At 39.6% G+C, this 72,089-nt stretch overlaps 1 protein-coding gene across 1 annotated transcript; it reads left to right on the forward strand.

Moving 5' to 3' along the window:
- The first annotated feature begins 376 nt into the window (after positions 1 to 376).
- On the forward strand, positions 377 to 33,174 carry LOC132403626 (uncharacterized). The gene is made up of 5 exons (XM_059987095.1): positions 377 to 500; positions 21,856 to 21,945; positions 24,326 to 24,423; positions 24,519 to 24,692; positions 32,470 to 33,174. The coding sequence occupies exons 1-5, from the start codon at positions 377 to 379 to the stop codon at positions 33,172 to 33,174; spliced, it is 1,191 nt and encodes a 396-aa protein (XP_059843078.1).
- Positions 33,175 to 72,089: the final 38,915 nt, after the last annotated feature.

Below are 72,089 nucleotides of genomic sequence, written 5' to 3' on the forward strand. Positions count from 1 at the left end.
GAAAGTTTAAAAAAATGTGCAAGGCTCTTTAAAAGTGTAGCAGATGAAGGCACAATGTGTAGTAGATGGGCACAATGTGGAGTGATTATAATCACTGGTGAAGATTAGCAGAGTGACATGTTTATTGAGATCAATGTATCTCACACATTATGATTTGTTAAAAAGGCAATGAGTTATGACAAGTGTTACTGCTTTTCCTAATACTCATCTCCATTTAGCTCAATATTTAATTACCCAGTCCTGTAGATCAACTTGAATGCGAGTGAATTTTGGCCAGTAAGATGGCAGCAAGTGAAAAAGACACAAGTGCGAAGTCTGCATTTAGATAATCACCCCATATCACCGATATCCTGGAGAGCAGATTTAGATCATCGCGATGGCCATTATTTCACCAATGGGGAAGGCCCTGGTGGGTCCGGTAACAGAAAGGAATTGGGTGCTCGCTGTTCATGAACCAATGCACATCAGTGAGCAGAGGGGTGTCACTGAACCTGAACAATGTGAGTTATGACTGCTGCAGCAGAGCTTTGACGGGCAGGATCGTCTGGCAGATACAGGAAGACCCTGGCTATAAGATTCCTGATAAGTCACTGAAAGGGATAGATAGAAACATAGAAAACCTACAGCACAATACAGGCACTTCGGACCACAAAGCTGTGCTGAACATAACCTTACCTTAGAACAACCCAGGCTTACCCATAGCCTTCTATTTTTCTAAGATCCACGTACCTATCCAGGAGTCTCTAAAATGACCCTATCATTTCCACCTCTGCAACCACCGCCGGCAACCCATTCTACGCACTGAGCACTCTCTGTGTAAAAAAAATTACCCCTGACATCTCCTCTGTACCTACTTCCAAGTATCATAAAACTATGCCCTTTTGTGCTAGCAATTTCAGCCCTGGGAAAAAGCCTCTGACTATCCACATGATTAATGCCTCTCATTATCTTGTACACCTCTATTGGGTCACCTCTCATCCTCTGTCGCTCCAAGTTCACTCAACCTGTTCTCATAAGCCATGCTCCCCAATCCAGGCAACATGCTTGTAAATCTTCTCTGCACACTTTCTATGCTTTCCACATCCTTCCTGTAGTGAGGCTACCAGAACTGAGCACAAGCACAGTACTCCAAGTGTGGTCTGACCAGGGTGCTATATAGCTGCAACATTACTGCTCAGCTCTTAAAATCAATTCCACGGTTGATGAAGGCTAATGCACCGTATGCCTTCTTAACCACAGAATCAACCTGCACAGCAGCTTTGAGCATCCTATTGTCTCAGACCCCAAGATCCCTCGAATCATCCACTCTGCCAGGAGTCTTACCATTAACGCTATATTCTGCCATCATATTGGACCTACCAAAATGAACCATCTCACACTTATCTGGGTTGAACTCCATCTGCCATTTCTCAGCCCAGTTTTGCATCCTATCAATGTCTCGCTGTAACCTCTGACAGCCCTCCACACTATCCACAACAACCCCAACCTTTGTGTCATCAACAGACTTACTAACCCATCCCTCCACTTCCTCATTCAGGTCATTTTTAAAAGTCACGAAGAGTAAGGGTGCCAGAACAGATCCCTGAGGCACTCCACTGGTCACCGACCTCCACGCAGAATATGATCCATCTACAACCACTCTTTGCCTTCGGTGGGCAAGCCAGTTCTGGATCCACAGAGCAATGTCCCTTTGGATCCCATGCTTTCTTATTATCTCAATAAGCCTTGCATGTGGTTCCTTATCAAATGCCTTGCTGAAATCCATATACACTACATCTACTACTCTTCCTTCATCAAAGTATTTAGTCACATCCGCAAAAAATTCAATCAGGCTCGAAAGGTATGACCTGCCCTTGACAAAGCCATGCTAACTATTCCTAATCATATGGTACCTCTCCAAATGTTCATAAATCCTGCCTCTCAGGATCTTCTCCATTAACTTACCAACCACTGAAGTAAGATTCTTCAGTCTATAATTTCTTGGGCTATCTCTACTCCCTTTCTTGAATAAGGAAACAACATTCACAACCCTCCAACCCTCCAGAACCTTTCCCATCCCCATTGATGATGCAAAGATCATTGCTGGATGCTCAGCAATCACCTCCCTCACCTCCCACAGCAACCTGGGGTACATCTCATCTGGTCCTGGCAACTTATCCAACTTAATACTTTGCAAAAGGTCCAGCACATCCTCTTTCTTAATATCTACATGCTCAAGCTTTCCAGTCTGCTGCAGGTCATCACTACAATTATCAAGACCCTTTTCCATAGTGAATACTGAAGTAAAGTATTCATTAAGCACCTCAGCTATTTCCTTCGGTTCCATACACACTTTCCCGCTGCCATATATGATTGGTCCTATTCCTTCACATCTTATCCCCTTGCTCTTCACATACTTGTAGAATGCCTTGGGGTTTTCCTTAATCCTACCTGCCAAGGCCTTCTCATGGTCCCTTCTGGCTCTCCTAATTTCCTTCCTAAGCTTCTTCCTATTAGCCTTATAAACTTCTAGATTTCTAACATTACCTAGCTCTCTGAACTTTTTGTAAGCTTTTCTTTTCTTCTTGACTAGGTTTATTACAGCCTTTGTTTACCACAGTTCTTGTACCCTACCATAGTTTCCCTGTCTCATTGGAACATACCTATGCAGAACTCCGCACAAATCTCCCCTGAGCATTTGCTACATTTCTTCTGTACTTTTCCCTGAGAACATCTGTTCCCAATTTAAGCTTCGAATTTCCTACCTGATAGCTTCATAGTTTCCCTTACTTCAATTAAGCGCTTTTCTAACTTGTCTGTTCCTATCGCTCTCCAATGCTATTGTAAAGGAGATAGAATTATGATCACTGTCTCCAAAATGCTCTCCTACTGAGAGATCTGACACCTGACCTGGTTCATTTTCCAATACCAAATGAAGAACAGTCTCTCCTCTTGTAGGCTTTTCTACATATTGTGTCAAGAAACCTTCCAAATACTGGCGTGGAAACTGAAAAAAAAAATAGCAGAAAATACAATTCATAGAATTAGGACCCAAGAACGAAAATGATAAAAAATAAGCTAAGTGAAATTCAAGAAGCTTTTGAAGTGTTTTACAAAACTCTATATTCAAAAGTTCCAGGGGGAAGCATAACCCAAATTGACACCTTCTTGAATTCTCTAGAGTTACCCACTTTAAGCAAAGAACAAAATAGAACGATGACTGCTGACATAACTGAAGTTGAATTAAAAGCTGCAATTAGTAGGCTTAAATTAAGCAAGTCACCAGGATCAGATGGGTATACGGCAGAGTGGTACAAAGAATTTAAAAATGAGTTAATTCCTGTTTTACTCCCCACACTGAACTGGACTCTAAAAAAGGCACAAAGGCCACCCAGTTGGAAGGAAGCGATAATCTCAGCTATACTGAAAGAAGGCAAGGATAAAATGGAATGCGGGTCATTTAGACCAATATCCGTTCTTAATGTAGATGATAGATTAGTTAGCTCCATCATGGCCAAACGATTAGAGGAGTTTCTACCCATACTGACACGTAACGATCAGACAGGTTTTATACAACAACGCCAGACACAAGAGAATATACGAAGCACACTTCACATTATGGATCATATACAAAATAATAAAATTGAAGCAATAGTGATAAGCGTGAACGCTGAAAAAGCATTTGATTCAGTTAATTGGAATTTTCTTTACGGAGTTTTACATAGATTTGGTTTCCAAGACACAATTACTAAAACTATACAGACACTATATGACTATCCTAGTGCTGGGATTAAAATCAATGGATATTTATCAAATAGTCTTACCCTAGAAAGGGGCATGAGACAGGGTTGTGCAAGGTCAACTCCTCTTCGCATTATATCTGGAACCATTAGCTTAATACATCAGAAAAAATGAAGATATCAGGAGAATTACTATTAAAGGGACAGAGCGTAAATTGGCTTGTTATGTGGATGACATTTTGATCTATGTGGGGCAACCAACATACCCTTTATCTAAATGGATGCAATCCTTTGAACAATATAGTCAATTAGCAGGATATCAGATCAACATGGATAAAACCCAATTTCTTTCATATTACTATAGCCCACCAAGAGAAATTGAAAGTCGATACCCCTGGGCATGGCACACAGACTCTTTCAAATATTTGGGCATCATTATGCCAAAAGATTTGGCAAAATTATAAAAATGTAATTATCAGCCTTTATATAGACAAATTAAGGAAGATGTGGCAAGATGGAACCTGGTTCCTTTTTTCAGTCTCAGTTCAAGGATTGAGTCTATTAAAATGAATATACTGCCCAGACTGTTATTTCTCTTTCAGACCCTATCAATAGAGATTAATCAAAATCAAGTCAATGATGGAACAAGATGCTCTCAAGGTATATTTAGCAGGGTAAAAAGCTTCATCTCAAAACTTTGCAATTAGCAAAGGAAAAGGGGGGATGGGGCCTACATTCTCTTAGAGATTATTATTTTGCAGCACGGTTGAGAGCTGTGATATGTTGGTGCAACCCATCATATGACACTCAATGGAAAAACATTGAGGAGCGGGTACTTCCCATCCTTATTCAAACAATTTTGGCTGATAACAACCTGCAAAGATAGATAAATACTATTGATAACCCAAGGGTAAAATTGACTCTTAAAATATGGAAAAGTACTATAAAAGAATATAATCTAGAGGGAGATATTGCAGTTCTTAAATGGTGTGTATATGACTCGGATTTTACACCAAATAAATTAGATGCTAGATTTAAGGACTGGGCAGTTAAAGGAATAACAGTTCTTTGCAACATAATGAAAGAATGAAAAACACTGTTCATTCAACATAATGAAAAACACTGTTCAGTTTTGAAATGCTTAAGGAGAAACACATTAGAAAAACAAGATTTTTATCGATATTTACGGATGTGACAATATGTTAATAAGATGCTTAAAAATGTAACCAAGGCAAGTACGTGCTTGATAGAGGTATTTAGAAAAACATATAATTCAGATAATGCTAGTAGAATCATTTTAAGCATGTATAAGGGGTTGTCAAATCTTAAAACACATTCAACTTCACACATTAAAACAAAATGGGGGAAGGAAGGAGGGATAATTATATCTGAGGAAGAATGGACAACAATATGGAGATATCAATGGAAGTGTACCAGTTCACAGAAATGGAGGGAGTTTGGATGGAAAAAATTGATAAGATATTTTATTACACCCTCTCAGAAATCCCATTATGATAGTAACCTCCCTGTTTGCTGGAGAAATTGTGGAAATCAAAATGCAAAACTTTATCATATTTTTTGGGACTGCCTTGTTATAAAAAACTATTGGAGGGGGATACACAATGCTCCTCAAGACACCTTTAAATGTGAAATACCCTTAGAGAGTAAGACCATATATTTCAGATATATACCTCAAGAATGGTTGAAAAGAGATAAATGTTTAATGAATATACTGTTGGTGGCTGGTGAAAAGACTCTTACTAGAAAATGGTTATCACAGGAGAGCCCTACTTTAAATACATGGATGGAAATTACAATGGACATTTACAGAATGGAGAAGATAACAGCATCTGTTAATCATAAGCTGGAACAATTTGATTCATACCAGGAAAAATGGTTTAACTACGTAATGCCTCATAGGCCTGATTTTATTCTCACAAATCAATGAATCTGTTGTAAAAAAAAAGATCACTCCCTACTTGTACATAGTTCTTTCCTTTTGCTTGTTTTTTCTCTCCACTCTTCTCTATAAGTGTGTACCTCAGATAAATACTTTGTGGAGATTTGTGATGTATATGATTATAAGATATGTACGTACAATGTCTGAAATACATCTTATGGAAATGTTTGACGATGAACTTCAATAAAAAATAAATTACAAAAAAAAGTAAAGCAATTGGTCTATATGAAGAGTATTCAGTTGGGTTGTTTTTTTAAGAATAAGTAAAATGGAAGCTTTATAAAAAGATTGTTGCAGCCTACCCAACTTAAAGGAATCTGAAAAGACAGAACATAAATGAGGAATAAGCAATGAAGAGAAAAGCCTCGTAAAATTCTCCAGAAAAACCATCAGGACCCAGAGTCTTCCTGGATTGCAATGAACGTATAGCCTTGGTAATTTCCTCATAAGAAATACGATGATCCAACTGCTTTCAATTATCAACAGAAAGTGCAGGGATGTTTAATTGGTCTAAAAAGTTATTCATTACATTATTATCTTCAGGAGAGTCAGAACTATAAAGTTTAGAATAAAATTCTCTAAAGGTATCATTTATTTCCAAATGACCAGTTGTCCTATCATCATTAGGTTTACAAGTTTCTTTGCTTTGTCATTTAGCTATAAATGTTTTTAATTGGTTAGCCAACAATTTACCTGTTTTGTCTCCATGAATACAGAATTGACTTTTATCTTTTATGAGTTGACTTTCAATTGGATATGTTAAAAGAAGATCATATTTAGTTTTAATTACAACACATCTTTTATATAAAACAGGATCTGGAGCCAACACATATTTTTGGTCTAATTGTTTCAACTGAAGTCAAGTCAAGTCATTTTTTTTTTTGTCATTTCGACCATAACTGCTGGTACGGTACATAGTAAAAATGAGACAATGTTTTTCAGGACCATGGTGTTACATGACACAGTACAAAAAACTAGATTGAACTATGTAAAAAAAAGAAGCTACACTAGACTACAGACCTACACAGGACTGTGTAAAGGGCACAAAAACAGTGCGGGCATTACAGTAAATAATAAACAGAACAATAGGGCTAGGTGTCAGTCCAACCTTTGAGTATTGAGGAATCTGATAGCTTGGGGGAAGAAACTGTTACATAGGCTGGTCGTGAGAGCCCAAATGCTTCGGTGCCTTTTCCCAGACAGCGGGAGGGAGAAGAGACTGTATGAGGGGTGCATGGGGTCCGTCATAATGCTGTTTCCTTTGTGGATGCAACGTGCAGTGTAAATGTCTGTGCTGGCAGGAAGAGAGACCCCAATGATCTTCTCAGCTGACCTCACTATCCACTGCAGGGTCTTGCGATCCGAGATGGTGCAATTTCCGAACCAGGCAGTGATGCAGCTGCTCCAGATGCTCTCAATACAAACCTTGTAGACTGCGATGAGGATGGGAAGTGGGAGATAGGCTTTCCTCAGCCTTCTCAGACAGTAGAGATGCTACTGGGCTTTCTTTGTAATAGAGCTGGTGTTGAGGGACCAGGTGAGATTCTCCATCAGGTGAACACTAAGAGATTTGGTGCTCTTTACGATTTCTACTGAGAAGCTATTGATTTTCAACGGGGAATAGTCATTCCGTGCCCTCCTGAAGTCAACAACCATCTCTTTTGCTTTGTTCACATTAAGAAACAGGTTGTTGGCTCTGCACCAATCTGTTAGCCACTGCACCTCCTCTCTGTAAGCTGACTTGTCGTTCTTGAAGATGAGATCTACCACGGTCGTGTCATTGGCGAACTTGATGTTATGTGTAAGCTGTGTGTTGCAGCACAGTCGTGGGTCAGCAGAGTGAACAGCAGTGGACTGAGCACGCAGCCCGCGGGATCTCCCGTGATCAGTGTGATGGTGTTGGAGATACTGCTCCCGATCTGGACTGGCTGAGGTCTCCCAGTCAGGAAGTCCAGGATCCAGTTGCAGAGGGAGGTGTTCAGGCCCAGTAGGCTCAGCTTTCCAATCAGTTTTTGAGGGGTAATTGTGTTGAATGCTGAACTGAAGTCTATGAACAACATCCGAATGTATGTGTATTTTTTGTCCGGGTGGATTAGGGCCAGGTGAAGGGTGGTGGCAATGGTGCCATCTGTTGAGCGGTTGGGTGGCACACAAACTGCAGGGGGTCCAGTGAGGAGGGCAGCAGGGTCTTATTATGTCTCATGATGAGCCTCTCGAAACACTTCATGATGATGGATGTATGTGCAACGGGACAGTAGTCATTTAGGCAGGACACTGAAGACTTCTTCGGCACGGGGACAATGGCAGCCTTGAAGCATGTTGGAATGGTGGCACTGCTTAGGGAGGTGTTGAAGATGTCAGTCAGAACATCTGTACATCCTCTGAGCACTCTACCAGGGACGTTGTCTGGTCCAGCAGCCTTCCGTTGGTTGATCCTGCACAGGGTTTAACTGATTAGCTAAATCAATTATCTCTTTATTATCTTTTTTCTTAACACTTGCAGTATAAGAAGTAATTTGTCCTCTAAGATAGGCCTTAAAAGCATTCCATGTAATAAGACTAGAAGTCTCTTCCAGCATATTCTGTTCAAAGAAAAGAATAATTTATTTCTCCAAAAACGTCAAAAAATCCTTAGCAGATAGCAAGGTTAGATTAAAATGTCAAAATCTATTTGTTTAAGGGAGACCAGGAATTTTAAAGATAAAAGCGCAGGAGCATGATCTGAAACAGCAATCTCTTTATATTCACAGGATCGAACTAATGGAATCATTTGACTATCAATATAAAAACAATCCTGGAATACGTATGGTGAACATGGGAAAAAAGACGAGTACTCCCTATCTTCTGGATGTAAAAAATGCCAATTATCAACCATACCACATTTCATTAGGAAAGATTGAATAAATAAAGAGGATTTGTTAAGGGTAGCTGGTTTGGAAGATGACTGATCAAAAATTGGATCTAATTGGCAATTGAAGCCTTCTCCCAAAACTAATGAATAAAGACTCAAATCTGGCTAGAGTGAAAAAAAAATGCTCAAAGAACCCTGGGTCATCTATATTCAGGGCATGAAGCCTAGCAAATACCATTAATTTATTATCTGATTTTCCTGACACTATAACAAAACAACCATTAATATCAGACACTAATTTATGTTGAACAAAAGGAACAGTATTATCTATAAAGATTGAACCCCTCCCCCCCAGATTTAGCTCGAAAAGTGGAAGGTAAATGTCATCTTTTTCATCTGCTAAAATGGCATGGATTCTCACATTTATGTACATGAGTTTCTTGTAAAAAAAATAATTGGGACCTGGGACCTTAAGTTGGTTTTAATACTATTTAAAAGAAAGGTTAAGATAATGACCATGTTGGAATGTATATTAATACCAGACATCGAAACTTGAGATGAGGTAACCAAGCAACAGATTTGGCAGAGAATCCAATACAGCTTCCAGAAAAAAAGCACATCCCTCCCTCCCAAACCAGAAAGCCAACCAATATATAGCCAGCAGCTACGACTAATAACGTTATCCCCTCAAAAAATCCTGCTGATTTAGCTCCAATCCATATTAAGGTTAGCTGCATTCCAGCCTAGACAAAACAACAGAGAGAAAAAAATTTAAACCTCATACCAAAAACACACAGAAATTAATTATTGTAATTCCAAAATGATAAAATATTAAATACCCATACTAAGCCTTATTAATAGAGAAAAAATTCAAATTATGTATAACATAAAATATCAAAAAAAAAATCAAAAATCTAAATACATGAACACTCAAGGTATTAGCTCATTGAAATATTATTCTCTTAGTAAAACGCTGAAAGGTTTAAAAAAAGAGAGTTAGCTACAAAGGGTTACCAAGACTATGAGAGGCAGATATTCATGCAGAACGATACTGAGCGATTAATATTCTGATTGCAAGAATTCTTGAGCATCTTGAACTGAATGGAACCACTTCTTCGAGCTATCCTTCAATATAATTCTGAGCCATGCGGGATAACAAAGAGAAGGCTTGAAACCTTTGTTAAGATGTTCTGACATAACCTTTTTAAACTTAGCATGCTCATTCATGACCTCAGGTAAAAAATGCTCGACAATTCTAATCTTTTGGCCTTTATAATCAATCATTCCACTTCGACGGGATTCACGAATTAAAAGCTCCTTAGTTTGAAATTAACGTAAACAAACTATGACCAATCTCGGTCTTTCTCCTGGAGTGGGCTTAGGAACAAACTAACCATGTGCTCTATTAACCATAGGCAAAGACGATAAAATTTCAGGAAATAATTGTGCCTAAACACTTGCAAAGAATTTCGTAGGCTGATCACCTTCAGTTAACTCTTCAAGGCCCGGAATTCATAGATTGTTTCTTCTGTTTCTGTTCTCGATAATCTTCTGTGTTAATTTTTCATTGGCCTTTGATTGCTTTTTACAAAGCTTCTGTAAGTCATCAATTTTCGCATCCAAAATTGCCAGAGTTGCTTCATTATCTTTAATTTGTTTATCATGTTCAACTAAGGTTTTTTGCAGAGAATCCAACTTTTGCATTCATCTGTTTAATTTCAGATCCGAGCTGCTGAAATTGTTGCTGGAACTCCTCAGGGGATTCTCTTCTCTGTCTTTGAAGCAAATCCATAATAGATTACAAAGATGCAGGAGGATCCTCTTCTTTTCTAGTACCTTTGGCACTGCTTGTAGTCATAGTGAAGCAATATCAAGTTTAAGAATAAGGTTTCAAAACAGGTTGGAAACAGTAAAGTAAGTAAAACAGGAGCAACCTCAGAAAGCTGCTACTCCATCAGCGACCAGCAGGAAGTCGCCACCCTTTTCACCTGCCACGGGAGTTCTCTGGGGTCATTTTGGTAGCAGTTTACATTCCAACTCAGGCTAACGTCAAGCAGGCTTTAGATGATGGGATCAACCTGCATGAAACAGTGCACCCTAACACCATGGTTCAAGCATATGAAAACGCCAGTGAACAAGTGTAAAGCAGAAGAAATAATTGTTACTGTGGATCTGATACAGTACAAAATAAACAGAATAATATAAAGAATATAATCATTAAAAAATCACAATAAATATAAATACCCAAGACAGCTTATATTGATTGTTTGTGTGTCATGAAGTGACGCTAGACACCAGACTACCTGTACATAAGGTTTCCTGACAGGAAATATTAAAGTAGGGTAGTGGGAGGTGTGGAAGCAATGGTTAGTGGGTGGAGCTGTTGATCAGCTTTGCTGCTTGGGGAAAGTAAATGGTTTTGAGTCTGATGGTTCTGGGGTGGATGATAAGTCACCTCATCCTTGTTGGGAATAGGACAAGCAATCCATGAGGAGGGTGAATGGGATCCCTTTTCCACACCTTCCTCTGTATATATGCTTGATGGTGGGGAGGCTGATGTAGGGGATATTTTGGGCAGCTTTCTCTACCCATTGTAGAGCCTTCCTATCTGCCACATTGCAGCTTGTTTACCATGCAATGTTGCAACATGTTGGGAAGCAATATTTTGTGGATCTGCAGAATGACATGAATGTAGATATGTATAGTCCAGCTCTCTTCTGCCTCCTCAGAACGTCAAGGCATTGGTGAACTTTCATAATTGTATAGGATGTTCTTACTTGCGCGCGCGCGCACACACACACACACACACACACAAACATTGACCAACCCCACCCCCTACCACCCTCCGCCATTGATTCTCCCTAAAGCCACTTCCCTACAGAGTAAATTATAGAAGCCAATTAAGCTTACTGCCAGTATATCCTTGGGATGGCAGAGTAAACCGGGGTGCCCCCAGGAGTCACAAGCTGAATATATGCGGATTCCATGAAGATATCACGAGAGGTCTTAGTCAATGACCAATGCACTGAGCTGTGAGACAGTTGCATTACTGCTGCATCACTGCTCTCTCCCTTTCAGATTTCTTTTGATTCTGAATTCAAGTGTCTGTGATTCCTAGTCTGAGCAAACAAAGAGGTTCTTTTTCTCTTTTTACAAAACATATTATTCTTATTCTTTTTTCTGACTACACTTCAGAAATCACTCAAAGGACTTGAGGTATATTTTCAGACTAAGACAATTACATAGTCTTGTACATGGATAAAGTTAAAGATACGTTCAAAAATCATGCTGAACTCCAAGTCAAATTATATGGAGATCTATTTCTGTAAATAATATCATCTGCAAAGAAAATATACATTTCTTTTGAGTATCCTTCAGCAAAAGTCCTAAAACAAAGCACCAAAATCTGAAATAAATATTGAAAAATCTGAAAATATTCAATAGGCTAGGAAACAGCTATGGGGAGAAAAACAGGGCTAACATTTCAGGTTAATGAATTGTCTTGATCTGAACCATTGACTCTGTTTCTGTTTTCTTCAGATGCTGCCTATTCTGAGGCTGTGTCCTCTGGTCTTAGACTCTCCACATCTTCCACATCAGAAACATCCTCTCCACATCTACTCTATCAAGGCCTTTTACCATTCATTTTTCTGAATTCCAGTGAATACAGGCACAAAGCCATCAAACACTCTTCATATGACAATCTATTTGCTCCTGGAATCAGTTTTTGTGAACCTCCTTTAAACACTCTCCAGTTTCAGCACATTCTTTCTGAGATAAGATCATAAGACATAGGAGAATTAGGCTAACCGGCCCATCGAGTCTGCTCTGACAATCAACTATGGCTGATTCTTTTTTTCTCCTCCTCAAACTCAGTTCCCGGCTTTCTCTCCGTAACTTTCACTGTCATGTCCAATCAAGAACATGTCAACCTCTGCCTTAAATACACCCAATGACCTGGCCACCACAGCTGCTTGTGGCGACAAATTCTACAAATTCACCACCTTTGGCTAAAGAAATTTCTCTGCATCTCTGTTTTGAAAGGGCTCCCCTCTTTTCTGAAGCTGTGCCCCCTTGTCCTAGACTTTCCCACCATGTGAAGCATCTTTTTCACATTACTCTGTCAAGGCCTTTCAAAATCTGAAAGGTTTCAATGTGATCTCCCCTCATCTTTCTGAATTCCAATGAGTACAGATCCAGAGCCATCAAATGTTCCTTGTATGTTAACACTTTCATTTCTGGAATCTTCCTTGTGAACCTCCTCTGGACCTGCTCCAATGCCAGCACTTTTTTTCTAAGGCGAGGGGCCCAAAACTGTTTACAATACTCAAGGTGATAATTCAGAATCAGAATCAGTTTTATTATCATTGGCACGTGATATGAAATTTGTTGACTTAGCAGCAGCAGTTCAATGCAATACATAATCTAGCAGAGGGGAAAAATAGAAGGAAAAATAATAATAATAAATAAAGAAGTAAATCATTTACATACATTGAATAGATTAAAACAAGAATGTGCAAAAACAGAGAAACTGTTCATAAAAAAAAAGTGAGGTAGTGCCCAAAGATTCAATGTCCATTTAGGAATCGGATGGCAGAGGGGAAGAAGCTGTTCCTGAGTCGTTGAGTGTGTGCCTTCAGGCTTCTGTTTCTGATGGCAACAGTGAGAAAAGGGCATTCCCTGGGTTCTTAATAATGGATGCTGCCCTTCTGAGACACCGCTCACTAAAGATGTCCTGGGTACTTTGTAGGCTAGTACTCAAGATGGAACTGACTTGATTTTCAACCCTCTGCAGCTTCTTCTGGTCCTGTGCAGTAGCTTCTCCATACCAGACAGTGATGCAGCCTCTCAGAATGCTCTCCATGGTAAAACTATAGAAGTTTTTGAGTGTATTTGTTGACATGCCAAATCTCTTCAAACTCCTAATAAAGTATAACCACTGTCTTGACTCCTTTATCACTACATTGATATGTTGGGACCAGGTTAGATCCTTAGAGATCTTGACACCCAGGAACTTGAAGCTGCTCACTCTCTCCACTTCTGATTTCCCTATGAAGATCGGAATGTTTTCCTTTATCTTACTCTCTCTGAAGTCCATAATCAGCTTTTTAGTCTTACTGATGTTGCATGCCAGGTAGTTGCTGTGGTACCACTCCACTAGTTGGCATATCTCATTCCTGTACATCCTCTTGTCACCATCTGAGATTCTGCCAATAATGGCTGTATCATCAGCAAATTTGTAGATAGTATTTGAGCTATTCCTAGCCACACAGTCATGTGTATACAGAGAGTAGAGCAGTGGGCTAAGCACACACCCCTGAGGTGCGACAGTATTGACTGTCAGCAAGGAGGATATATTATCATCAATCTGCACAGATTGTGGTCTTCCAGTTAGGAAGTCAAGGATCCAGTTTCAGAGAGAGGTACAGAGGCCCTGGTTCTGCAACTTCTCAATCAGGATAGTGGGAATGATGGTATTAAATGATGAGCTATAGTTGATGGACATCATCATGACATTGGTGCTTGTGTTGTCCAGGTGGTCTAAAGCTATGTGGAGAGCAATTGAAATTGCATCTGCCATTGATCTATTGTGGCGATAGACAAATTGCAATTGTTCCAGGTCCTTGCTGAGGAAGGAATTCAAAGTAGTCATGACTAACCTCTCAGAGCATTTCAGTGTTGTTGATGTGAGCTCTACATGGTGAGAGTCATTCTTTAACTTACTGGCTCATGAACCTTGTTACAAGGAATGTGTTCAGATAGCATGTGGCTCCCTGATTTTTCAATCCAACATTTTTTTTTACCTGTAATAAAACCAAGAAGAAAATGGAAAAGTTGCTTATTATCCAAATAACTTAAATTCTGTTTCAGGTTGATCCGAAAAACAATCATCACAATGTAAGAAGGTAGAGCAAACAGCTTTATGATAAACAGAGAGATGACATAGCAACAGACACAAAATGCTGGAGGACCTCAGCAGGCCAGAAAAAGAGTCCTGCTGAAGGGTCTTGGCCTGAAATGTCAGCAGTCCTCTTTTCCGTTGATGTCGCCTGGCCTGCTGAGTTGATCCAACATTTTGTGTTTATTGCTTGGATTTCCAGCATCTGCAGATTTTCTCTTGTTTGTGGAAGGACAAAACAGACTTGGGTAAAAGAAGATGATATACGTAGATGGGCCGACCACTCGAACTGTGCAGCTCAGTTATCCTGAATTCAACCCCAACCCAATAGGGTGACAATTTACAATGACCAATTAACTTACCAACTGGTGTGTGAGAGTATTGGCGATGCTCCAGCAGCAACTGAAGCAGACCAGAAAAAAATGATTTTAAGCAGGAGTTTGGAAATAGAAAGATAGTACATTATTGAAAATTATTCAGAGTAAGTCGAAGCTGAGAGTTGGATTAATGACTATCAGTGTAAAACAGTGAAATGAGCAGTTCCAAGTTCAGTGTTACATGAATACAGAAACTCTTCAAGAGCATGGAAGATCATCTGAGAACTTTCAAAATGACACCCTACACCTACAACATGAATGTGGTATAACTACTGATCACGTTCTTTTAATTTCTTCATCCACCACTGAATGCTGATCCTTGAGTTGTGGCGTGCCATTCGACTTTGAACTGACTTCTCACCCTCACCTCCTCCCTACCCCCAAATTGATGATAAGCCACGGCTGTCATCATCTTTTCCTGTTTGCTGCCCATCATTTTCTTGTGTCTGCAAAACATTATCAATAAAATTAAGTTATTAAATCACTACGTACAACAGAGAGAGAAAGAGAGAGAGAGCTGTTCTGCAATGTATCATGCATAATTTTGACCAGAGAATTCCTCTTATCAGTAGCTCAAAGTAAAAAGGTCTGTCTTTATGATATCATATGTATGATTAAGGGTGATTTATACTTCATACTTTTATTCCCGATAGACTTTTGAAACCAATTATGCAAATACAGCCTGGCAGGTATCCAACTGTAAACACAACGCATATTTAGGAAACACACATAAAATGCTGGAGGAACTCAGCAGGCCAGGCAGCATCTATGGAAAAGAGTATATTTAACAGTTCAGCAGTCTCTTCATGAAGGGTCTCGGCCCGAAACTTCGACTGTAATTGGAAATTTTTCTGGGGCAGTGATAACCTGTACAAGAGGGACAGTTTGCAAGTAAACTGGAGGGTTACCAATGTCCTTATGTGACTTGAAAGGGTTGATACTACTTAGGCCAGGGGATGGGATGAAGAGCAGCAGGTCAGAAAGTGGAGGGAGGGAGACGCCATGGTAAGTGAAAATGGACAGGAGCATAGTAACAGATAAGATGGGATGGACAGTGTGAAATGTGTGTATTTTAATCCTAGGTGTATTATGGATAAAGGGAATGCACTTTTAGCATGGATCAGTACATGGAACTGTGGTGTTGTGGCCATTACAAACACTGAGTTGAGAGAGGGATGGGAATGGGTGCTTAATATCCTGGGGTTTCAATGTTTTAGGAAAGATAGAGAGGGATCTAAAAGAGGAGGGGGAGTTGAATGACTAGTCAGAGTAAGTATCACAGCTGCACTCAGAAATCTCTCCACATGGACGCCATTCTGCTATGAGGCTGTGTCATCTTGTCCTAAACTCTCCCACCGGGGAAACATACTTTCCATATATATTCTGTCTATGCCTTTCAATATTCAAAAGGTTTAATAGAGATCTGCCATCATCCTTCTAAATTCCAGAAAATACAGACCCAGAGATATCAAGCAATACTTATTTGATAAGCCTTCATTGCCAGAATCATCCTTGTGAGCCTCCTGTGAACCTTCTCCAATGCCAGCGCATCTTTTCTTAGATAAGGAAAACTATTAACAATATTCAAGTTGAGCCCTCACCGGTGCCTTATAAATCCTCAGCATCACATCCCTGCTCTTATATTCTCAATGTCTTCAAATAAATGTTAACAGTGCTTTTCCCTTCCTCACCATCGACTCATCCTGCAAGCTAACCTTTTGTGTGTTCTGCACAAGAACTCCAAAGTCTGTTTGTATCTCAGAGCTTTGGATTTTTGTCCCAATTAGAAAATTGCATGTATATTCATTTCTACTATTGAAGTGCATGACCGTGCATTTTCCAACATTGTATTTCAATTGCCACTCTCTTGCCCATTCTCCTAAACTGTAAAAGTCTTCTGCAGCCTTCCTCTTTCCTCAACTCTAACTGCGCATTCTCCAGTCTTTGTATCATCTGCAAACTTAGCAACAAACCCATCTATTCTGTCGTCTGAATCACTGATATACAGCATAAGGAACCATCCCAACACCAATCCCTGTGGAACACCACTAGTCACTGGCAGCCAGTCAGGAAAGGATCCATTTATTCCCAGTTACTGTCCCCTACCAATCAGCCAATGCTCTAAATATGTTAGTAACTTTCCTGCAATACCATAGACTCTTTACTTGGTTAGCAGCCTCATGTGTAGCACTTTGTCAAAGGCCTTCTGAAAATCTGAATATACAACACCAGTGCTTCCCCTTTATCTTTCCTTCTTATAATCTCCTCAAAGAATTCCAACAGTTTTGTCAGGCAAAATTTTCCCTTCAGGAAAGCATGTTGACTTTTTTCCTATCTTGTCCAGTGTCACAAAGTGCTCTATTACCTCAACATTAACAATTGACTGCAACAACTTCCCAACCACGAGGTCAGGCTAACTGATCTGTAATTTCCTTTCTGCTGCCTCCCTCCTTTCTTAAAGTGTGGAGTGACATTTGTAATTCTCTAGTCCTCGGGAACCATGCCAGTGTTAAATAATTCTTGAAAAATTATTACTAATGCTTCCACCATCCCTTCCACCACCTCTTTCAGAACTCCAGGTTGTAGTTCATCTGGTCCAGGTGACTTATGTACCTTTAGGTCTTTCAACTTTTTGAGTACCTTCTCCCTTGTAATATTAACAGCACTCACTTCCCTTTCCTCACATCCTTCAACACCTGGCGTACTTCTAGTGTCTTCCACAGTGAAGACTGATACAAAATACAAATTTAGTTTATCTGCTGTTTCCTTATCCCCTGTTATTATTTCTCCAGCCTCATTTTCTAGCGGTCTTGAATACACTGTCTTATTTTTTATATACCCAAAAAAGCCTTTTCTATCCACGTTGATAGTGTTGGCTCACTTGCTTTCATATTTTATCTTTTCCCTCCTAATGATTCTTTTGGTTACTTCCCATATGTTTTTAAAAGCTTCCTAATCCTCTATCTTCCTGCTAATTCATGCTTTATTGTCTGCCCTGTCTTTTGCTTTTATATTATCGTCGACTTCCCTCAGAGCCGCAGTTGTAGTATTTTCCCATTTGAGTATTTCTTTGGTTTGGAATGCATCCCTAGAAACTCATGTCATTGCTCCTCCATTGTCATCCCTACCAGCATTTCCCTCCAATTTACTTTGGCAAATTTATATCTCTCACACCTCTGAAATTTCCTTTACTCCACTGAAATACGACCATGTCAGACTTCACTTTCTCCCTATCAAATTTCAAGTTGCACCCAATCATATTGTGATCACTGCCTCCTACAGATTCCTTTACCTCAAGCTCCCTAATCACCCCCAGTTCATTGCATAACACCCAGTCCAGTATGGTTGATCCCCAAGTAGGGTCAACAAACTGCTCTAAAAACAGTTTGTAGATATTCAATAGATTCACTCTCTTGAGATCCATTGCCAACCAAATTTTCTCAATCTATCTGGAAGTTGTAGACTCCCATGAGTAACATAACATTGCCCTTTTGACACATTGTTTCCATTTCCCGTTGTAATCTGTTGTCCAGATTGCAGCTACTATTTGGTGGCCTGTATATAACTGCAATCAGGGTCATTTTACCCTTGCAGTTTCAAGATCCTCCGATCTTATGTCACATCTTTCTAAAGATTTCATGCCATTCTTTATAAGCAGAGCCACACCACCCTCTCTGCCTACCTTCCTAACCCTTCAACGCAATGAGTAACTATGGACATTCAGCTCCCTACTACAACCTTCCTTCAGCCACGATTCAGTGACGGCCACAACATCATACCTGAAAATCTGTAATAGTGCAATGAGATCATCCACCTTATTTCTTATACTCTGTGCATTGAGATTTAACACTTTGAGTACTGCGTTTGCTAGCTTTTTTGATTCTGCGTTCCTAAAGCACTGATACCCTGCTGGCTGCAATTTTGTCCCATCACCCGCCTGCCCTTCCTGACAGTCTGACTGCATCCTAACTTTGCCTTTTTACTGTCTGTCATATTTTTCATTCTTTTCATTTCATTTCCCATCCCCCTGCCAATTAGTTTAAACCCTCCCCAACAGCTCTAACAAACCTGTTCATGAGAATATTGGTCCCCTTGGGTTCAAATTCAACTCATCCCTTTTGGACAGGCCATGTCTCCCCCAAAGAAGATCCCAATGATTTAAAAGCCTGAAGCCCTGACCCGCTGCACCAGATTTGTAGCCTCCAGATGTGTGGGGCTCCCACTGCTGATTATGCTGCGGAACGATACTAAATATCCACGAACTTTCTTCTTAAATGATTGCCGCTGATCTGTGAGGAACCTCTTTGCTGTGCGTTGCTCCCACCACTGACTGCAGTCAGTCAGAATGCTCTGTTTGATACATCTCATGAACTTTGCTGGAGCCTTGGTGACATAACAAATCTCCTCAAAGTCTTAATGAAGCACAGCTGCCAACGTGCTTTCTTCATGATTGTATCAATGTGTTGGGCCCAGCTCTGAGAAGCTGATGCCCAGGAATTTGAAGCTGCTCACATTTTCCACCGCTGACCCACCAGTGAGGATCAGAATGCGATTTCCAGATTCCCCTTCCTGAAGTTCATAATCACTTCTTTGATCTGATATTGTGCAAGATTATTGCTGTGGCACCACTCGACCACCTGAACTATCTCTCTCCTGTACATCTCCTCATCACCATCTTCCAGCCAACCATCAACAATGGGCAACAATGACAATATAGACAATATATAATACATATATAAAAATGACAATGACAAGAAAGATCAAGAGTTCATCTTTATTATAGAACTATAAACTATAAACTATAATAACTATAAACAGGATCAACTTGTTTGCATTGCCTAATTTCTTTGACCACTGTTGCCCAACCAGGATTGTTTGCAAGATATTTGTCCCCTTTGCCCACTTTTCCTCCATATTACTTCTTGTCATTTTATAAATGGCCTGGAGGCTAATCCACCATGGAAGCATCCACAGAACCGGCCTTGCTGGGGTTCTCCAGCACTGCATTGGGGAACTGATGCTCAGATCCGAAACAAGATGAGAGCTGGAGTGGAATCTGAGACTTCAATCATTTCAGTCCAGGAAGTTAGGATCAAAATTAATCCTATTGGCCCAATCTTGTCAAATTGCCACTTGCCAGACATGTTGGAACACAATGCTCAGTACCATTGAAGGAAAGGAAAACTTTTGCATCAAAAATTGAAGAATGATGTCATAAACTTGAATAGGAAAATGGTTCAATGGTTTAATTTAGTAGCAGGGAATATATATGGTATACATCCTGAAATTCTTGCTCTGCACAGACATCCTTGAAAACAGAAGAGAACCCCAAAGAATGAATGGCAGCAAAATGTTAGAACCCCAAAACTCTCTCTCCCCCTCCCATGCACAAACAGCACCACAGCACCAACCCTCCCCCTCCCCCACTTATTTCAGCTGGAAACATCAGCACCCACCACCCACCAAACAAGTAATGTCACCAAATCTCTGAAAATGTGCAACTATTGAAAAGAAACACAGAAAATATTCTAATTATGACATAAAAACTACATTTTGTAATATCTAAGCAAGGATTTGTACGATAAAGAAAACAGAACATTGCACACAAACAATCTTTTCTGATTTCTTCAACGTTCATTTCCTTCTATAGATCTCTTCCATAGATGCTGCCTGATTTGCTGCATTCTCCAACCCACCTTACACCCCATCCCCGTATGGGTCCAGATTCCACTCCTTGCGCTCTCTTCTGTCTCTTCTACACAAAGTTTTTGGTTGAACCCAATTTCTCATTACTAAGGTCAACGTAAACACAGAAGGTATACCAAGCAACACACTGAAAATAATGGAGGAACTCAGCAGGTCCGGCAGCATCTATGGAAAGGAGCAAATAGTCGACGTTTCAGGCCCAGATTCCTCATCAGAATATAAACCAAATCTACTTTCGGAGGCATTAGCTTATATACACACATTAAAGCCACGATAGCGTCTCATGTATTTGAATCATTTCACATGCGATATAAACACAGACCACTGCAGTTCAATTCTTCTTCAGGGTGCATTTTCAATCTTTTATTCTGTTGCTCCTCCAACTAGTTCTGTTATGACGAGTATTGTGGATCTGTCCCTGATCTGGTAATGGGAGAATGATTCCTCATTTTCCAGTTGCTTGTCGCTAAAAATGAGGCGCAGATCATCCACATTCACGACACCTTAAAAAGAGAGAAATTGAGACAAGAGCGAACCGTTAAGCAACCCTGATTAATAAATAGTTAGTTTTTAAAAATTAAACATACTCATGTACAGAATTGACTCGAGAAAACTGAATTCGAAGTTAAAGGAAACAATTCTGCCTCGATCGCCGAAGCTACATGGAATGTCTAGATGCCCACTGTCAACTTCCTCGTTAGACTTTCTAACCAATTTTCTTCTCATAAACCGATATGATATGTTATTGAAGTACCTAATAAAGATGGAATTTTAGTTATCAGCAATTTTTTAAAGTTAACGATCTTCATCGCATTAAATTCAGCTTCGGACTCCGATATATCAACCATAATTCTTTCGCCTTTCAAACCAATAACGCAGACTTGATAGATCTTTCCCATTTTGGTTTCAGCAACTGTGTTGCTGCTGCAATACCCGTGAAGGTCTATTAAAATGAACTAGATTTAGTTTCACTTGCGTTACGGAACTCTGGCTGAAAGGTTGGGCTGTTCGGTGTTTTGTAAACCGGATTAGGGGAACGAAGTTCGCAAGTCAATGTCAGAAGGGGGCATAATGTTGGGATATCTCTGGGAGAGGTGAGTATAAAACAGGGCAAACTTTCCTGGGGGCCGTATTTTTAACAAAACGACAAGAAGTGAGTCCAAATAAAATGTTAGACACGGGGAAAAGGGATAATTCGGAGAAAAATTGCACCAGCAAGGAACTTAAAGGAATTAACCGCCTCCTTTTCGAGGGAGTGGTCAGAGGGTTTACATTTCACTGCACTTGTTTGGCGTAACCTACAATCGTAGTTCATGATCTACACAATCCTCACTGTTGTGCAGGTGCATCGGATAGGAACAACTGCGGAGGAATGAGCCGCGATTCCATTGACTACAGATTGACATTTGTTAAGCGACCGGACGAAATCACAGGTAAAATATACATCACATCATGAGTAAAATGAGGACAGACCCCCAACGCCGAGTTTGGGTGGGCAAACTCTCGCTAGTGCTTGTGCACAAGTTGTTGCTGTCCCAGATTACAGTGTGGCTTGGAGCCGACAGCGTACGCGCGATTCTACGTGGGTCTTTGGCTGGTCAAGCTCCAGAATGGAAAGGGATCTCCAGTTAAGCCCGGACCTGGTTACGTAGGCTCGGATAGTGAGAGGTCGGTATGCTTGGGGGAGCTCTTACCATCCAAAGTGTTTTGTGATACGTATACTTGAACTATTTTTGGTTTGCCACGAAAAAAAATTGTTACCACAATTCCCCACTCCCACCGACCGGTGGTAATCTTTCGACCATTCGTTTGTTAAAGAACCTATTTAAGTTTGCCTTAAAATATTCAAAGATTTTGATGCCACTAAACTACTGTGAAGAGAATTCGAAAGACTTTGAGAAAAAAAAGTAGCTTTTTTTTCAGTCTTTAGCGGGCAACGCTTAATTTTAAATAGCACCCCCCCCCACCCCCCGACGCCCACACCAGTTCTCGATTCTCCCACAAGTGAATCCCCTCCGCATTGTGTCAAGGTCTTTCAGGATTTTTTATGTTTAAATAAAGTCCCTCTCACATGCTCCCCTAAACTCAGTACATACAAACCACCGACTGTTCAACTTGTCTTCAAAAGACTATCTGCTAGCTCCGGGAATTAGTTCAATATACTGTACATTCCCTGAGCTGCTTCCAATGCATTTTTAGTCTTCTGAGTTTTGTTTCCCCTGTTAAATCCGAATCAGTTTATTATCATTGTCTTAGTGAAAGTTGATGTTTTCGCAGATCATGTTGTTCATGAACTTAAAGCCGCTACGGTACCTTAGCGGTGAGAGCGAGTTATTACAGTTTGAGGCGTCGAACTTCCGAGTTCGTTTCGGGCTCCCCCCTGGAAGGAGTTTGTACATTCTCCCAATAACCGCGTGGTAGTCCAATGGTTAGCAAACCCATTAATAGGTCATGTCCTCGATCAAGTATTAGGCTAACTATTGTTTACTATTACAATCATTTCTAATTTGTGTGTGTTATATGTCTGTTGCTTGAGCTTGCCGTTCTGTGGATTAGCAATCAAACATTGTTGATTTACGTTGAGTTACTCATCCCTCTTGTGTCTGTGGTACCCTACCATGCTACATCTGGTGTTCTTTGTTTCTGAATGTAAAATGGAAAGCCTGTTAGATATGAAGTGTCAGTTATGGTTTGTCACAAAGTTCAAAAGTCTGTCCCTTTGGGTTGGGTGTGGCATCCTAACTATATGCCTCAGCCCAGGAAAAGCCCAGTCCCATATCCTACATCAGGGACGTATGACACAGGATTTGCCAGGAAATTCTGCTATATTTGATGGGAATTCAGCTATGTTGCTAAGATTTCAGTGTTTTACGAATATTACTTTCAGGTAGGAATACATCATCATTATATAACAGCTCTGACGTTCCAACCTCATGTCCCAACCATCAATACAATCCCCTCTTCCAGTGATGCAGACTTGACCTGCAGGGTTTTGGCACACTGAATGACAAGAGGACACAAACCAAATAAGATCCTGAAAGGGAAAGGGTCCCTAGATTATTATCAGGAGAGTTGTGTTCGGGTGAGGAGTGGGGTGTTGCAATCTAGTCAGCATATATAGGGAAATATATTGTGATTTCTTTGCCTAATTATGGCAGAAATATTTTTACCTACCAGGCACTATTAATAATTTGAAAGGATTTTCAAATCTTAAAAACCTTAATCAAATATTTCTTGCTTCTAATATTTTCACAAATATAAACACTAAATTTAAGGAGATACTATTACAGTGCCTTCATTTAAAACCCTTGGATACTTTAGGGAGAACACAGAAATTAGTAGATTTTTTGGAACGCGCTGCATTAGAGGTGATAGAAACAGAATATAGCACCATTTCAGAAGTATTTAAACAGACCCATGAACTGGAAGAATTTGACAGAACACAAACCCTGTACAAGCAAATGGGATTAGTTTAACTTGGCTTCATGGTTGGTGTAGACATGACGTACCTGTGAGCCTTTTCCTGTTATGCACTTTTCTGTTCTATAACAGAAAACAACCCAGAGCTCCTTCAAATCACCCCAGGACACACTCCAGTTAAAATGAAAGTATGTGTTTTGTAATTATTGGAAAATCTGTTCCTTTCTTCACTCACATTTCTGGTTGTCTCTTTACCAAACAAATCTATTGAAACATTTTATTTTATCTAAGCAAATAATTTTAATGAAGGCACTGTTCAAGACATTGCGGTTAGTGTATATTTAATACATTAAACAAATTCTGTGGTAATTCCAACAAAATGTTCTGTTACAGGAGATGATGACCCGAACGTTTACAGAGTGGAAATGTCCTGTGGACACGCTGTGGATCCCATTTCACTCACGGAATGGTGTCGGATCCGTATCAGCGAGGTGGATATCACAAACAATCCTTTCTGTTATATCTCATGCTCAATCCACTTTATAAATTGGAATGCTTTACAATATTTGTTCAATGTCTATTTCAGGGTCATTTCAAATTCCACTGCCCTGCAGTAATAGATGGGATAAATGAAGGCTGTGGAAAGGAATGGTCCTACATGGAGGTGTGCAGACACGCATTGCTCTCTGTTGAGGAACGACAGGATTTTGAAGAGAAGCTTGCCACTCTTGCCGCTTCAAGCTACTGTGAATTCAAACAGGTAAAGAGGACTGGCATCTAACTAACTGCTAATAAATAGGGGTCATTACTGGGTTTGTGAAAGCTGTGAAGTTTGGGATGGTGTGAGAGTCTGAAGAAATGAGGTAATATTCAGGGGAGTTGATAGGCAATGTTTTAAAAAGGACCACTATACAACAGAAATTTCAGCATAGTAAGCCAGGATTCTCATAAGGGTTTCCCAGAGACTATAACAATGAACAGGTTAACTGATCATTTTTCTGCAAAGAGAACTAAGAGATTACCTGATCAAAGGGTTTAAAATTATAAGGAGATTTGAAATGATCAATCTAGAGAAGAAATTTTCACTTGTGGAAGAATACAATTTTAGATACCTTAATACAGAGCTTTCATGCAGAAATCCTATCAGGAATCCAGGAGAGACTAGAAAAAATACATACTAACTGAGAACAGTTGCAAAGGAGAGGAAGGTGAATGACTGCATGAAGATGTAAAGATACACTAAGGGCCTGACATGAAATAAACTGACAATGAATATGTGAAAATGAATAATCAGTCTTATTGAGGTCGCATGATAGTGCAGTGGTTAGCACAACACTTTACAGTACAGGTGACCTTGGTTCAATTGAGAGCTAGGTAATGTTAGAGAACTAGAAGATTATAGGGCTAACAGGAAGGAGCTTAAGAAGGGAATTAGGAGAGCCAGAAGGGGCCATGAGAAGGCCTTGCTGGGCAGGATTAAGGAAAACCCCAAGGCACTCTACAAGTTTGTGAAGAGCAAGAGGATAAGATGTGAAAGAATACGACCTAGCAAGTGTGACAGTGGGAAAGTGTGTATGGAACCGGAGGAAATAGCAAAGGCACTTAATGAATACTTTACTTCAGTATTCAATATGGAAAGGATCTTGGTGATTGTGGTGATGATCTGCAGCAGACTGAAAAGCTTGAACATGTAGATATTAAGAAAGAGGATATGGTGGAGCTTTTGGAAAGCATTAAGTTGGATAAGTCACTGGGACCGAATGAGATGTACACCAGGCTACTATGGGAGGCAAGGGAGGAGATTGCTGAGCCTCTGACGATGATCTTTGCATCATCTATGGGCAAAGGAGAGGTTCTGGAGAATTGGAGGGTTGTGGATGTTGTTCCCTTATTCAAGAAATTGAGTAGAGATAGCCCAGAAAACTTTAGCCCAGTGAGTCTTACCTCAGTGTTTGGTAAGTTGATGAAAATTTTAGGCCAGTCAGTCTTAATTCTTTGGTTGGTAAGTTGATGAGATGATCCTGAGAGGCAGGATTTATGAACATTTGGGGAGGTATAATATGATTAGGAATAGTCAGCATGGCTTTGTGTAAAAACAGGTCGTGCCTTACGAGCCTGATTGAATATTTTGAGGATGTGACCAAACACATTGACAAAGGAAGAGCAGTAGATATAGTGTATATGGATTTCAGCAAGGCATTTGATAAGTTACCCCATACAAGGCTTATTGAGAAAGTAAGGTAGGGGATGGGATCCAAGGGGACATTGTTTTATGGATCTAGAGCTGGCTTACCCACAGAAGACAAAGAGTGGTCGTAGACGGGTCATATTCTGCATGGAGGTCAGTGTCCAGTGCTGTATCTCAGTGATCTGTTCTGGGATCCTTACTGTTTGTGATTTTTATAAACGACCTGGATGAAGAAGTGGAGGGATGTGTTAGTATATTTGCTGATGACACAAAGGTTGGAGGTGTTGTGGATAGTGTGGAGGGCAGTCAGAGATTACAGCAGGACATTGATAGGATATAAAACTGGGCTGAGAAGTGGCAGATGGAGTTCAACCCAGATAAGTGTCAAGTGGTTCATTTCGGTAGGTTAAATATGATGGCAGAATATAGTGTTAATGGTAAGACTCTTGGCAGTGTGGAGGATCAGAGGGATCTTGGGATATGAGTTCATAGGACGCACAAAGCAGCTGCACAAGTTGACTCTGTGATTAGGAAGATGTACGGTGTATTGGCCTTCATCAGTCGTGGAATTGAATTTAGCAGCCAAGAGGTATGTTGCAGCTATATAGGACCCTGGTCAGATCCCACTTGGAGTACTGTGCTCAGTTCTTGTCACTTCACTACAGGAAGCATGTTGAAGCCATAGAAAAGGTGCAGAGGAGATTTACAAGGATATTGGCTGGATTGGGGAGCATGCCTTATGAGAGTAGGTTGTGTGAACTCGGCCTTTTCTCCTTGGAGCAACGGAGGATGAGGGGTGACCTGATAGAGGTGTATAAGATGATGAGAGTCATTGACTGTGTGGATAGTCAGAGGCTTTTTCCCAGGGCTGAAATGGCTGCCATAAGAGGAGATGTCAGAGGTTTTTATCTGCAATTTGAGAAAGATAAGGGCAGCTCGGAGGTGTCAGTGTTGCAGTTGAACAGGGGAAACTATGGAGCCATGAGGGAGGAGCTGGCCAAAGTTGACTGGATGGATAGCCTAGCAGAAAAGATGGTGGAACAGCAATGGCAGGTATTCTTGGGAATAATGCATAAGGTGCAAAATCAGTTCATCACCCAGAGAAGGAAGAATTCAAAGGGGGGAAAGGGGCCACAGTGGTTGACAAAGTAAGTCAGAGATTGCATAGCATTAAAAAAAAGGATGTATGACAGAGCTAAGGTGAGTGGGAGGACAGATAATTGGGAAGTTTTTAAGGAAAAACAGAACTTAACTAAAAAGACAATACAGGGAGCAAAAATGAGGTACGAATTCAAGCCAGCCAGGAATATAAAGGAAGATAACAAAAGCTTCTTTAGGTATGTGAAGAGAAAGAAGATAGTTAAGAACAATGTTGGGCCCTTGAAGAATGAATTGGGTGAAATTGTTATGGGAAACAGAGAAATGGCAGAAGAATTTAATGAGTACTTTAGATCTGTTTTCACTAAGCAATCTCCCAGATGTATGGATGGGCCAAGTACATAGGGTAACAGAAGAAATGAAACAGATTGACATTAGGAAGGAACCAGTGATGAGAAGACTGATGGGACTGAAGGCTGACAAATCCCCAGGTCCAGATGGTCTGCACCCTAGGGTACTAAAGGAGGTGGCCCTGGAAATTGCGGATGCATTGGTAATCATTTTCCAATGTTCCTTAGATTCAGGATCAGTTCCTGAGGATTGGAGAATGGCTAATGTTATGCCACTTTTTAAGAAAGGAGGGAGGGAGAAAACAGAGAACTATCGACCTGTCAGCCTGACATCGGTGGTGGGGAAGATGCTAGAGTCCATTATTAAGGATGAAATAGTGGCATATCTAGATAGCAGTGATAGGATTGGGCTGAGCCAGCATGAATTTTCCAAGGGTAAATCATGCTTGACTAATCTGTTGGAGTTTTTCGAGGATGTAACCAGGAAGTTAGACGGGGGAGATCCAGTGGATGTAGTGTACCTTGATTTTCAGAAGGCATTTGATAAGGTCCCACATAGGAGATTGGTGGGTAAAATCAAAGCTCAGGGCATCAGGGGGAAGACATTGACGTGGATAGAAAACTGGTTAGCAGATAGAAAACAAAGGGCAGCAGTGAATGGGTGTTTCTCGGAATGGCAGGTGGTGACTAGTGGGGTGCCACAGGGCTCGGTATTGGGACCACAGCCGTTTACAATTTACGTCAACGATTTGGATGAAGGCATTGAAAATAACATCAGCAAATTTGCTGATGATACTAAGCTGCGGGGCAGTGTGACATGTGATGAGGATGTTAGGAGAATTCAGGGTGACTTGGATAGGCTGGGTGAGTGGGCAGATACTTGGCAGATGATGTTTAATGTGAATAAGTGTGAGGTTATCCACTTTGGGAGTAAGAACAGGAAGGCAGATTATTATCTGAATGGTGTAGAGTTAAGTGAGGGAGAAATACAAAGAGATCTCGGAGTCCTTGTTCACCGGTCATTGAAGGTGAATGAGCAAGTGCAGCAGGCAGTGAAAAAGGCTAATGGAATGTTGGCCTTTATTACAAAGGGAATTGAGCACAAGAGGAAGGAAATCCTCTTGCATTTGTACAGAGCCCTGGTGAGACCACACCTGGAGTATTGTGTACAGTTTTGGTCTCCAGGGTTAAGGAAGGACATCCTGCTGTAGAAGAAGTGCAGCGTAGATTCACGAGGTTAATTCCTGGGATGTCTGGGCTGTCTTACACAGAGAGGTTAGAGAGACTGGGCTTGTAGACGCTGGAATTAAGGAGATTGAGAGGGGATCTGATTGAAACATACAAGGTTATTAAGGGATTGGTCAGGAAATATGTTCCAGATGCTGGGAGAGTCCAGTGCCAGAGGGCATGGTTTGAGAATAAGGGGTAGGTCATTTAGGACAGAGTTAAGGAAAAACTTCTTCTCCCAGAGAGTTGTGGGTGTTTGGAATGTACTGCCTCGGAAGGTAGTGGAGGCCAATTCTCTAGATGCTTTCAAGAAGGAGCTAGATAGGTATCTCATGGATAGAGGAATCAAGGGATATGGGGACAAGGCAGGAACTGGGTATTGATAGTAGTTGATCAGCCATGATCTCAAAATGGTGGTGCAGGCTCAAAGGGCTGAATGGTCTACTTCTGCACCTATTGTCTATTGTCTATTGTAAGTTCTTTACTCAGAGAGTGGTGAGTGTGTGGTATTGGCTGCCGGCAATGGTGGTGGAGGCAGATATGGTAGGGTCTTTTAAGAGACTTTTGGAAAGGTACATGCTTAGAAAAATAGAGGGCTGTGGGTATGCCTAGTAATTTCTAAGGTAGGGACATGTTCGGCACAACTTTGTGGGATGTAGGGCCTGTATTGTGCTGCAGGTTTTCTATGTTTCTATGTCTGTGTTTCCGGCTGAGGCTCTTCTTCAGGATTGGAAAGGAAGGGGGAAGCAACCAGAAAAAAAAAACATGGAGGGAGTGAAAGGAGGACTAGCTAGAAGAAGATAGGTGAACTCAGATGGGTGGAAAAGGTAAAGAGCTGGAGAAGAAGGACTTTCCCATCAAACACATAGACAAGTAGTTTTTGGACTGTTGTACAAAACTATGTGGAAGGTCCTCTCCCTTGCAGAGGTCAGGAGGCAGGACCTAACCCTGGTTCATCAAAAAATTGTATCCAACATCATCACTCACCTCATCAATTCTGGAAAACTCGAAGTTCCCTTACTCTGCTCTGATCATTTCTAGCCCCCACCCAAAATCCACAAATCTGAGTGTCTGAAGTAAGCCTATTGTCTCTGCCTGCTCCAGCCCCACAGAACTCATATACGCACACCTCGACTCCATTCTATCCCACTTGGTTTGGTCTCATCCCAACTACCTCTGCAACACTTCACATGCTCTTGGTCTCTTCAACAGCTTTCTATTCCCTTGCCCCGCCCACCTTATTTTCACCATGGATGTCTATACACCCTACCCCCCCATCAAGAAGCCTTAAATATTTCTGCAAAAAAAGACCCAACCAGTTCCCCCCTACCACTACACTCACCCTAAACAATTTCTTCTTTGTCTCCACTCAATCTTTCCAAACTCAAGGGGTAGCTATGGGCAACTGCATGCCTCCCAGCTATGCCTGGCTTTTCAATCCCAATGTAGAATACTCCATGTTCCTAGCCCTCCCTAGTAACGTTCCTCAACTCTTCCTGCAATACTTTGATGACTGCATTGGTGTGTCAAGGTCCAGTCGTTTAACTCCTTGTTTCAGGTAATTTCCTTTTCTCCATGTTTTTCCTGGCTCCTTGATTAGGGCACCTGCCCTTCATCCAAACTGGCAGGATAAAAACCCTGGCTTACAGCTACTCGGGGCTGGTTCGTCACTGTAACCTGTGCAGCTGTTTTCGTCCTGGGGCAGCTGGGAATCGTGGACTTCAAGTTGCATTGGTGCCTGTGGATGCCTAGTGAATTCAGTTGTTTTCGTGTCCAGCTGAGTTGCTGTCCGTTTTGCTGCTACACCGAGCTAGGATGCAAACTCTGTCCTTTTCATGTTCGACTGAGATTTGTTGGCCGACTGTCGCCACTTTGAGCAACTGCAAATAAAGGACTGTCTTCCGAGCCACCACAAATAAGGAACTGTCTTCAGAGTTTCTCAGTGTTAAAATACGTTTTGTCTGTTGTTTGTTTTTGTCGTCTCGTGTCCAGCTGAGCATTGCTGGCTGTTTTGCCGCTGCTCCGAGCCAGGATGCGAGTGGTTTGTTGTTGTTTGTTTTGTTGAGTTTGTGTTCCATTCCCATTCAAGGCTTCTTATCCAGTCCAAGTCCAGGCTCTGGTTCCAGTCAAGTCAAGTTCAGTCTAGATCCAGGCTCCGAGTCCAAGTTCAGTCCAGGTCCTGGCTCCGAGTTTCAAGTCAAGTCCAAGTCTTGGTTCTGAGTTCCTAATCAAGTCCAAGTCCCATCTCTATGTCTCAAATCTAGTCCAAGTCCATCTCCATACCTGTGTCCTGCACTTGGGTCCACTCCAGCCACTCCGTACATCATGGTTCTCCTTCTGCCGCCCATGCTAAGCTTGTCAATTTCATCAACTTTTCCTCCAATTTCCAGCCTGCCCTTAAATTCATGTGGTCCATTGCTGAGCCTTACCTGGTAATGCTCCCCAACTCTTCCTGCGATACTTTGACAACAGCATTGGTGCTGCTTCTCGCACCCTTGCTGACCTTGTCAATCTCATCAACTTTGCCTCCAGCTTCCAACCTGCCCTTAAATTCACTCGGTCCTTTTCTGACACCTCTGTCCTTTCTTGATCTCTCTTTCTCCATCCCTGGAAAGAAGCTACCTACTCACAACCTTTATAAACCTACCAGTTCCCACAGCTATCTTGACTATACCTCTTCTCACCCTGTCTCCCCATCTCATTATTTCCATTAGGGAGATACAAGAGCCTAACGGCACACACTCAATGATTCAGGATCAGCTTCTTGCCCTCTGCTGTTAAATTTCTCAATGAAGATTGAACCCATGAACTCTCCCTCACTACTTTTTCATTTTCATTTTTACACTTCTTACTTAATTTAACTATTTCAGATTCAGATTCAGATTCAGTTTATTGTCATTGATAAACCATAAATACAATGCAGTTAAAAAATAAAACAATGTTCTCCGGAATGATATCATGAAAAAGCAGAAAACAGACCACACAAGAAAAACCATATAACGTTTGGTAATCCCCAATCCAGAGTCCAGAGAGGCTGCTGTGTATCGTTATCACACTACCATCTTAGCACGTTCCCCGGAAAGGAACTACTTAATGTAATTCATGGTTTTCTCTCTGTTATTATTTATTGCATGCTACTGCTGCTGCAAGGACTACAAATTCTACAACATATGCCAGCGATATTCACCCTGATTCTGATTCTGAAATGAGATCAGTTTAGATGGACGGCTCAGTTTGCACGGAGCAGTTGGACCAAAGGGCCAGCTCACGTGCTGTTTGAATCTATGACCCTATGTCTCACAGATATGATTCTGCTGTAAATCAATGAAAGAGGAAACACAGTGATTGTGGTATAAACCCATATGACCAAGAAATATGACCCATATGTCCAGAAATCTCTCAATGTATTTAGTACTTAGCAACTTGCTTAAATATAACAGCTACGGGGGGGGGGGGGATGGGGACATAGATATTGTTTCTGCGACAATCATTTCATGTCTAAATTACAGCAAACTTTTGATTTCTGTGGAACATCAAAATTTATCAATACAGGAGATGCCATAACATTAATTTTGAAGAAGCACATTTAAAAGCTAAGACTGCATTATTATATACAGTGTATTATCAGAAGCGTATGTTCTTAATTATTAATTTCATCAACTGTCTTTGTTTAGTGTCCTAGGTGTGAGAGTTACGTGGAACGGAAAGATGAGATGAACATGTCAGTGACTTGTTCAGTCTGCACAGCCAACGATGGAATCCCTTTTGAATTTTGCTGGCAATGTATGAAGGAGTGGAAAGGCCCAGCTCCGCAATCTGATAAATGTGATAATGAAGGATGCATTAATATCCAGCTGGAAACCTTGAGGAACTGTGACACAAAAACTTTACCTTACAGCAATATTCAAAATTGTCCAAAGATCCGTGCTTGTCCCACTTGTGGGTTGCTTATAGAACATAAAGATATGTGCAAATATGTCATTTGCATCAGATGCCATGTGGAATTTTGCTTTGCCTGCCTTAGCACAAAGGCAATTTGCAGTGAATCATCTGAGTATTCTCTTCATTGTGCTATACCTGTAGCCCCAAGGCAAACAAGTATTCCAGTGTGGAATCGTACTCAAGTTCAGATCTCCAATTCCACTTCAGATTCCTATTCATTTGGCAGTACAAGTCCCACTCCAAGTCCCACCCCAAGTCCAAGTCCCACTCCAATTCCCACCCCAAATCCCTCTCCAAGTCCAAGTCCCACTCCCACCCCAAGTCCCGCTCCAAATCATATTCAGAATCCTATACAAAATCCCACTCGAAATCGTATTCAGAATTTCTTTTCAAATTTTAATAGGCTTTCCAAGTATAGGTGTTGCACAATTCTATAAGTAAACAATCCAGATCAGAGATTGCAGAAGGACAAAAAGTGCAGAACAGTCAGTTAAACATTGGTAGAGTGTGTTATGCAATTTGCTTGATCCTTTGTTCTCCTGTTACATTGCTTCATTCATTGTTCTGATGGTGATCTGATCTGAGAATCCATAAGTAGAATAAATAATTGTCATTTCATCTTCCATAAAACATCCAGCCCTGGTTTAAAGTGGATTAATGCATTATGTGTATATAGAGTTTAAGTGCACAATAATCATGTCTCTTCATTTCTGCAACATTCTGTGTATAATGTGGTGAAAACATAATTGATTGTCTTTGCACTTACTGTGTTCTTCTGCATGTTCTTCCCAGTCATTGACTTGGTCGACCTCCTTGCTTTATTAAGATTAAAAGTATAAACATGTGAAGTGCATCAATATTCAAATATCCAAAAATAGGCTGGTGCATTAAGTAGTGTATCATCTTGAGCTGTAATATCATTAAAATATATTCAAATATTTTAAAATCTCTTGTAAAATAAAATTTATGTGGACAGAATTGTGCAAAAAGCAATTTGGCGCGAGTATATTTAAATTAATAAATGGAAACAGGAACAAAAGTTTTTTGTTCAAATCACACAATACAGCCCAAACCTTTTGACATGTTGCCCACTCACACCCATCAGATGTTTACGCCATAATAAAGTACTTGTAATGAGTCTTTATAATTTAAAATATTCACTATTCAGAAAAAATGTTGGTTACTCACTGAGAAACACACCATCACAGGAGACAGAGAGCTTATCCTTCAGTGGTGGATACAGTCTTCAGGCATAGGTTGAAGACGTGAAGGGAAAAATCTAACAGACACCTGAAGAGCAACTTCTTCATGCAGAAGGAGGTGAGTGTATGAAACCTGTTGCCAGAGAAATTACTTGATGAATGAGTTGGGTGAAAGGGCCTGTTCCTATGCTGAATTACTCTATCACTCCGTGACTGTTGCCATTCACAGTGGATTAAAAATGTACTGTATGCATTTAAGTATGCTGCTCATGTATTTAGTAATTCTATACACTAAAATCACCTTACAATAATACAATTAGCAGATAATAAGTGTACCAGAGGATAGCTTATAGTTATTATTAAAGCCCATATCACTACTAAGATATATCTAAGAGCTGTATCTAATATTTACATCATTTTAATCAGTGGTGAACCTGATGTTAACCTGCTACCCATAAAGTTGGATGGTTAACATTTGTAATGAGAGCATTCCCACTTCCTTCTGCTAAACTGCTCACAGCAAAATGCCTTCATCTCTCTCTCCAGTCATTGCACCAGAACTTTTGCTGGCCATCTGACATGTCCATCAGCAGTGTTCTGCAGAGATCAGAAGGCCGGAAGACCAGCCTACAAGATGTATGTGTAAACTTGCTGAGAAACGTTGGGTGTGGTGCATTGCCAATATTTGTACTTGACTTCTCTACTTCACAGCTTGCTCTTGTTGTAGCTCCATTGAGTCGGCTGACGTTTAATGCACAGACATCAGACAGGGTGAATGGGGGATCCAGGGGGAGAGGGAATCAGAGCTCGGCAAACCCAGACAGAGTCTCTATACTGCAATTGCGGTAAGCCGTCTTTACTCCTGCACTCATATTATTTCTCAACAAAGCTCAACGTTTGTCTTCCTAAGTAGAGTTTAGGGGGACGATGCGCCTAATGGTGACTCCTTTGGTTCCATCTTCAGAACCTGCTGTATTTCTATTTTTGATATCTCTTTTCTTTTTCCTTTACAAATTTCTTTTAAAAGACCCTCACCGAGAGTTACATGCTGACTCCAGTTCTTTGCGGAACCGGGACCCATCCTTAGGGCCTCATGACCAGCTGTTTTTCGATATGCCAAGGATGCAGACTGGAAGACTAGAGCACCTTCAGTGTGGCAGATTTCCGTAGCTCTGGATGCGGGCAGACTCAAGGCCGGTGCCGCTGCCTGATGCATTGTGGGAGAGGGAAGATCAAAAGTAGTGAGCTGGCTGCTGGCTGTCTGCCCAGAGACCCTAGTTCTTTGGGTACAGAGCTCAGAAAATGCAACACAACTGGCTTTTAACACCATAAATCAGCAAGTTGCTTTGTTATGCTTCTCCTCTCACTGTTTTCCCAAATGAAGGAGAGAGAGAGCCTGCAGTATGTTGAATTACCAGGCATATGAGTCGTCTTTGGGGTATTGCAAGTCTATTGCAAGTCTATTGGGGTATTGCAAGGGTATTGATGCTTTGCTTCACATTTGAGTTCTTGGTGGGGTGTACTGGTAGGGGGAAGTCGTTGATTTGCTGCTGCTTATGCATGGGGGAGGGAGCTGGGGGGGCTCTGGGGTTCTAACATTTCACTGTTATTCATTCTTTGTGGTACTCCTCTTTTTGTGGATGTTTGCGAAGAAAAAGAACTTCAAGATGTATATTGTATATATTTCTCTGACATTAAATGTACCTATTGAAACCTATTAATTACTTGTTTCACCTGCACTTTGGCTTTGATTGACTTCAGTGTGAGAACCCCTGGGATCCTTTGAACATCAACATTATTCAATCTCTCAACATTTCAAACACTCTACTTTTCTGTATTGTGCTACATTCCTGAGCCCTCAGTCAGTTTGTCTTCAATCCACTGAAACACCTTTTCATCCTCCTTCAGATTCTTCATCCAACCCAGTTACGTCTTGTCAGCAAACCAAGAAATACAACATTTGATCCTCTCAGTCAAAATGTTGCTGTAGTTCCTGAAAGGTTGAATGCCAAGTGCTGATCCCTGCTGTAACCGATCAGACACAGCCTGATGACCTGAGTGGGACATTCATTCCTACTCTTCGGTTTCTGTCCAATTACCAGTTCCCAATTCATGTCAGAGTATTACACCTCACTCCAACCGTTTTAACAAGGTCTTCAATGGGACTTATTGAAAGCCTCCGAAAAGTCAAACCATGATGTCTGCTGGATCCCCATTATCTATTCTCTAGTCAGATCCTCAAAAACTCTACTAAAATTATGAAATATGACACCTTATTTATAAATCTCCTCAATCCTATTATTTTGTTGTTATCTTATTTCATCTTTCATTGTAGGTCCCCGTATTTTCCTTGTTCATCAGGCTGTCAGATTGGTATCAAATGTGTTCCTGAGTTGATACATGTTTGACCGCAGGAGCAGTGCTGTAATACACTAGGATTGCTTAAGGGGCATAAAGCAACCAACCATTGAATTGGGGGATTTTTTATAATGATGAACCTCAATCTCTTGATAGCCCAGCCAAATCCACCATCAAACTCTGGCTTCTCTTTTATTCCTTTATAAAATAGTATGATTGCATTTCCAAACCTCTAATTTTCAACCTACTTCTACGAGAATTTTAAATTCACTCTTTATTGGGTGTTAATTGAGGTTCTCCCTCACTGCCCACTCTTTGCTGCTCTGACTCACCCAGACTCACCAGCATAGCCACAAATGCCTCACCCACCTACTATATCCCTCACCTGGTCTCACCTCTCACCTACCAGCTTGTGATCCCCCCATCTCTCATTCTGGTTTCATTTCCCTTCCTTTCCAACCCTGAACTTGAGTACATTGACAGTTTACTCCCTCCCTCCAATGCTGATTTCCTTCAGCATTTTGTGTGTGTGTTCAAGATTTCATGCATTTGCAGAATCTCTTGTGCTTATACCACAAGAGATTCCAGCTTTGACCAGAAGACCACAAGTTAAAGGAGCAGAAATGGGCCATTCAGCCCATCAAGTCAGCTTCACCATTTCATCATGGCTGATCCCACTCAACCCCATACACCTTCCTCCTTGTCATAACCTTTGATGTTCTGACCAATCAGGAAACTATCAACTTTGGCTCTAAATATACCTATGGACATGGCCTCCATAGCTGTCTGTGGCAGAGCATTCCACAGGTTCACTTTTTTAAGGCATCCGTTAGTCTCATGAGACCATGGATTTGCACCTTGGAAGGTTTTTCCAGGGCGCAGGACTGGGCAGGGTTGTATGCGAGACCAGTAGTTGCCCAAGCTGCAAGCCTTTCCCTCTCCACGCCACCGATGTTGTCCAGGGAAAGGGCACTAGGACCCACGCAGCTTGGCACTGGTGTCGTCACAGAGCAATGTGTTTTTAAGTGCCTTGCTCAAGGACACAATCACGTTGCCTCAGCTGAGGCTCGAACCAGTGACCTTCAGGTTACTAGTCCGACACCTTGTCCACTAGGCTACGTGCCAACACAACAGGTTCACTACTATCTGGCTAAAAAAAATTCCTCCTTACCTCTGTTCTAGAACGTCACCCCTCAATTTTAAGGCTGTGCCCTCGACTTCTAGACGCCCCCATCATAGGAAAGGGCCTCTCTACATTCACCTTATCCAGTCCTTTCAACATTTGGTGGGTTTCAATGAGATCCCCCCTACATTTTTCTAAGTTCCAGTGAGTACAGGCACAAAGCTGCCAAACACTCCTCAGATCTTAACCCCTTCATTCCTGGAGTCATCCTAGTGAATTTCCTTTGATCGGTCTCCAATGACTTCACATCCTTTCTGAGGCATGGGACCCAAAACTTTTGACATTACTCCAAGTGTGGCCTGACTAATGTCTTACAAAGCCTCAGTCTTATCTACTTGTTTTTATATTTTATTCACCTTGAAATGAATGACAGCATTGCATTTGCCTTCTTTACCACAGATTCAATATACAAATTAACCTTCAGGGAGTCCTACACGAGGACTCCCAACTCCCTTTGCACCTCTGATGTTTGAATTTTCTCCCCATTTAGATAATAGTCTGCACTTTTGTTCCTTTTACCAAAATCATTATTATACATTTCTAAACACTGTATTCAATCGGCCATTATTTTTCCCATTCTTCCAGCTTGTCTCAGTTCTTCTGCAATCACATTGCTTCTTCAGAACTTCTTGACCCTGTACCTATCTTCATATCATCTGCATAGCCATCAACTCCATTATCCAAATCACTAACAAATAATGCAAAAAGTAGTAGACCCAACACTGACCTCTGAGAAACACTACCAGTCACTGGCAGCCAACAAGAATAGGCCCTCTTTATTCCCTATCACTGCCTCCTACCTACCAACCATTCCTCTATCCATGCCAGTATCTTTCCTCTAATGCCATGGAATTTTACCTTGTTAAGCAGCCTCATGTGCGGCACATTATCAAATGTCTTCTGAAAATCCAAGTAAATGACATCCACTACCTCCTTTGTCCACCATGCTTTTTACTTACTCAAAGAACTCCAAAAGATATATCAGGCAAAATTTCCCTTTACAGAAACTTCGGCTGATTTTGGCTTAGACTATCATTAGTCTCCAAGTACCTCAAAACCTCATCCTTAATAGTGAAGTCCAACAATTTCCCAACCACTAATGTTAGGCTAACTAGCCTATAATTTCTTTTCTTTTGCCTTCCTCCCCTTCTAATGTGTGGAGTAACAATTGCAATTTTTCTTTACTCTGGAACCATGCCAGAATTGAGTGATTCTTGAAAGATCATAAACAATGTATCTGCTATCTCTTCAGCAACCACTTTCAGAACTCTGGGATGTAGTCTATATGGTCCAGGTGAATTATCCACCTTAAGGCCTTACAGCTTGCCTAGCACTTTTTCCTTTGTAATAACAATGCACTCACTCCTGCTCCCTGATACTCACGGACCTCTGCCACACTGCTAGTGTCTTCCACAGTGAAGACTGATGCAAAGTACTTATTAAGTTTATCCAGATTTCTTTGTCCCTCATTACTACCTCCCAAGCATCATTTTCCAGTGGTCCAATATCAACTCTCACCTCCCTTTATTCTTTATATAACTGAAAAAATGTTTAGTGTCCTGCTTTATATTATTGGCTAGCTTGTTCTAATATTCCCTCTTTTCCCTTCTTATGGCTTTTTAGTTGCCTTTCATTGGATTAAAAAAACTTACCAATCATCCAACTTCCCACTCACTTTGGCTACATTATATGCCCTTTCCTTGGCTTTTTTGCAGTCCTTAACTTCCGCTGATAGCCACAGTTCTCTGTCTACCCTGCCCATTTGAGAACTTCTCCTTCTGTAGGACGTATCTTGCCTGCACCTTGTGAACTATTCCAAGAAACTGAAGCATCTTTGCTCTGCCGTCATCCCTGCCTGTATCCCCGCCAATCCACCTGGTCAATCTCCTTTCTCAGGCCTCAGTAATTCCTTTTATTTCATTATGATTCTGAAGCAATGGACTTATGCTTCTCCCTCTCAAATTGCAGTATGAATTCAGTCATATTATGATCCCTGTCTCCTCAGACTTCCTTTACCTTAAGCTCCCTAATAAAATCTGGAATATTACGCAACACCAAACCTAAGATAGACTTTCTCGGAGTAGGCTCAGGCACAAGCTACTCTAAAGAGCCAGCTCATATGCATTCAACAAATTCCCTCTCTTGCGATCCAACACAAACCTAATTTTCCAAATCCCCTTGCATATTGAATTACCCCTTATAATCATGTCATTACCCTTATTACATGCCCTTTACAGCTCTTTTTGCAATCTCAACCATACACCCTGGCTACGATTTAGAGGCCTATATATGATTCCATTATCCAAATCACTGACAAATAATGCAAACAGCAGCAGACCCAACACTGACCTCTGATGAACACTACCAATCACTGGCAGCCAACAAGCATAGGCCCTCTTCATTCCCAATCACTGCCTCCTGCTTATCAGCCATTCATCTATCAAGGCCAGTATCTTTCCTGTAATGCCATGGAATTCTACCCTTGCAGTTTCTAAACTCCACACACAAGGATTTGACATTCTCTGACCCTATGTCAACTCTTCCTAAAGATGTAATTCCATCTTTTACCAGCAGAGCCACACCACTACCTATGCCTTCCTGCTTGTCCTTTCGATAGAAAGTATATCCTTTGATATTAAGCTCCCGGATATGACCTTCTTTCGGCTACGAATCAGTGATGCCCACACCATCAGCTTGTAGCATAGATGAGAAGAAAGAGAAGTGTATCCAGTTGTCAGTCATTACATTGTTTACTGTAAACACTCAGCCTTGTGATGGCAATGAATAAAGAATTCTGATCTTGTCATTTACTACAATCCCCAGATAGGACAACTGCTCAGCCAGGCGTAATCCAGTTTCTTGCTCACGATATATGCAGATAGCACTGACAGGGTCTGAGGAGACAGAAATGATGCAGGTTTAAATTAAGTTCTGGAACAACGGATTCCAATTACATCCAAGCCCATGAGGTACAAATATAAATACAGTTCAATTCTAATTAATGGCAAACTGTTACAAAGACTTGATATTGTGATAGATCATAAATATCACTTTAACACTACACAATTCCTGAAGTACACCTTGGGTCTGGAATTGGAACACTCCTTTCAAAGTGTAGTGAATTAAGGGAACAACTTAAATTCTACACTGTACAGTGAACTGTGAGAATCGGATTAATTAAACAGAATAAATCAACACTTCAAATGCAGCTATGAGGAGATGTTGGAGGGTGTCTTCCCAATTATTTTCAAAACTAAAGTTAGTTCAAGTACAAAGCATTAATATTTTTGTCAATGCCACAGAGATCCTCAAGGATTAGTTTAAGTGATAGTTCCTTCAAGTTAAAAATATAATCAAAATATGCATACTACATGTCACCATAGATATGAGGGGGGGAGGGGAACCAAAGTGTAGGAACAGATGTATGGGAGAAGGAAGAAAAAAAAGACAGTAAAGTTCTTTGTACTGTTAGAGATAAACAGAGTGGAAGAGGTGGAGAATTTTGTAAAGGCATTTATTTTAATGCTAGGTACATTGTAAGAAAGGTGGATGAGCTTAGAGCATGGATTGATACCTGGAAATATGATGTTGTGAAACATGGATTAGTGAAACATGGTTGCAGGAGGGGTGTGATTGGCAACTAAATATTCCTGGATTTCTTTTCTTCAGGTGTGATAGAATCGGAGGGACAAGAGGGGGAGGTGTTGCGTTGCTTGTCAGAGAAAATATTACAGCGGTGCTCTGGCAGGATAGATTAGAGGGCTCATCTAGGGAGGCTATTTGAGTGGAATTGAGGAATGGGAAAGGTGTAGTAACACTTATAGGGGTGTATTATAGACCACATAATGGGGAGCGAGAATTGGAGGAGCAAATTTGCAAGGAGATAGCAGATATTTGTAGTAAGCACAGGGTTATGATTGTGGGAGATTTTAATTTTCCACACATAGACTGGGAAACCCATACTTTAAAAGGGATGGATGGTTTGGAGCTTGTAAAATGTGTGCAGGATATTTTTTTGCAGCAATACATAGAGGTACCGACTAGAGAAGGGGCAGTGTTGGATCTTCTGTTAGGGAATAAAATAAGTCAGGTGACGGAGGTATGTGTTGGGGAGCACTGCGGGTCCAATGATCACAATGCCATTCGTTTCAATATAATTATGAGAAGGATAGGACTGGACCCAGGGTTGAGGTTTTTGATTGGAGGAAGGCTAATTTTGAGGAGATGTGAAAGGATTTAGGAGTGGATTGGGACAATTTGTTTTATGGGAAGGATGTAATGGAGAAATGGCGGTCATTTAAAAGTGAAATTTTGAGGGTACAGAATCTTTTATGTTCCTGTTAGGTTGAAAGGAAAGGTTAAAAGTTAGGGAGAGCCATGGTTTTCAAGGGATATTGGAAACTTGGTTAGGAAAAAGAGAGTTATCTACAATAAATATAGGCAGCATGGAGTAAATAGGTGCTCAAGGAATATAAAGAATGTAAAAAGAATCTTAAGAAAGAAATTAGAAAAGCTAAAAGAAGATATGAGGTTGCTTTGGCAAGTAAGGTGAAAATGAATCCAAAGGGTTTCTACAGTTATATTATATTAATAACAAAAGGATAGTGAGGGATAAAATTGGTCCCTTAGAGAATCAGAGTGGACAGCTATTTGTGGAGCCAAAAGAGATGGGGGAGAATTTGAACAATTTATTTTCTTCGGTATTCACTAAGGAGAAGGATATTGAATTGTGTAAGGTAGGGGAAACAAGTAGGGAAGTTATGGAAACTATTATGATTAAAGAGGAGGAAGTACTGGTGCTTTTAAGGAACATAAAATTGGATAAATCTGTGTGTCCTGACAAGATATTCCCTAGGACCATGAGGGAAACTAGTGCAGAAATAGCAGGGGCTCTGACAGAAATATTTCAAATGTCATTAGAAACAGGGATGGTGCTGGAAGACTGGCATATTGCTCATGTGGTTCCATTGTTTAAAAAGGGTTCTAAGAGTAAACCTGGCAATTATAGGCCTGTCAGTTTGATGTCAGTGGTAGTTAAATTAATGGAAAGTATTCTTAGAAATGGTATATTTAATTATCTGGATAGACAGGGTCTGATTAGGAATAGTCAGCATGGATTTGTGCGTGGAAGGTCATGATTGACAAATCTGATTGAATTTTTTGAAGAGGTTACGAGGAAAGTTGACAAGGGTAAAGCAGTGGATGTTGTCTATATGGACTTCAGTAAGGCCTTTGACAAGGGTCCACACGGAAGGTTAGTTAGGAAGGTTCAATCGTTAGGTATTAATATTGAAGTTGTGAAATGGATTCAACATTGGCTGGTTCAGAGATGCCAGAGTAGTGGTGGATAACTGTTTGTCAGCTTGGAGGCTGGTGACTAGTGGTATGCCTCAGTGATCTGTACTGGGTCCAAAGTTGTTTGTCATATACATTAATGATCTGGATGATGGGGTGGTAAATTGGATTAGTAAGTATGCAGATGATACTAAGGTAGGTGGCATTGTGGATAATGAAGTAGGTTTTCAAAGCTTGCAGAGAGATTTACGCCAGTTAGAAGAATGGGCTGAACGATGGCAGATGGAGTTGAATGCTGATAAGTGTGAGGTGCTACATTTTGGTAGGAATAATCCAAATAGGTCATACATCGTAAATGGTAGGGCATTGAAGAATGCAGTAGAACAGAGTGCAACATACTTATACTTTATTGTCACCATACAATTGACACTAGAGTGTACAATCATCACAGTGATATTTGATTCTGTGCTTCATGCTCCCTGAAGTACAAATCAAAGTAAATATAATAAAAATTAAAATTATAAATCATAATTAGGAAATAGAAAAGGGTAAGTAAGGCAGTGCAAGTCAGGTCCAGATATTTGGAAGGTACGGCCACGATCCAGGTCAGGATCTGTTCAGCAGTCTTATCACAGTTGGAAAGAAGCTGTTCCCAAATATGGCCGTACGAATCTTCATGCTCCTGAACCTTCTCCCGGAGGAAAGTGGGACAAAAAGTGTGTTGGCTGGGTGGGTCTTGTCCTTGATTATCCTGGCAACACTGGTCTAAGAGCGTGTGGTGTAAACTGACAAGGATGGAAGATCGGCTTGTGTGGTGTGCTGGGCTATGTTCACGATCTTCTGCAGCTTCTTCCGGTCTTGGACAGGACAACTTCCATACCAGGTTGTGATGCACCCTAGAAGAATGCTTTCTACAGTGCATCTATAAAAATGAGTGAGGGTTTTAGGGGACAGGCCAAATTTCTTCAGCTTTCTCAGGGAGTAAAGGCGCTGGTGGGCCTTCTTGGCAGTGGACTTTGCTTGGTTAGACCAAGTCAGGTCATTTGTGATAATCACCCCGAGGAACTTAAAGCTTTAGACATATTCCACCTGTGCATCACTGATGTAGATGGGGTCGTGTGGTCCTTCTGAAGTCAACAACCAATTCCTTTGTCTTGCTGACATTGATGGATAGGTTATTGTCTTCGCACCATGTTACCAGGTTCTTAATTTCCCCTCTGTACTCAGACTCATCATTACCCAAGATACAGCCTACAATTGTGGTGTCACCAGCAAACTTATATATTGAGTTTGATAGAAACTTGGCTACACAATCATGGGTGTACAGTGAGTGTAGCAGGGGGCTGAGTACACAGCCTTGTGGGGCACCAATGCTCAGAGCAATTTTAGAGGAGAGCTTGTCCCCTATTTTTACAGCCTGGGTCCTGTCTGTGAGGAAGTTGAAGATCCAGCTGCAGATCTGAGTGCTAAGACCCAGGTTCTGGAGCTTAGGAATCAGTTTATTTGGAATGATGGTATTAAAGGCAGAGCTGTAGTCGATGAAAAGGAGCCTTACATATGTGTCTTTATTCTCCAGGCATTCTAAGGAGGAATGTAGTGCCAGAGAGATGGCATCTGCCATTGAGCTGTTGCTCCGGTAGGCGAATTGCAAAGCGTCGAGGTTGACCGTTAGGTTATGGTTGATCTGTGCCATAACCAATCTCTCAAAGTACTTCAAAGCAATTGATGTCAGAGCCACAGGTCGGTAGTCATTCAGGCACACCATCTTGCTTTTCTTTAGCACTGGGATTATCGTTGCCTTCTAAAAACACGAGCTGACCTTAGACTGAAGCAGGGAGCAGTTGAAGATGTCAGCAAACACTCCAGCTAGCTCGCTTGCACAGGCCTGGAGAACCCGTCCTGGGACACCATCTGGGCTCGTTGCCTTCCTTGGATTTATCTTCAGGAAGGTTTTTCCTCGGTGACGATGAATCTCGATGCCACCAGTTCTGGTTCATCCAGAGGGGGTGGGACGCTCCTCTTCTGTTCGAATCTTGTGTAGAATACATTAAGTTCATCATGAAGAGAAGCGCTACAGTAATTGATATTCTCAGACTTTTCTTTTCGCCCAGTGATCTCATTTAGACCCTGCCATAGTCTACTGGCATCCCTCTGGTTAGCCTGGGTTTCCAACTTGGCTCGATATTGCCTCTTGGTGCCCTTAATTGTTTTCCGGAGTTCACGCCTGGATTCCACGTAGCGACTGGTATCTCCGGACCTAAAAGCCGCAGCTCTAGCCTTCAAAAGGGACTGGACCTCATAATTCATCCAAGGTTTCCGCTTAGGGAATACCCAGATCGTCTTGCGAGACACAGTCCTCTGTGGATTTCCGGATAAAGTCCATGACAGCTGAGGCATACTCATCGAGGTTAGCTGCAGAGTCCTTGAATATGAACCAGCCCACTGATTCAAAGCACCAATTAGTGTTTAGTCCACTGATTTGAGAACCTCATCTATTTCTTCTGTCCAATGCAACACCACTTTTGACACCGTGACCTCCCGCTTCAGTTTCTGTTTGTAAGTGGGGAGGAGGAATATGACCTGATGGTCTGATTTTCCAAAGTAAGACCATTAGATGGAACGGAAGGCATCCTTGACTGCTGTGTAGCAGTGGTCAAGTATATTTGGGCCTCTAGTGGAGCAGGAGACATGTTGGAATAACTTCGGCAGCGCTTTTCTGAGGTTGGCCTGGTTAAAGTCCCCGGCTGTAATGAGCAAAGCCTCCGGATACCTGGTCTCAAGTTCACTGATGTTGGCATACAGTGTATTCACAGCACACTCCACGTCTGCCTGGGGGGGAATGTAGACCGCTGTCAGTATTACTGAGGTGTGTTCCTGTGGCAGATAATAGGGACGACACTTCACCAACAGATGTTCCAGGTCTGGACTGTAGGAGCTTGTCAGTGCCACTGTGTCTGAGCACCACACAGTGTTGATCAGTAGGTAGATTCCACCTCCCTTTGTCTTGCCCGAAGACGCCATGCAGTCCAACCAATGGATCGAAAATCCCTCTGGTCGGATGGCACAGTTGGGGTGGTGGGGAGAGCCAGGTCTCTGTGAAACAGAGTGATCTAGGAATAATGGTGCACAGTTCCCTGAAGGTTGAATCTCATGTGGATAGGGTGGTGAAGAAAGCTTTTGATATGCTGACCTTTATAAATCAGAGCATTGAATATAGGAGTTGGGATGTAATGTTAAAATTGTACAAGGCATTGGTAAGTCCGAATTTGGAGTATTGTGTATAGTTCTGGTCACCGAATTATAGGAAAGATGTCAACAAAATAGAGAGAGTACAGAGGAGATTTACTGGAATGTTACCTGGGTTTCAGCACCTAAGTTACAGGGAAAGGTTGAACAAGTTAGGTCTTTATTCTTTGGAGCATAGAAGGTTGAGGGGGGACTTGATAGAAGTATTTAAAATTATGAGGGGGATAGACAGAGTTGACATGGATAGGCTTCTTCCATTGAGAGTAGGGGAGATTCAAACAAGAGGACATGAGTTGAGAGTTAGGGGGCAAAAGTTTAAGGGTAACACGAGGGGGAACTTCTTTACTCAGAGAGTGGTAGCTGTGTGGACAGAGCTTCCAGTTGAAGTGGTACGGGCAGGTTCGGTATTGCCCTTTAAAGTAAAATTGGATAGGTATATGGGCAGGAAAGGAATGGAGGGTTATGGGCTGAGTGCGGGCCAGTGGGACTAGGTGAGAGTAAGCATTTGGCACACACTAGAAGGGCCAAGATGGCCTGTTTCCATGCTGTAATTGTTCTATGGTTATATCGTTATATTCTACCCTGAGATTCGTTGACTTATGGGCATTCACAGTAGAAACAATGAAATACATTAGAATTAATGAAAAACTATACAAATCTGTAAAAGACAAACTGTGCAAATACAAAAAAATACAAATAATAATCTAAATAAATATTTTGTAAATAACATTGAAAACTTGAGTTGTAGTTTCCTTTAAAGTGAGTCCATAGGTTGCACATTGAGTTCAGTGTTCAGCTGAGTGAAGTTGTCCATGCTCTTTCAAGACTTTAATTGTTGAAGTGCAATAAATGTTCCTCAGCCTGGTCATGTTGAATCTCAGGCTCCTGTATCTCCTTCCCAAAACCAGCAGTGAGAAGTGTGTGTGGCCTGAATCGTGGGAGTTCGTGTTGACATGTTGAATCTCTGCAAAGTTTATTAGAGGTCCATGAGAAAAGGCACAGACATAGCTTCTTTATGATAGCAGTTACATGCTGTACGCAAGACAAGTTCTCTGAAATGATAACACTGAGCAATTTAAAGCTGCAAACTTGATCCACCTCTGATCTCCTGATGAGGACTGGCTCATGGTCTTCTGCTTTTCTCCTCCTGAAGTCAATCAGTTCTTTGGTTTTGCTGACACTGAGTGAGAGGCAGGTGTTGTGGCACCAATCAATCAGATTGTCAATCTTCTTCCTATATACCGATTTGTTACCACCTTAGATCCACACAATTACAGTGTGTGTTGGCAAACTTGAAAATGGCATTAGAACTGTACCTAGGCTCACAGCTATAAGTATAAAGTGGGTGGAGTAGTGGGCTAAGCACACTGCCTTGCGGTGCATCTCTGCTCACGGTAATTGTTGGTGCTAGCCCAAACTGAATGGGCTCTACAAGTGAGCAAATTGAGGATCCAGTTGCACAAGGAGATATAGAGGCTTAGGACTTGAAGTGTATTGATTACTTTTGAGGAGATGAAGGTGTTGAACACAGAGCTGTAGTCAATGAAGGGCATCCTGATGTATACGTGTTCACTGTCCAGATATTCTAGGGCTGAGTCTCCAAGGAAACAGCACCTGCTATTGATCTGTGCAAAGGTAGACAAATTGGAGCTGAGTTAATTCACTCCTCAGGTAACAGTTATATTTTATGACTGCCCTCTCAAAGCACTTCATCACAGTGGATTAACGATAAGTGCTGATGAATGATATTCATCATATAAATATTGCAAAATGTTCAACTGACTTACTCTTCGACAGAATGAACAAACAAATTGACATCTGACAGTTCCTTTCAAATGTTTATTCCAAAGCAATCTGTCTCTTTACACACAGCTATCTTGAGTATTGGGTGGCAGTGTGGAGATACGTCTCTGCCAAAGGAAGTGTAAAGTTCTCCTTCCCACCACTAGCATACAGGTCACCCTTCGGCAAGGTGTAGCACCTGCTTAGCTCCCTGTCAGGGTAACGTGAGGCCATGGGAGCAGATGATGGATGGTTGTATTAGCAGCTAGTACACATCATACAACCTGGTTATGCGACCATCGATGCCAGGCAGATAATTTGTGAAGAGCACTGATATTGGCTGGGGTCACCTGCCTTGTAAAGACACTACCCTGAAGAAGGCAATGGCAATCCACTTCTGAAGAAAAAAATTGCTAAGGATAATGATGGTCAAAGACCACGATTGCCCATGTCATACGACTCAACACATTATGATGATGATGGTGGTGATGATCTTGACCATTCCTTTCATCTGATCCTCTGCCCACAAAGCCTTAAACTCAAAAGAAGATTTTAAGCCCTATCTGAGATAGACTTCAGCAGCTACCCTCACTTTAATGTGTCCATCTACTCTTCAGTGATGAACTTCTTCCTTGTCTAGTCCCTGTGCTGTGGTCTAGCTGCCAATACCTACTGCTTGGGTGAAAGATACCCACACCCTGCCAGGGAGAGATACGTCCAACAGACAACATATTTTAAAATCAGTTTATTTCATTTTTAAAAGGGAGATTAGTATTAATTGATACCAAATTATTCAAAGGAAATAATTCACTTATGTAGGTTAAATTTATATCCTGAAAACTGACTAAAATGGGAAAGTAAAGAAAGTACACAAGGTAACAAGGTCTCAACATTAGAGATAAACAGTAATACATCATCAGTGTAAGTGAAATTTCCTGAGTAGTTCATCTCCTTAAAATACCACAGTTATCATTAGATTCTGAAAAAGCAATGGCCAGAAGTTCTAAAGCTAGATCAAAGAGCAAAGGGCTCAACGGATAGCCTTGTCTAGTTCTGCAATGAAGTTTAAATGGTTTGGAATTTTGAAAATTAGTGACAGCTTGAGCAGAAGGAGAAAACATAATTTAATTCATTAAAATCTGGTCCAAAATTAAATTTTTCTAAGGTTTTAAATAAATAATTCCATTCAACCCAATCAACGGCCTTCTCAGCATCTAAGGATATCATACGTTCCAATATCTCCTGGGAGGGAGAGTAAATAACATATAATACACAGCGTATATTAAAATGTGAATCTCAGTTTGTAATAAGTCATCTGATCATCAGAACTAATAGAAGATAGAATATTTTCTTTCTTCTTTCTTCTTTGCCAATATTTTTATTATATTTCATATATGCAAATACAGAATTCATAAGGATACTTATTATAAATCAAAAGGCACTATATATAAATCACACTGATACAATCACAGTATCCCATATTCAATATCAATCAAATAAAATAAATTGAATTATGAAATACAATAATATGGTTTATTATATTATAAAAATGATCTACACCCACAACCGATACAAAGCTGGTTGGTAAAAAAATCAAGAGAGCAAAAAAGAGTACTTTACCATATAGTGTTTTATTATAATAATAGCCCAGATCTATGTTTTAATAACAATAGCAATTCTAAGCTTTTTAATATAGTTCAGAAAGGGTCCCCATAGCATTTGAAAATCTTGATTAGAATCAGAAATTGAACATTGAATCATCTCTAAATTTATACATGAGATAACATTGCCTAATCATTGAGCATGTGTGGTGGGGGTGGGCAACCTCCTCGCCACAAGAGAAATAAAAGCCAGTACCCACAAATGAGGAGGCTCCAAAATTATAGCTCTTTCCTCAACAATACCAAGTAAGACAGTCAAAGGTTTGGGTTTAAAGTTAACTTTTAAAAGTACAGAAAAAGTTTGGAATACATCTTTCCAATATTTTTCAAGGCACGAACATAACCAAAACATATGACTTAATGAAGCCTCTCCATTATTACATCTGTCACAATAAGGAAATATATCTGAATAAAAACAAGAGAACTTGTCTTTGGAAATATGAGCCCTATGTACCACTTTAAATTGTAGGAGGAAATGATGAGCGCATAATGACAAAGAATTAACCATTTTGAAAATAGCCCTCCAGGTCTCATCAGATAATGAAGTCTGTAAATCCTTTTCCCAATCTCTTGTAACTTTGTCTAAAGGAGCCATTCTCAATCCCAAAAACAGACCATAAATATAAGATATTGATCCATTACCATTTTAAAATATTTTTTATTAATTATTATTGAAGATCAACAAAAAGTACATTAAGTCAATATGTCATTATGTTCAATAAAGAATTAAATTAGCAAATAACTGATTAACAAAGCTAAGCAATATATCAATAATAATAAGGAAAATAAAGTGTTAAGAATATTTTTTGAAAGAAAAAAGAAAGAAAAAAAGAACCCCTACTAAGAGGAAAAAACCCTACTAACTGAAAAAAAAGAAAAAATAAACCCATTGGGAGCACAACCCTGGAGCTATACATCATAAAAGCTTCCATAGAAGTAAAACATCAATCCGCCAACTCAAATCCATTTAAACAGAAATCAGAAGGAAACCATATTAATTAACTCAAATCAAACGAATCCCAACTTTTCTCAAAATCAAATCGAGGATCAAAAGTTCAATTTCTGATTTTCTCCAAACTAAGACATAGCATCACCTGAGAAAACCATTGTGTCTAAGTTGGAGCAGAAGCATCTTTCCATTTCAACAAAATAGCTCTTCTGGCCAATAATGTAACAAATGCAATTACATGTTGGTCTGATGGAGAAATACCATGAATATACTGAGGGATTATACCAAATAAAACTGTCAACTTATTAGGTTGTAAATTAATTTTTAAGACTTCACAAATTGTACAGAAAATAAACTTCCAAAAATGTTTCAATACAGAACATGACCAAAATATATGTGTCAACGTGACTGTCTTAGTTTTACATCTATCACACTGACGATCAACATTAGGAAACATTTTAGACAGTCTCTCCTGTGTCAAATAGTAACAATTTACAATTTTAAATTGAATTAAAGAGTGTCTGGCACACAAATTGTGGATCAGCTATAAAATAATCAATTCTTGAATATTTTTTGTGAACATGTGAATAAAAAGAATAATCTCTATCATTAGGATGTAAATGTCTTCAAATTTTAACCAGGCCAAAATCAATTTAAAAAGTTAGTAAGTGATGCAGAACAACTCGGAAGCCACTGATTGGTTGAACTCTTGTCAATCAAAGGATTTAAACAACAATTGAAATCACCACCCATTAACAACATATATTCACTTAAATCCAGCAATAAAGCAAATACATTTTTTTAAAAAAGGATAATTTACATTAGATCCATATAGGTTAAGCAAAGCAATTTTTCTATTACAAATTCTTCCTTTAACAATTAAAAATCTACCATTAATATCTGACACAATGTCTTCTTGGATGAATAAAATATTAGATTTAATAAAAATAGATACTCCCTTTCTTTTATTTTGACAAGTAGAGTGAAATTGAAGGTCCTCCCACTTTTTGAAAAATGTATTTTGATCGCCCGTATTGATATGCATTTCTTGAGCAAAAATTATATCCGGTAGGAATCGATTAATGATTTTTAAATTTTTCTTTCGCTTAAGAGGATGATTCCAACCACATATGCTCTAACTTATAATGTTTATCTGGTTAGTTACCATAAAAAAATTAATTTAACACGTAAAACTGTTTTTGGAAATAAAACTATCTATCTACTGAGCGCTCCCAACAATGTATATATAAGAAAAACTCATTATGTACTATGAAAACTAACACTTAATGAATGAAAAAAGAGGATAGAAATAAATAATTAAACAATCTGTCCAAACAGATTGCAGAAAAGATGAAAATTCATCATTTACATCAAAAAGTTCACATCTTCTTCAAATAGTCGATTGATTAAAGGACATCTTAAGCAAATCAGAAATCTTCAAAGCTTTTCTTTCTGAAATAACATTTATTCAGCAGACAGAAAACCATTCAAACCTTGGCTACAACCGAAGTAGAGTTAACCTAGTCCAATGCTACTTTGGGGTCCAGAAAAACACATAGAATCAAATCTTTGGGAAGTATTTTAATCCAGCTGGATATTGAAGTGATGAGAATAATTCCTTATCATAGGCTATCTTCATTTTTGGAACAAATTTAGACTGCAGCTCTGTAACTTCCCATGGATAATTTTCATAAACACAAATCTCAGAACCCTTAAATTTAAAAACTCTGTGTCTCCTTGCGTATTTTATGATTTGGTCTTTAACTTTGAAACGACGGATGCAGAACAAAACTGACCTTGGATTTACTTGGATCCCGAGATTTTGAAGTGAAAATTCTGTGCGCTCTTTCGATATCAGGAGGTTGAGGTAAAATATCCGGAAACAGAGATTGAAACAAGTTAGCAAAATAGTCCAATAAATCCCCACTCTCAGATCCTTCCTTCAGTCCAACGATTTGAATATTATTCTGACGAGATCTTGCTTCCATATCAATAATCTTGTCTTGCGACTTTTCCAAGCAGGCTGAGATATTCACTATCTGATGCTTCATCTCTTTTAGTTCAGAATTCATGGAAGTAATACTTTCCTGCACAAGTTGAACACTCTCTCATATTGACTTCATCTCAGAAGAGGTAGCATCAAGTTTTACCATGTTGTTGTCTATTTTCCTTTCGAGAACCATCAGTGAATGTTCTGAACGCTCAGCCCAAGCCAGCATATCCTCTGATTTTTCCCCCTTTCCATTGCTAGATTCAGGAAGCTGATTTCCACTTCTTAAAGATTGTGACATAATAACAACTATCCCCCTCTAAGATCTGACAAATAGAAGTTAAAAATTCAAAGTTTAAACTGGGGAAAAGGAAGAGTTAATTGCAGCCACATGATCTGTGTGTCACTGCATTAGACAGTAGGCGGAATCATTAATGGAGAGCCATTATCAAAAGGTTTCAAGTTAGTAATTACATCTGTTATGTCCTTATCTGGGCTGGTAGGAAATATATGTAGCCTATATCTTAAAAAATCTCAAATCTGTAGATACCAAAAAAGTGGGTATTTGATAGGTTATATTTCACCAAGAGCTGCTCAAAAGAAGAAGGATTCCCCCCAACAAACAGATCCTAGAATCGTTTAATGCCTAATCTATCCCATTCTCTAAAAAAAAGAGATTGGTCGTAGATGGTTTAAAAAAATTAGAAAAAATAGAACTAGGAAGGGAAAATCTCAATAAACCAAAATGTTTTCTAAACTGTAGCCAGATACTCAAAGTGTGTTTAACCACCAAACTGTCATTTAATTTATTTAAAGATAAAGGAAGTGTGGATCCAAGAAGAGAAATAATAGAAAATTTCGTAACAGAGCTGACCTCCAGAAAGACCCATATTGGACAATCCTCACGATTAATATAACCAGGACATAAGATTTTGTATGTTAGTTGCCCAATAGTATAAACTAAAATTGGGTACAGCAAGGCCTCATTTCTTCTACATGTTTTGAAGGTGAGGTTAATCGGGGTTTTCTGTTCTTCTATATATAGGAAGAAAGAATTGAATCTAAAGAATCAAAAAAAGACTTAGGAATAAAAGCAGGTATGGCTTGAAAAAGGTATATAAACTTAGATAAAATATTCATTTTAATAGTGTTGATTCGACCAATCAATGATAAAAACAGAGGCGTCCAATTAGAAAGTGTCTTTTTCACATAATTCATTAAGGTTAGAAAATTTTCTTTGAATAGATCTTTATAACTCTTTGTGATTGTTACACCCAAATATGTAACTTGTATTCTTACAATTTTAAAAGGGTTAATAACAGTTCATAACAAATTATTTAAAGGAAACAATTTACTCTTGTGTAAATTCAATTTATAGCATGAAAACTGACTAAAATTAGTCAGTAAAAGAAACACAGAGGGTAAAGATGTTGTAACAGTAGATATATAAAGCAATAGGTCATCAGCATAAAACAAGTCTTTATGAATAGTACCTTTCCTTAAGATACCGGTGACACTCAAAAGGCAATTGCTAAAGATCCTAATACCAAATCAAAAAGCAAAGGGCTCAATGGACGTCCTTGTCTTGTTCCATGCTGGAGTTTAATTGGTTTAGAAATCTGAAAATTAGTAAGGACACGAGCAGAGGGAGGTAAGTATTTAATCCAATGAATAAAATTGGGCCCAAAATTAAATTCTTCCAAGTTTTTAAATAGATAATTCCATTCAACTCAAGCAAAAGCCTTCTCTGTATCCTGAGAAATCACACATTCTGATATTTCCTTGGATGGAGAATGCATACCATTTACCAGTTACAGTATATTAAAATGGAAATATCGATATTTAATAAATCCTGTCTGATCATCAAATATAGAATGCATAATACTTTTGAGCCTAAGTGCCAAAACTTTAGATAGATAGCATCAAAATTAAGTAAAGGGATTGGTCTATATGAAGAGGATTCAGTGGGATTTTTATTCTTTTTAAGCATAAGTGAAATGGAAGCTTCATAAAAAGACTGTGGCAACCTACCCACCTTGAAGGAATCAGTAAGGGTAGAACATAAATAAGGTATAAGCAATGAAGAAAAAGCCGTATAAAATTCTCCAGAGAATCCGTCAGGTCCTGGAGATTTCCCAGAATGCAATGAACATATAGCCTCAGTGATTTTCTCCTGACACATAGATTGATCCAACTGTATTCGATTATCAACCGAAAGTCCAGGAATATTTAATTGGTCTAAAAATTTGTTCACTGCAGTATTATCTTTAACAGAATTAGCACTATCCAATTAGAATAAAATTCTCTAAAAGTGTCATTTATTTCAAAATGGACAGTTGTCATATCACAATTGGTTTTACAAATTTCTTTAATTTGTCATTTAGCTATAGCGGTCTTCAATTGATTAGCCAATATGTTAACCAGTTTTTTTCTCCATGTATATAGAACTGGCTTATATCTTTTAAAATTTGGTTTTCAATTGGATACATTATAAGAAGATCATATTTAGTTTTAATTTCAGTACATCTTTTGTATAGTTCAGGGCCTGGTACCAAAGCATTTTTCTAGCCTAATTGTTTTAATTGATTAACTAAATCAGTTCTCTCTTTATTAGATTTTTGCTTAATATAGGCAGTATAGGAGATAATTTGTCCTCTAATATATGCTTTAAAAGCATCCCAAATGATAAGACTAGAAGTCTCTTCCAACACATTTTGGTAAAAAAAAGTAATTTGATTCTCCAGAAAATTTAGAAAATCAATTATCAGAAAGAAAAATTAAATTAAAATGCTAGGATCTGTTCATATGAGTGAAACCAGGAAAATTTAAAGAGAGAAATACAGAAGAATGGTCAGATACAGCTATTTCTTTATATTCAATGGATTGAACTAATGGAATCATTTGACTATCAATATAAAAATAATCAATCCTGGTATTGGAATGGTGGACATGAGAGAAGAATGAATACTTCGTTTCTGCTAGGTATAAAAAACACCAGACATCAACAATATCACACTTCGTTAGAAAGGGTTGAATAAATAAAACTGGTTTATTAGCAGTGGCTGATTTAAGAGAAGAACAATCTAATACTGGGTCTAGACCAGGGGTCAGCAACCTTTACCACTGAAAGAGCCATTTGGACCCGTTTCCCACAGAAAAGAAAACACTGGGAGCCACAAAACCCATTTGCCATTTAAAATGAAATAAAACTGCATGCAACGTTTTTTTTGCCTTTATGCTATGTATAAACAAACTATAATATGTTGCATTTATGAAATCGATGAACTCCTGCAGAGAAAACAAAATTACATTTCTGCATGCAACAAAAACATTTTGAACTCCGAAAAAAAGACATTGGGTTGAAGGTTACTTTTAAGTAAAATACTCAATGTCTATTTGAGTCCTTCTTGTATTTATGAAAAATGCCGAACTTAAATTGTCTGCCAGCAGCAAACCAAAAATAACGTCAGCCAGCTGTCAACCTGAAAAATAAAAGGACTATTTCACTGAACCATGAAAAAATATGAATATATGTAAAATAATAGGCAATTAAAATATGTATCATACTTGGTTAATGGGATTTCTGCTCCTGGACCTCAGCGCACAGCGCCTGCACATCAGGGCTGTATGACGTCACCTTCATCTTTACACAGGATCGCAAGCTGTCATCTGTGAGGCGTCCGCGGTGTTTGTTTTTAATAAAGTTCATGTTGGAGAACACCTGCTCACATATATATGTGGATCCAAAGATCAACAGGACTCCAAGCGCATACTTTTTAATGTTTACATAAATGTCGGGGTTAGCATTCCATGTTTCAAACACAAGTTTGTCCGATTTAGGGAGGTTTTCAATATCACTCCATTTGTGATTCTGAGCAAGAATGGCCTTCTGACGGGCAACATCTTCAAGGCCTGCTGTCAAGCGTCTAAACTTGGACACCCATATGTCTTTGTCGGCTTTGTCGGCCAGTTCCATCTCAAGATCAGGTTGAATCACACCTGCCAATGCAGTCGTATTCAGTAGGGATGGATCAATGCTTAGGGGAGTGACCGGGAAGGATAATGTGTTTTTTTCCTCTCTGAACTCACAGAAGCATTTCCCAAACGATGTTTGCATTGTGATGATTGCAGAATGTAAATACTCCGAATTTATCATGTCGTGAGCTTGTTTGAACTCTCTCAAATTGGGGAAGTGAGACAATGTGCCTTTCTGTAAATCTCTGGCAAGCACTGTCAATTTGCGCTTGAATGCCAAAACATCCTCCAACATGTGCAGGGCTGTGCGTCCTTTCCCCTGAAGAGCTGTGTTCAGCATGTTCAGGTGCGCTGTCATGTCTACTATGAAGTGTAGCTTTTCCAGCCACTCTGGCTGTTCCAGCCCAGGAAAGGTGAGCCCTTTGCTGCCCAGGAAAGTTTTCACTTCTTCCAGACATGCGACAAAGCATTTCAGCACCTCCCCTCTTGACAGCCACCGGACTTTGTTGTGCAGCAGGAAATCAGAATATGCGCTTTCCAGCTCGTCCAGTAACAAACGGAATTGACGGTGATTTAAACTTTCTGCCATTATTTTATTGACAATCTGAATGACAACATCCATTACTTCTGTGCATTCTGGAGGAAATGTTTGAGTGCACAGTGCCTCTTGGTGCAAGATGCAGTGAAAAGTCAGCAGCTTTCTGTCCAGCGACTTCTGCAGTAAAGCCACAAATCCCTTGTGCGCTCCTGTCATACTTGGTGCCCCATCAGTAGCTACTGACACCAGGTGGGTGGTCTTTATTCCTTTGACTCTTAAACAATTCAAGACAGCCTCACAGATGTCCTCCCCCGCTCGTGTTTGGCCTTTTAGAGGTATCAACTCAATCATTTCTTCCTGTGGCCCGGCAGAGTTTACATACCAGCAGAACAGCGCTATTTGTTCAATATCACCTTTGTCTTTAGACTCGTCACTGGCAATCGAGTAGGCCACAGCTGAATTGATGTCTTTAATTTGCTGTCTTGTGATGCTTTCTGCCATTTTTATGGTTCTGTCTTTGACCGTCTTTGCAGAGAGGGGCATATTCCTGATTTTCTGCACAATTTCACTCTTGTTTTTAAAGTCCGTGAATTTTAAAGTCCCTGTTTTATATATTCACCATCTGGTCAACTGCTTTCCGTGCCTGACTATTTCCTGAGTGGCAACAAAACTAGCATATGTAGTTGATTTTCCAGACTTCATCAACTTCTTGAAATGATTTTTGCTCAGATCAACCTTCCACATCAGTTCCGAAACGGCTTTTTTTCTCTCATCTCTATCCGGATATTTTTGAGCAAAGGCTGCATGTTTATTCTGGAAATGTCTTGCGACTTTTGACTTTTTGTTGTTTGCTAGTTTCTCATTGCATATTAAGCATACCGGTAAACCAGTCTCGTCAGCAGTGAAGGCAAATGAATCTGCCCACGTATCATTAAACGTTCTGTGTTCTTCAGTCACTTTTCTTTTTTTAGAATTCTCCATGGTTATTCTACCTTGGATCGAAAAATTAAAGAAATCGTGCACTGGCGGGTGTCAGGCATTGGCAGGGGTGATGTATATTAATAGCGACAAAAAACACGTTTTATTTAGATTTTACAAGATCACCATTATCTTCAAATTTAGAATTACATTTCAAAAGCTAACAAACTAACATAAAATACATTTTAATTAAATACTCATCATTTATTTTCCAAAGCCAAAGGGAGCTGCAGCACAGAGATGAAAGAGTCGCATGTGGTTCCAGAGCCGTGGGTTGCCGACCCCTGATCTAAAGTTATAGATGTGGATGTTCAACCTAATCCACTTATAGCAATGTTTGGGATTATTCCAGAGGAAGCAAGCATAGTGTCTGCTTCCACCCAACATGTGATAGCTTTTTCAACTTTACTGGCTAGGAGAGCTATTTTGCTACACTAGAAAGAATCTAATCTGCCTACTGTTTTGTATCGGCTCTCCTGCATCATGTCATGTCTAAGCTTGGAGAAAATTGATACATCCTTTAATTTTGAACAAGTCTGGTGACCCTTTATTCAATATTTTCACATGATTTAATTTATTTTAATTTATTTATTTTTCTTTATTCTCTTTGGGGAAAATCCTTATCTGTGAAGGTTCGGAAATGACTGGAAGGATGTTTTTTTTTTCTCTATCGTTTTTAAAATTCTATCCTCAATTGGACTGCCCAATCTTTCTTTTCCTTTCTTTTTTTCTTTCTTTTTTTTTGTTTCAGTTTAGTTAGTGGGGTTTTTTTTCTTTATCAATAAAATTTCCAATCTTTTTTTTATGATTGCTAAGAGGAGTTGTGGTGTTTTTTTTAATTATTGTACATATAACATAATATTTTACCTATTTCATTTTGACATTATATATTTTCTGTTTTTATTGCTGTTTATATGTCTTTTATATTATCTGTTTGCTAAACTCCTCCTCTGATTTGTATATTCTTTATTTGAAAATCAATAAAAGGATTGAAAAATGAAATTAGCAGGATACAAGATCAACATAGATAAAACCCAATTACTTTCATATTACTATAGCCCACCAAGAGAAATTGAAAGTAGATATCCCTGGGCATGGCACACAGAGTCTTTCAAATATTTGGGCATCATTATGCCGAAAGATTTGGCAAAATTATCAGAATGTAATTATCAGCCTTTATATAAAAAATTAAGGAAGATATGGCAAGATGGAACCTGACTTTTTTGTTCAGTCTCAGTTCAAGTATTGAGTCTATGAAAATGAATATACTGTCCAGGCTGTTAAATCTCTTTCAGACCCTACCAATAGAGATTAATCAAAATCAATTCAATTAATGGAACAAGATTTTATCAAGGTATATCTGGCAGGGTAAAAGGCCTAGAGTTCATTTCAAAACTTTGCAATTAGAAAAGGAAAAGGTGGGATGGGCCCTACCTTCTCTTAGAGATTATTATTTTGCAACACAGTTGAGAGCTGTGATATGTTGGTGCAACCGATCATATGACACTCAATGGAAAAACATTGAGGAGCGGGTACTTCCCACCCCCATACAAGCAATTATGGCTGATAACAACCTGCAAAGGTACATAAATAATATTGATAACCCATGGGTGAAATTGAACCTTAAAATATGGAAAACTACTATAACAGAATATAATCTAGAGGGAGATATTGCAATTCTTAAATGGTGTGCATATGACTCGGATTTTACACCAAATAAATTGGATGCTAGATTTAAGGACTGGACAGCTAAAGGAATAACAGTTCTTTGCAACATAATGAAAGAAGGAATATGTTCAGTTTTGAAATGCTTAAAGAGAAACACTTATTAGAAAAACAAGATTTTTATCGGTATTTACAGATGTGACAATATGTTAATAAGATGCTTAAAAATGTAACCAGGGCAAGTACATGTTTGAAAGAGCTATTTAGAAAAGCATATAATTCAGATAATGGTAGTAGAATCATTTCAAGCATGTATAAGGGGTTATCAAATCTTAAAACACATTCAACTTCATACATTAAAACAAAATGGGAGAAGGAAGGAGGAATAATTATATCTGAGGAAAAATGGACAACAATATGGAGATATCAATGGAAGTGTACCAGTTCACAGAAATGGAGGGAATTTGGATGGAAGACTTGATAAGATATTTTATTACACTCTCTCAGAAACACCATTGTGTTAGTGACCACCCTGTTTGCAGGAGAAATTGTGGAAATCAAAATGCAAATTGTTATCATATTTTTTGGAACTGCCCTGTTATCAAACCAATTGGAGGGGGATACACAATGCCCTACAAGACATCTTTAAATGTGAAATACCATTAGAGAGTAAAACCATATATTTTGGATATATACCTCAAGAATGGTTGAAAAGAGATAAATATTTAACGATTATACTGTTGGTGGCTGGTAAAAAGACTCTTACTAGGAAATGGTTATCACAGGAGAGCCCAACTTTAAATGTATGGATGGAAATTACAATGGACATTTACAAAATGGAGCAGATAACAGCATCTGTTAATCATAAGGGGGAACAATTTGATTCATACTGGGAAAAATGTTTTAAATACATAATGCCTCATAGGCCTGATTTATTCTCACAAATCAATGTAAAAAAAATATCGCTCCCTAATTGTACATAGTTCATTCCTTTTGCTTGTTTTTTTTCTCTCAGCATTTTTCTATAAGCGTATACCTCAGATAAATACTTTGTGGAGATTTGTGATATTTATGATTATATGATATATATGTACAATGTCTGAAATACATCTTATGGAAATGTTTGTTTGATGATAAACTTCAATAAAAAATAAATTACAAAAAAAATTGAGACTCCTCGAGATTTTGATCTGAATGAAGAATAAAATGGTTGACCCCTCCGCTGATTAAAATGGCGTGCATTGTCACAACCACGTACATGCGTTTCTTGTAGAAAAATAATGGGGGTTTGTAATATAAGCAAAGATCTTATTCCATTTCACAGGATGATTTAACCCTTTCACATTAAAACTAACTAAATTAATATTTCAATCCATTATAATTAACAGAAGAGTTATAAGATCTGATCATAAGTTATTAGAACCAGAGAATGAACCATAAAATAAGGTACTCAAACTAAAAATTGGCATGGTAGCCCAACCCAGCCTCCAGAGAAAAAAGAAAAAAGTGACCCCAACTCCCTCCCCCTCCCAAAGCCAAAAAGCCAGCCAAAGATCAGTTGGCGTGCTAAACCCTAAAGACAACCCTCCCAAAGAAATCCTGCTGGCAAAGCTCCAATCCTACAAGGTTATAATGTTCCTACCAAGACAAAGCAGAAAGAAAACTTAGATTAAGAATCCAAATCATAAGAGGATTCATTTTAACATTTTCAAAAACATATATAGAAAAACTTCAAAAAATACAGTAGTAAAATAAAATCAAAGAAAGTATCAAAAAACAAAATATATAAATGTTCAAAATGTAAGTTTATTAAAACCTTATTCAATCCAACATTAAAAAGATAATCGCTCTTGTAGAGATAGAGTGCAATTAATCTTCTGCTTTCATAAACTTCTGTGCATGTTCAACCGATCCCAGGCATTTCTGTACACCATTTTTCAGAACAATTCTAAGACATGCACGGAAGCAAAGGGAGGGCTTAAACCCTTTATTATAAAGCAGTGACATGACTTCTTTGTTTTTAGCTATTCAGCCATAACCTCCGGTGTATAATCTTCCACGAATCTGATCATCTTCCCATTGCAATCGATCATTCCTACTTGATGGGTATGATGGATTAAAAGCTCTTTAGTAAGAAATTTGTGAAAACATAAAATAACCGACCTAGGTCACTCTCCCGACTTTGGTTTGGGGGCGGCAGTGACTGGTGGGCACGGTCCTACTTAGGCACAGACGGCAATAAATCAGGGAATGGCTGCTTCAGAAAACTTGCAAAGAACTCCGTGGGGTGGGCACCTTCAATTGATTCTTCAAGACCCAGAATACGTAGATTGTTCTTTCTGCTTCAGTTTTCCAAGTTGGAAGTCTTCTTTGTTAATTTTTCATTGGATAATGATAATTTTTTCCAGAGCTTACTCTTGTCTTTCACTATCGACAAATTTATTGTCCTTAATTCGCTTTTCATGTTTGATCAGAATTTCTTGAATAGTGTCCAACTTAACATTAAGATGTTGAAATTTCTCAGAGAGTTCTGTTCTTTGCTTTTTAAGGAAATCTCCAATTGATTTCAAAGTGGTGGAAGAATATCTTCTTTTTCTTTTGCAGAGGCCTTAGTCTTTCTCAAAGACACAATAGAGCAATATTAAGATTTATAATACGGTTTCAAAAAAATGGTAGGAAACAAAAAGATAGATACGATGAGAGCAAGTTCAAAAAGATGTTTTCCCATTGGCTGCCAGCAGGGCTCTCTCGAATATTTTCAGTCCTACGAGCCAGAACTTTAGAAAGGATTTTAGTATCAACATTGAGTAATGAAATTGGCCTATATGAAGAACATTCAGTTGGGTCCTTATTCTTCTTTAGGATAGGTGAAATAAAGGCTTCATTAAAAGATTGAGGCAAGCTACCCAATTTGAAACAATCCAATAAGACTAAGTGTAACTGCAGTATAATAAATGAACAAATCCAGAAAATCCATTTGGACCCTGAGTGTAATGAACATATAGCATCGGCAATTTTCTCCTAAGAAATGGGTTGATCCATCTGTTTATAATTATCTGCAGAATTGGGGAATCAGAATTATAAAGATTAGAATAGAATTCTCTAATAGTATCACTTATTTCAAAGTGATCAGTTGTCCTATCACCATTAGTTTTGCAAATTTCTTTAATTTGTCATTTAACTGCAGAAGTTTTTAATTGGCCAATACTTTGCCTGATTTATCTCTGTGAATGCAAACTTGAGTTTTATCTTTAAGAAATTGAGTTTCAATTGGATATGTTAACAGAAGATCATATTTACTTTTAACTTCAACACGTCTTTTATATAAAACAGAATCTGGAGCTATAGCATAGTTTTGATCTAATTGTTTCAACTGATTGGCGAATTAAATTCTTTCTTTATTAGCTTTATTCTTAACACTCACAGTATAAGAAATAATTTGTCATTTCATATAGGCATTGGAAGTATCCCATACAATGATTAGAAGTCTCTTCCTTTTTATTCTCTTCAAAAAACAAAATAATATGCCTCTCTAGAAATTTTAATAATTCCTTTATCAGATAACTAAGTTGTATTAAAACACCAAAATCTGATTGTTTAAGGAAGACCAGGGAGATTTAAAGATAGAAATACAGGAGCATGATCTGAAACAGCAATCTCTTTATATTCATAGGAATGAACTGATGAAATCATTTGACTATCAATAAAAAGTAATCAATCCTGGAGTACCGTATATTCCGGAATATAAGCCAACCTGGAGTATAAGCCAACCACCCATTTTCAAGGTTAAAAAAGTGACTTTTTCATGTTACCTTTGTATAAGCCGACCCCTTTTGTACTGTTTTTTGATTTCACCAGAAAAGATCACAAGATCTCACAAGCCGGTACTCAGCTTTGCTGGATTCAGAACCGGAAAATTTTGTGAACCAGTACCTGCTAAGAAAACATGTCTACACATTGTAGAGCATGATAAGCGAATTCTTAATAAATAAATCAGGGAGGGAAATTTTGGATTAGGTCTCCAATGGTAAATAATCCTCAGAATTGTAACCCCCATGAACCCATCTTGTTAAAACATAACAAGGGATGGCAGGATCAGTACATCTACTCAGTATTGAGATTGCAACCACCATGTACAAAAGATTAAAACAAATGCGATATGATTCTGGCTTCAAGCTGAAGGTTGTTGATTTTGCTAAAGGAACAAATAATTCTGCAGCTGCTAAGAAGTTTAGTGTGTTATGAATGTACCACAGCTCTGAGGGGCCGAAGGATGTGGGGTAGCCCCCTCCTTTGTGACAATCGCAAGATCACTATTGAGTCCGTACTGGAGACCCAGGAAATGAGAGAAAGACATGCAGAATTCACAAAGATTGGAATGTGACCTGGCCTCCAAGAGGCAGACCCATTGATACCGGCTATTGTCTCTTGGAGACGGACTTGTTTATTGCATTCTGTGCGATGCATCGAAGCCCCAGGCAATGAACCAAGGGGGAGGTTGGTGGAGTGTTTGCATCATCTCAACCTGATTGACATCTGAGACAATGTGAGTCAGGATAAAAGAGGGTCTGGGGAACAGCCCCTTGAGACACACCAGAAGAAACGCTAGCGATCCCGTAATAGCGGAAGCCGGTGGGGAGGCCACGTGCGTTCGGTTCCATTTGCCCCAGAACCAGTGTCCTTTACCACAGAAGAATGGCTTTTAGCTAACAACGGGGAAACCAACTCCCAATGAGTCTCGAAGGATTGACATCATCAAAGGACTGGGCAAGTTTTAACCCGTCTTTCTCTCACACCAAAACGCTGCAGCTTGAACGAACTAACAGTGACTTTGATGTTTCCATCGGACAATACATTATCCCCTAGACAACGATAGAGCTATTTCTTATTGATTATTATTATACCCGCGCTTTTAGATTTAGTATTGATGACGTATATTATCTGTATGTTTGCATTGATATTATTTTGTGTATTTTTATCAATAAATACTGTTAAAATAGTATCATCAGACTTCAACGGACCTCTCTATCTTTGCCAGTAAGCGACCCAGTTACGGGGTTCATAACAAGTGTAAACGAGAAACAAGTGAAAGAGTGGAGGAAGGCAGAGGACATGCTGAGGGAAATGCCAGAGACGAAATGTGCAAACTGCAGGAAAACATACCAGTGGTCAGAACTGGAAGAAAAAGTTTAAGAGTGGGTGAATCACCAGCGATCGTCCGGATACATTGTTACCAGAGAAATGATACGAGTTCAAGCATTGAAACGGGCCGAAAAACACCCAGAGGTCAGTGAAAATTTCAAATCTACGTGACGTTGGTGCACCTGGTTTATGAATAGACGTGATCTTGTGTTGAGACGAAAAACAAAGATAGCTCAGAAAATTCCCACATGGTGTTGTTCACGTTCAAGAATGCTGTTGGATGGATGAAGCTGGTTGCTTGAAGAGGGTTAAAGGGGTGTGGTGTCGACGTCCCAAAGTTTTCGGGAATGAAAAGTCGCTACTTGTCTGTGACGTCTTCAAAGCACACTTGTCAGGTGAGACAAAAGCAGCATTGAAAACTGAAAATACGGACATTGCAGTCATTCCCAGTGGTTTGATCTCCGTGCTCCAGCCACTAGATATGAGTTTAAACAAATCATTCAAAGAATTCATGCGACGACTGTGGAACAAAATTGACTCAAAAACAGCCAAAAAAGATGATCTGTCTTCCATGTATTCGCTTTTCCAAAGTTGGCACCCTGTGTATGAGCCAGCCCCTAAGTTTAGGACCAAAATTTAGGGCCAAATTCTTGTCTTTTACACCAGAATTTACGGTATGCATGATGAACGTGAGAAAAAACAGTGTACTCCCTATCTAAAAGATGTAAGAAATGTCAAACATCAACAATATCACATATCAATAAAAAAAATTGAATAAACAAAGCTGATTTATGAAGAGACGCTGGATTAGAAAATGATCGGTCTAAAATTGGATCTAGCCAGTAGTTATAATTGTCACAATCCGGTCCATGACGTCTCTGTTCCGGTTCATGGTCTGGTCTATGGACTCCAGATTCCAAGTCTTCTGGCTGTCCACTGTTTCAGTTGGGCTTAATCACGGGCACCTGATTCTCATATTAGGTCTGGAATATAAGTGGCCCTGGGTTCAAGTGTGGTTGCTGGTTCTTCCCATCGGTATCCTATCCTTGCCTCTGTGGGGTAAGTCAGGTTGTTCTTGCTGTTACCCTACAGTGGGATCTGTCCCTTCCTGTCCTTGCCTCCGTTGGGTAAGTCAGGCTGTCTTTGCTGTTACCCTGAGGCTGGACTGTTCCTGCCCTTCCCTCTGAAGCTTGGCCTGAAGCCCTGCCAGCTACCCATGCCTGCATCCTCGCCTGTATCGCCGTCAAGTTCAGCCGCCTCAGTGAGACTGGATCTTGCTATGTCAGCAGAAGGAACTATATGTCGTTGAGCTTGGGACTGTCTCTTTGTGTCCCTGTGTTTAGTGTCTGTGTATATGTCCTGTCCCCAAGGAGGCTTCCTGGCTCTGTGTCCGTGTATATGTCCCGGCCCTATGTCCTGTCCCCAAGGAGGGGTCCTGACTCTGTGTAAATTCCTGGCCCTACATTCTGTTCTGAAGGAGGGGTTCTGGCTCTGTATTCTGTGTTCCTATGCTCCAGTTGAAGGCTCCGTGTTCCTGTCCAAGGCTCTATGGAGGTTCCAGTCCATGTCCAAGGCTCCGTGGAGGTTCCAGTCTATGTCCAAGGCTCCGAGGAGGTTTCAGTCCGTGTACAAGTCCAAATCGTAGCCTAGGTCCTGAGTCCTGGTCTCGTCCAGGGTTAGTGCCCGTGTCCAGCTATGCCTCTCCCTGCTTCTGGTTTGCTCTCCATTGACCTAGGCTCTGCGTTCCTGCTCTCCCTCAACTTAGGCTCTGTGTTCCTGCTCTCCCTCGATCAAGTCCAATTCTGAGTTTTACATCCTCATCCAAGTCTGAGCTTCATGTCCTTGTCCAGCCCTGGAGTCCCACATCCTGCCCCCACATCCAGTCCTGTTGCCTTGCCATGTCCAGTCCTCACCTGGATCCAGAGTCTGAGCCCAAGTCATGACCCAGGTTCCAGGTCCCTGTCCAATCTCTGGCTCAGAGTCCCTGTCCAGGTTCCTAGTTCCTAGCTCCCTGTTCCTAGTTCCTCGTCCAGGTCTCACTTTCCTACTCTAGTCCTAGCCCATGCCCTGTCTCCTAGTCTTGTCCGGGGCCTATGTCTTGACCAGCATCGTTCCTTCCCCTATTTCCTTGTTTCTTGATACACCTAGTCCTCTCCCTAGTACGTCAGTGTCTGTGTCTTGTATTTGGATCTGTTCCCAACACACAACCTATGACAATAATCTCCTCCCCTCACCAAAGAATAAAGACTCAGATCTGGTAAAAATGAAAAAAACCCTCAAAGAATCCTGGATCATCTACATTTGGGGCATACACATTGGCAAATACTATTAATTTATTATCTAGTTTTCCTGAAACTATAATGGAATGTCCATTAATATCAGACACTACTTTATGTTGGACATAGGAAAGTGTATTATCTATAGGAATCTAAACTCCTCTAGATTTGTCCTGAAAAGATGAATGAAAAAAAATCCGTTCCCACGGCTAAAAAACGTAGATTATCACATTTGCGTATGTGAGTTTCTTGTTAATATAATAGGGACCTTAAATTTCTTACTATAAGCAAAAATCTTATTACGTTTAACAGGGTGATTTAACCCTTTCACGTTAAAACTGAAAGTCAATAGTCTGGTCCATTTTTAGTATTACCTAAAGGAAGGGTTGAAATGTAAGTTAAAACCAATCCATAAACCTTGAGAAATGGTAACCAAGCACAAGGTTGGCTAAAAAAATTTGAAAACAGCTTCTGAGAAAAAAAAACATCCTCCCGCCCTCCTCCCAAAGAAGGAAAACCAACCAACAGAAAAATGGCATCTACAACTACAGACAACCCCCAAGAAGCCTGGTGATTGCTCCAATTAGTTTCAAGGTTGTTTATATTCCAACCTAGACTAAACAATATCCAGACAAGAAATTTAATTTTCATATATCAAAAATACAGTATTAAAGAATACAAAAAGAAATTAATTACAAAGGTTTCCCAAAAGTAAAAGATACCATTATTCATACAGAAAGACATTAAACATTTAATCTTATATCTTCATTTAAAAAAATGGGCTAAGCATTTAGTTTTCAAATTTTAAAAAAATCTTTATGCTTCAGCATTCAAACAAAACCATTCGAAAGAATGATTTTTAAGTGTGATCCTGAGATGAGCTGGATAGTGAAGGGAAGGTTTGAAACCCTTGTTAAAAAACTGAGACATAACTTCTTTGAACTTAGCACTTTCTTGCATAACCTCAGGCTAGTAATCTTCAACATTTCTGATCTTGTTGCCATGATAATCAATTATAACTCTTCAATGAGATTCATGATTAGCAGTTCCTTTGTTTTATATTCATGAAAACAAGTTACTACTGATCTTGCTCTATCTCTATTAGGATGTCTAAACATAGGAGACCTGTGAGCTCGATCAATATAGGCAAAGCCACCAAAATTTTCAGATATAATTCTTGCAGAAAGTTTGCAAAGAATTCCATAGGATGATTACCGATTAATTCCTTGAGATCCAGAACCCATAGGCTGTTCTTTCTCCTTCTATATTCTATGTTGATAACCTTCTGTCTTAACTTTTTGTTGGACTTTGATTGCTTTTTACAAAGCTTTTGCAGATAATCTGCTTCTGTTTCCAGAGATGACAACAGCTTCATTATTTTTATACATTAATCGTGTTTATTAAGAGTTTACTGAATAGAATCCAATTTACCATCTATTTGTTTAAATTCAGATTTGAATTGTTGAAACTTCTCAGCGGCTTCTCGTGTATGACTTTACGGCAAATCCATAATAGAATCCAAAGAAGCAAGGGGAACATCTTTTTTTTTGTCATTTCAGTCTTTTTTTTATTGATTTTTAAATATTGAACAGATACAAATCAGAAGAGAAGTTATATCAAATACATAATGCAATAAATGTACAAACAATGAAAGGGATGTATACTGTCAAAGTCATGTAAATGTAACATTAAGCTATTATGTATAAACAAAGAACCACAACTGCTCTTGGCAATTCATACAAAAAAAACGGCTGGGAAATTTTTATAATAAAGAGAAAAAAACACCACTAAACTAACCTAAAACAAAAAAAGGGACTGGGCAGTGCATCTGAGGATAAAATTACAAAAGAAAAAAGAAAACATCCTTCAGGTCAACTCTGAATCTTCATGGAGAAAGAGAAAAAAAAGAGAAAAAATAGAAAATACTACCTAAAAAAAAGAGAAAGAAAAAAATAGATCATATAAAAATATTGAATAAAAGTTGCCAGGTTTGCTCAAAATTAAAAGATGTATCAAACGACTGACTTCTAATTTTCTCCACACTTAAACAGGACATAATGAAGGAGAGCCAAAGAAAAACAGTTGGTAGATTAGAATATTTCCAGTATAACAAAATAACTCTCCGAGCCAATAAAGTTGAAAAGGCTATCACATGGTGAGCGGAAGCAGGAACACTTATTGCTTCCTTTGGAATAATCCCAAAGATTGCAATTAGTGAATTAAGTTGTAAGTCCACACATGTGACTTTTGATAATGTTCTAAAATCATCTCTCCAAAAATTATTTAACTTTGTACAGCACCAAAACATATGAGTTATGGTCGCCACCTCAGCATTACATGTATCACAGGTGGGGCTTATATTAGAAAAAAAATGCACTAGTTTATCTTTTGACATATGCGCTCTGTGTACTATCTTAAACTGAATTAGGGAGTGACATGCACAGGTAGATGAATTATTAACTAAATAATAAATTTTATTCCATTGATCATCTGAAAGTGAATCCTGATGTTCCATTTCCCAAGCATGTTTAACCTTATCATTAGGCATCATACGTGCATTCATTAACTGTTTATATACAATGGCTATCAATCATTTTGAAATGGTTTAAGCTGAAAAATAGTATGTATCATATTTGGTAAATGAACAAATGGATAATTCGGTAAAAAGTCACGTAAAAAATTCTTAACTTGTAAGTATTTAAAAAAATGTGCATTAGATATATCATATTTATCCACTAGCTGTGAAAAAGACATTAAACAGACCTCTAAAAGCAAATCCAAAAGAGTTTTTACTCCCTTAATTTTCTATATTTAAAAAGCCTTTTCCAGAGTTGATGGTTTGAAGAAAAAGTTGAAATGGATATTACTAGAGAGTACAAAGTTATTTAAATCAAAAAATATGTGAAACTGAAACCAAATTTTTAATGTATGTTTAACAATAGGATTAAAACCTTGTTGACCTATCATGGAGAACAACAAAGGAAGAGGAGCTCCCTGTAAAGAAGCCAAAGAAAACCCCCTTACCGAATTCTCCTCCAAATGTAACCATGAAGGACAGTCCTGGTTATCTATACCGTGAATCCAAAAGGTGTTAAAATGAATATTAATTGCCCAATAATAAAATCTAAAGTTTGGTAACACCAGTCCTCTATCTTTTTTAATTTTTGCAATAAAGATTTATTCACTCTGGAGCTTTTATTATTCCAAATGTAAGACAGGTTCATGGAATCTATTCTATCAAAAAACATCTTCGGGACAAAGGATGGAACTGCTTGAAATGTATATAAAAATTTTGATAAAATTATCATTTTTATAGCATTCATTTGACTAATTAATGACATTGACATAAGCAACCATTTGGAAAACATTTGTTGTGTATATTCATAGAACATAGAATAGTACAGCACATTACAGGCCCTTCAGCCCACAATGTTGTGCCAACCCTCAAACCCTGCCTCCCATATAACCCCTCCACCTTAAATACCTCCATATACCTGTCCAGCAGTCTCTTAAACTTCACTAGTGTAGCTGCCTGCACCACTGACTCAGGCAGTGCAATCCACGCACCAACCACTCTCTGAGTGAAAAACATTCCTCTAATATCCCCCCTTGAACTTACCTTAAAGCCATGTCCTCTTGTACTGAGCAGTGGTGCCCTGGGGAAGAGGCACTGGCTGTCCACTCTGTCTATTCCTCTTAATATCTTGTACACCTCTATCACATCTCCTCTCATCCTCCTTCTGCCCAAAGAGTAAAGCCCTAGCTCCCTTAATCTCTGATCATAATCTATACTCTCTAAACCAGGCAGCATCCTGGTAAATCTCCTCTGCACCCTTTCCAATGCTTCCACATCCTTCCTATAGTGAGGCAACCAGAACTGGATACAATACTCCAAGTGTGGACTAACTAGAGTTTTATAGAGCTTCATCATTACATCGTGTCTTTTAAACTCTATCCCTCGACTGATGAAAGCTAACACTCAATAAGCTTTCTTAACTATCCTATCTACCTGTGAGGCAACTTTCAGGGATCCATGGACATGTACCTCCAGATCCCTCTGCTCCTCCACACTACCAACTATCCTGCTATTTACTTTGTACTCTGCCTTTGAGTTTGTCCTTCCAAAGTGTACCACCTCACACTTCTCCGGGTTGAACTCCATCTGCCACTTCTCAGCCCACTTCTGCATTCTATCAATGTCTCTCTGCAATCTTCGACAATCATCTACACTATCTACAACACCACCAACCTTTGTGTCATCAGCAAACTTGCCAACCCACCCTTCTATCCCCACATCCAGGTCATTAATAAAAATCACAAAAAATAGAGGTCCCAGAACAGATCCTTGTGGGACACCACTAGTCACAATCCTCCAATCTGAATGTACTTCCTCCACCATGACCCTCTGCTTTCTGCAGGCAAGCCATTTCTGAATCCACCTGGCCAAAATTCCCTGGATCCCATGCCTTCTGACTTTCTGAATAAGCCTACCATGTGGAACCTTGTCAAATGCCTTATTACAATCCATATAGATCACATCCACTGCACTACCCTCATCTGGTCACCTCCTCAAAGAAATCTATCAGGCTTGTTAGGCACGATCTGCCTTTCACAAAGCCATGCTGACTGTCCCTGATCAGACCATGATTCTCTAAATGCCCATAGATCCTATCTCTAAGAATCTTTTCCAACAGCTTTCCAACCACAGATGTAAGGCTCACTGGTCTATAATTACCTGGACTATCCCTACTACCTTTTTTGAACAAGGGGACAATATTCGCCTCCCTCCAATCCTCCGGTACCATTCCCGTGGACAATGAGGATGTAAAGATCCTAGCCAGAGGTTCAGCAATCTCTTCCCTTGCCTCGTGGAGCAGCCTGGGGAATATTATGTCAGGCCCCGGAGACTTATCCATCCTAATGTATTTTAACAACTCCAACACCTCCTCTCCCTTAATATCAACATGCTCCAGAACATGTTACCTGGGGGTAACATGTATAGGCTGCTACCAGGGGGCCTATAGAATACTCCCAGTAGAGTAACTGCTCCCCATCCTGTTCCTGACTTCCACCCATACTGACTCAAAAGAGGATCCTGCTACATTACCCACC

This window comes from Hypanus sabinus, chromosome 2, assembly GCF_030144855.1.
Source record: "Hypanus sabinus isolate sHypSab1 chromosome 2, sHypSab1.hap1, whole genome shotgun sequence".
Classification (NCBI taxonomy): Eukaryota; Metazoa; Chordata; class Chondrichthyes; order Myliobatiformes; family Dasyatidae; genus Hypanus; species Hypanus sabinus.

Bases quoted from the DNA above. Each gene is read 5' to 3' on its own strand.
- LOC132403626 (XM_059987095.1), top strand. From the start codon at position 377: ATGGCCATTATTTCACCAATGGGGAAGGCCCTGGTGGGTCCGGTAACA. The intron at 501-21,855 runs GTGAGTTATGAC...ACTGTTGTGCAG, and splicing joins TGTCACTGAACCTGAACAAT to GTGCATCGGATAGGAACAAC. The intron at 21,946-24,325 runs GTAAAATATACA...GTTCTGTTACAG, and splicing joins GCGACCGGACGAAATCACAG to GAGATGATGACCCGAACGTT.